The 62680-nt window shown below is 37.8% G+C and overlaps 4 protein-coding genes across 8 annotated transcripts; 2 read left to right on the plus strand and 2 right to left on the minus strand.

Annotated features, from left to right (window-relative positions):
* Positions 1 to 6474: 6474 nt before the first annotated feature.
* itga6a (integrin, alpha 6a) lies at positions 6475 to 27491 on the plus strand. Of its 3 annotated transcripts, XM_024287055.1 has the most exons (26): positions 6475 to 6800; positions 17545 to 17669; positions 17743 to 17822; positions 17910 to 18165; positions 18252 to 18383; positions 19550 to 19757; positions 19869 to 20062; positions 20138 to 20232; positions 21721 to 21848; positions 21937 to 22026; positions 22129 to 22190; positions 22270 to 22427; positions 22510 to 22650; positions 22722 to 22834; positions 22916 to 23075; positions 23572 to 23658; positions 23739 to 23818; positions 24149 to 24223; positions 24306 to 24408; positions 24477 to 24659; positions 24751 to 24849; positions 24920 to 25027; positions 25111 to 25209; positions 25293 to 25415; positions 26338 to 26460; positions 26838 to 26979. In XM_024287055.1, exons 1-25 carry the CDS (start codon positions 6619 to 6621, stop codon positions 26440 to 26442), a joined length of 3186 nt encoding a protein of 1061 aa, XP_024142823.1. In that variant the 5' UTR covers positions 6475 to 6618; the 3' UTR covers positions 26443 to 26460; positions 26838 to 26979. The 3 variants fall into 3 exon arrangements, with proteins under 3 accessions (XP_024142823.1, XP_024142821.1, XP_024142822.1); XM_024287053.2 differs by lacking the exon at positions 26338 to 26460 and having other exon boundaries at positions 26838 to 27491; XM_024287054.1 differs by having other exon boundaries at positions 26338 to 26980.
* Positions 27492 to 27707: 216 nt separating this feature from the next.
* Positions 27708 to 29934, minus strand: nup62l (nucleoporin 62 like). The gene is made up of 3 exons (XM_024287121.2): positions 29756 to 29934; positions 28124 to 29600; positions 27708 to 28031 (listed from the first exon to the last, which is right to left on the minus strand). Exons 2-3 carry the CDS (start codon positions 29591 to 29593, stop codon positions 27873 to 27875), a joined length of 1629 nt encoding a protein of 542 aa, XP_024142889.1. The 5' UTR covers positions 29594 to 29600; positions 29756 to 29934; the 3' UTR covers positions 27708 to 27872.
* A 324-nt stretch (positions 29935 to 30258) lies between these two features.
* Positions 30259 to 35047, plus strand: pdk1 (pyruvate dehydrogenase kinase, isozyme 1). The gene is made up of 11 exons (XM_024286068.2): positions 30259 to 30879; positions 31033 to 31174; positions 31253 to 31324; positions 31398 to 31582; positions 32579 to 32674; positions 32777 to 32854; positions 33123 to 33199; positions 33285 to 33383; positions 33455 to 33565; positions 34027 to 34140; positions 34221 to 35047. Exons 1-11 carry the CDS (start codon positions 30771 to 30773, stop codon positions 34359 to 34361), a joined length of 1224 nt encoding a protein of 407 aa, XP_024141836.1. The 5' UTR covers positions 30259 to 30770; the 3' UTR covers positions 34362 to 35047.
* Positions 35048 to 35190: 143 nt separating this feature from the next.
* On the minus strand, positions 35191 to 60499 carry ppp1r9ala (protein phosphatase 1 regulatory subunit 9A-like A). 3 transcript variants are annotated; one of them, XM_024286066.2, is made up of 20 exons: positions 60355 to 60499; positions 58008 to 59852; positions 50248 to 50380; positions 49194 to 49314; positions 48787 to 48891; positions 48444 to 48573; positions 47621 to 47782; positions 47472 to 47525; positions 47037 to 47266; positions 45383 to 45479; positions 45180 to 45306; positions 42554 to 42705; positions 41242 to 41557; positions 41115 to 41172; positions 40964 to 41038; positions 40625 to 40829; positions 39471 to 39515; positions 36992 to 37108; positions 36261 to 36449; positions 35191 to 36150 (listed from the first exon to the last, which is right to left on the minus strand). In XM_024286066.2, the coding sequence occupies exons 2-20, from the start codon at positions 59730 to 59732 to the stop codon at positions 35992 to 35994; spliced, it is 4200 nt and encodes a 1399-aa protein (XP_024141834.1). In that variant the 5' UTR covers positions 59733 to 59852; positions 60355 to 60499; the 3' UTR covers positions 35191 to 35991. The 3 variants fall into 3 exon arrangements, with proteins under 3 accessions (XP_024141834.1, XP_024141833.1, XP_024141835.1); XM_024286065.2 differs by having other exon boundaries at positions 60253 to 60408; XM_024286067.2 differs by lacking the exon at positions 39471 to 39515 and having other exon boundaries at positions 40964 to 41035; positions 60253 to 60407.
* Positions 60500 to 62680: the final 2181 nt, after the last annotated feature.

Raw genomic sequence — 62680 nt, forward strand, 5'->3', positions numbered from 1 at the left:
TCTTCATTGTGTTTGTGGAGGGAAAAACCCTGACCTATTTCTGTGTCATGACAGACTATTAAACTATGACAAATGAAAAAGGAACTAGCTCCTCCCCAGCAATAAAAACTCATCACACAAAGAGGGCGCTCTGAAGTGACTAAAGTGAGAACACATCCCTTGATATTTATCCTCAACCAGAAATGATTTCTCAGTTTTCCAGGGTTAACAAAGGACTTGTAACTTCCCCCCATGTAGGAGCCATAAAAGGTGGTGGCTCTTTGTATTAAGGCGGGAGTGTAGCAGATTTAGTGCGGATGGGCTCCTTACAAAAGATCCCAGCGCTGTCACAACAGGAGCAGGATCAACTTTTCTAACTTTCACACAGCATGCTTTCACAGGGTCGCTGATGCAGACACAACCTCTGTTATCACTCCGCTGCTGCAAAACAGAGATGTTTCCCTGCCGTCTCTGAGAGAAACCACAGCTATCACCTTGTTTCTGCTAAGTTTTTTTGGAGTTTCTGCATCTGTCTCAAGGACGGAGTGAGTTGTTTGGATGACACAAACACCTGGACATCTTCAAATGTCTGTTGTTGCACGCAAGTTTCCAAAAATCCATTATCTTTATTAACATAAATTTAGCTGATCTACTGTAACAGCCTTCTCTCCCGAACGTTTGTTTCCTCGCCACCTGCTGCAGTGTTTGTGGCAGCTGTACTCTCTGGGGTTTCCTTCATCTCTGCTTCAGTTTTCTTCAACAAATTCCTTTTTTTCTGTAGCCAAATCATGAAACCAAAGAAGCAGAGCCTTCTGTCACCCAGAAATCCAATATCTACGTTTTATTGGCATCAACATAAAGGTGGAAAGTTTCCCCTGTTTTATTTGAAGTGCGTGTTACCATAAACTGTGACCGAACTGCCTAAACAGACAGAATTTTTATGTTGCAAAAGTAGATAGATTCACTTTTAATCAAGTTTTTTAAGGGTTTTGTAGTGTTGGCATACCAGAAAGCAGTTTTTGTCAGCTGTGCATGCCTCCCTGCCTGCTGCCAGCTTCTGGGTTTGGTATCCTCCTCTGCTCCCAATTGAGTTTAATTCAGGACTGCATGTGACGTTAAGGAGTCTCCCCTTCTGTCTGACAGGTTTACATTTCAGTAATATTTAGGAGTGGCAGAGCCATCCATCTGTGGCATTTAATCGCAGCTCTTCTTTTCTACTGAAATAGAAAAGTGTTTTTTTATTTGCAAACAGCACTGAAGTAAACAGACCATTTATTATATTTCTACCATTATACAAAACTGAAGTATTCACAACAAAAAGCAGGAGTTACCTGTTTCTTTTTCACTCTGCAAGGATTTTACAGACAAATCCCCAAATATTACACAAGCATTTATAATTAAATGTATTTATTATGAATTTTCTATTTGTTTCATCCTTTGAATACATACATTTATTTACCAATGTGACTAATGGTTCATTTCTGTTAAAAAGCGTACTGTTGCATTCATTAAAAAAAAAAAAAAATCAGTGAAGATCACTTAATGAGCTCTGGTTTCATTTTGATAAGTTAGATTTTTGGCTGAGATGCACCACAAGAGGTGAAATAATTTTTTTTAATTATTGCTCTACTTACTGCTACAGTTGCTGCATTGAGATGTTCCTATGTGTCAAAGGGTGTCTTTTATTTTGAAAGGAAGTCATATGAACGTCTGTCAAAGATTACAAAGCAAAAAAAGAGATATCTTCTCTTTGTTTATGTTTTATTTCTGCAAAAAAAGACCATGTTCATTTGTATTTATTGTAATAGTACTAGCAAAAACAAAAAAAAATAGTATTTTTCTAAACGGTGAATGAGACTTTGTGGCTCCCACTGGGTTGTTGTCAGGAAGAAATTGACCCGATTGGCTCTTTAAGCATTAAAGGTTGAGGACCTCTGATACAGACAGAATCTCAATCCAACTTTCATGCTTTTATTTTGTAGGTTTTGGTTGTGTATGTTGCTAAGTTTCTTGCTCTGTTCTCTGGTGTAGTTTTTATTGTTTTTTAACTGGGTAGCATCATTAATATTTCTCAGTTTATAGTTTAAGTTTCTCATAGTATGATGCCATCTTCTTAATCCAGTGTGTTTTTTTCCTACAATCATTTAGTTTTGTCTTTGCATTAGCTCTACTCAGTGTTTTCTCAGATTGGCGTCATCATCAGACTGAATGGGGATCAAACTGTCAGAGCATCCTTTCTGAAACTATAGCAGATTAACAACATCATTGGACCTGCAAGTTATTTTTTTCTAGTGTGAAAATTTAGATTATGACCCAGCTCATCCTTTACCGACCGTAAAACGGTAAAAAGTGGTTGTCGTTCAGCAGGACCGGCTTCCAGTCAGACTATTTCCTGTTTCATACACTGTTATTTCCTGTCAGACTCTATCCTGTTTGCTTCCGTGTGTCGACGAGCGGCTCGTCTGCTGCTGGCTGTGGCTTTGTACTTTGTCCGTGGTTTGACTTTTAACTGTTTCATCGATAAAAGACACATCGGTTGACCTCTCTTGAGTATTGCAGCAGTATGTCAGTCTTTCTTCTGTGTTTGTCACACACAGACTTCTGCTTTTCATCCCCTTTGTTGCTCTTTAAGATCCATTTTCTGTTCAAGCTTCTGCAATTGAGAGTGACTTAGCTATTATGAAAATGTGGTTTCTTCTTAGTTGTTATGCTCGGAAAAAGTCTCTAAAGATGACTCGTTTAGACCATTTTGATGTAAACCTATAACCTATTCATGACATTTACCATTTCTTCAAGTGGTTTGTTTTTTTTGGGCCACATACTTTGTTCTGGTTTTCATGCAAGCACAGCTAATCAACAGAAAAGGCCTTTTCAGCTGCAGGAGTCCTCCTACTCCGAGTCTCTGGTTACTTTTTTCTCCCTGAAATGACTCGAGACAAAGCCAGGCAGCCTCACCTGCTCTCAGGTAGTGTTACTCAATCACTCAGTGGAGCTCCAAACTTGCAATTTCTGCTTTTTGGAACTTCTAACAGGACATTTCTCAAACGTGGTGGTAGATTGGTGCTGCCTTTTATGTTCCTTAAACTGTAAAAACAGATTCTTCTAGATGGAAAAGCTTATAAAATCAACAAAGTTTGGTGATATTTGAGTCTCTAAGCCTAACTTTTAGATACTTGCTCAACAATTTTTTGAAAATCAACAAAAAAAAACTATTCGAAAGAGTTTTGTTTGTCGGCTTTTGAAATCTCATGTGAAGTATGACTTTTGTCCCCAGAGACTGTGAAGTGGGTCGACTGGATGATGTCACTGAGGAGCGCCGAGCATTTGTTGCCACAGTCACAGAGATGCCTTTTACATGTTTTACTCTTCAAGCTCCACAAGACTTTTGCTGCAGTTTTGTGGTTAAGACCCGTCCACCACCTCCCCTCCACCCACACACACCCCGGCCCCCACCTGCCAGAGCATACAGAGCCGCACAGTCACTGGGCTCTCGGCCTTCAACAATGCCCACATTGTGTTTCTGTCTGCTCTGTGATCACGACTCAGCCCGGTTCAGGCTTCACACCACTTCCAACACCAGCAGTTGCACTGAGACACTGCAGCTGATTTCTGTTTGCCTTCTGGAAGACGGCCCACATCAATGCAAGCACCCAAAACTGAAGCCTACTCATTTATTTATGGGCACCAGCAGGTGTTTATTAATGATTTAAGAAATTAATAATTTAAGATTTGGATTTTGTTTGAACAAATCTGGTTGATTACTTGCCTTTAAAGAGCCACTCCAATGAAAATGGTGTTTTTAACATATTCTTGTAGCATTTTTCTTGCGATAGAGGGCATATAGAAAAAAATTAGATTAAAACTGAGTACGTCTTTATTCAAATCATGATGACTCTAAGCTGGTCAGCTGGATAACTTCAGTATTGCTATGCTTTTTTTTGCAACGCTAGTGATAGCTTGGGGTTGTGAGGGGCCGTAAGTTAGCGGGAGAGGACGTAAACAAAGGAATGATGGGATATCTATGTAGCGTAACGTCTATCAGTCCCACCACAACCAAGAGGCAAATTTCTGATGGACTCCTGCAGAAAATATGTCTTAAAAATTACACAGGCCTGTTGATTTTTTCTAAAAAAAAATAAAAATAAAAAAAAACAGGAGATGGACATCCAAAGATTTTCACAACAGATCTAATAAACTTTATTTATTTATTTTTTCTTTTTTTTTTACTTTTATTTATCCAGGCAGGAAGGATTAAGAACAGCATTCTTATTTACAACTGGCCTGGCAATATAAAATCAATTTGTGGTGTTTGACTATAATTCAGATAGTGTTGGTGTTAATACTAAGTGGTTTTTATCTAACAGAAATATCAAAGTAACTTTTAAATTATTTTCTGTTTGTATCCTACTATAATTATGGGTAATACATGAGATTCCTCAACCACTCAAAATAACAGTTAAATATTGTTTAATACCTCTTTTTTTGTTTTTAAGGCATCCTAGTTGTTTATTTCCATGTACCACTTGTGCACAAATAATAAGATAGTAAGAAATTATAATTTTCTCCCGTAAGTGACATCTCGATCAATCATCAGGTAACATTTAGAAAAGTAATAGTAATGTTATTGGTTTTAAACTCATTTCAAAGCCAGAGTTTTCTGGCTTTCAGCTGAATAAAGAAGAGACTGGGAGGAATACAAATAAGCTGCATAGTAGTAGTTTACACACTCATTTTACAGCAGGAAGGCTGTGGTTCAAATCCTGACCGGGACCCTTCGGTGTGCATTGAAGAACCTGAATCTTAAGAAAGTAAAAAAAACTTTCTTAGACCTACTTATTTTAAGAAAAACGTCTTATGTTCTGTCTCATAAGAAGAATAATCTTATGAAGAAAGTTTCTTAATAGCAAAATAATCTTAGTCTGAGAAAACAAATCTTTGTATAGAATTTATTTTCCTAAAATTAGAATTCTTGGTGAGACCATTTTTCTTACACTAAAGGCTGATTTTTGGGCTTATTTATAGAAAATCTCCCAGGAGGCCTGTTTTTTGTAGAGTATTCATTTAGAGGGGACAAGTCTTGATTGGGGCAGATTTTAATGGACATTCTTCAACAATCCATCAATCTTTACCAGACTGATGGATCAATCTTTATATATTTTTAAGAAAAGAGAACATGGGAGAAAGGAGGGAGGTGCACATAAGTGGATCACCTCTTGTGCAGATGTAATATAAGAGAAACACCTGCAAAGAAAAGTGTTCTGAGAAGTTTCTAGGGCTCAGAATTTTGGAATCAGATTGTGACAGCTCTACAAAATGGGAATGGGACTATATAGTGCACTAAGTATTGAAGGAATTGTGACAAAACCCTGATCTGTCACAGCTGCCTCCACTTAATCATTAGCTAAGAAGCTGTCTTAGTGGTAGTCTATTTGTTTAAGTATTTTCGGTGTCGTTTTCCAGTTGATTTCCCGAGGATTCTGTGTATTATGTTAGTTGTTTGTGGGGCTTTGTGGGGCTTTATACCAGACTGTATTTTTGTTATTAAAGCAAATTTCTGATCTTTGTTCTGTTCTGCTTCTGGGTTTCCACCTGTTAGGACACTAAGAAGACAAAAGAAAAAAGAGAGGAGTACAGAGGAGTGAAGGCGGAATTGACAAAGACCTTGAATGAGTGAGTTTTACATTTATTTTTAAAGAGGAATGCCAGTAGGGGTCTCCGATGATGTTCTAGCTTGTATTCAGCTTATTTCAACTGTGTTATGGATGGGAGAAACTGAAGTTTTCTCTGCTGTCCTCACCAGCCTCTGGATGTACTTCCAGTGAAAGGCGCCTTAACCTGAGGAGCTGGTCAGTATGCTGTTTGTAAAAAGCTAATGGACATGCAAACCCAAAATTTAGGACTGTGATATGCAAAAGTTTGTCTGACTTTTAAATTAAAGGATAAATTATCAGGATAACTTTAACCCTGGAAAATCCACCAATCGAATTTGGCCTTTTTTTCCAAATATTTTGTTTTTTAAATTACTGTGTTTTTTTCTAACCTTTTCGGCCGCTGTTATTTGCTGTTCCCCAAATAAACAAACACATAAAAGAAGCAAAGATATTAAATTAACCTTAAAAGCTCAGAAGAAAATTGTTTATAGTGTCCAAATAAATGACAAATTAAAATACTCTCCCAAAAATAAAAATAAAAAATGGAAAAATAATTTTTTTAACGCCATAAAAAGGCAAGACACACTAATTTTTTCAAACATTTATGACAATATAAAAAATGTTCTATTGTTGTAAAACGTAACGAAAAAATAGCAAAAATGATTAAAGGCTAAAATATTACAAAATTTAAATAGAATAAACGTCAAAATACAGCAAAGGAGTTTAAAAAAATACACATTTAATACAAGATTTTGCTAAAATGAAACATATTTAGTTTGTAAAATAACCAAATTTTTGGTCTAAATTGATTTCATTTTTTATTGCAAATATTCAATTCGCCCAGGTGGCCACAGAGGGCGCTGTGGAGCAGCCTCGCTCCGCTTACACTGGCGCTGCGCCTCTCAGCCTCCTCACTCAGTGACAGAGAGCAGGAGGAGGGAGACCTGCGGCTGTGCGCTCCGGGCCCGCACTACTGAAACCCGCTGCCATGCTGCTGCAGGCGGGAGTCTACGCCGTTCAGGCGGCGCTGCTGCTCCTCCTCCATGTCCTGGAACCGGCGCTGGCCTTCAACCTGGACCCCCAAAGTACCCTGAGGAAGGACGGGGACCCCGGGAGCCTGTTCGGACTTTCTCTCACCTTCCACCAACAACTCAGGCCGGATAAAGTCTTGTGAGTTGGGACTTTCTGCGTCGTTGATGTATAGATGATGAGGAACAGGTTCACTTTTAGAAAATGAGGAATAAACCCCATAAATGATGACATTTAAGTGATAAATAAATACTCTTTGTTTTATTTTTATTGTGTTTTTGCTTTAACTTGATTTTGTTTCAAAGTTAAACTGTTGAAGTTATTTTTCACATGCAGGATCTTATTTTGAAAGAACACTGTCTTTTGGTGGCATTCTCTTTCACTTAAACCTGACTTTAATTATTCTAAACTTCTTTTTGGTCAATAGAATCCATCTTTGCTCCTTAGTACTGATCTAAATCTACTTAAGTCCTCTTGAACTAAGCAGATTTCTTTGTTTTAAAAAGCCCACTTTGTTACTTTGGGTTTTTGTCCTCATTTTCTATAGATGTACTTCACCCCCCCTTTGAGATGCTTTGACTGTGAAACAATAAGCAGCAGAACAAGTGCAGAAACAAAGTCTGCAACTGTTATGTAAATGCAACTGCAACTAAAGGAGAGGAGAAGTGGGATAATAGAAGAAAGTTATTTAGTCAGCTCCAACAAATGGGTTTTGGATGGTTCAGGACAACCTTCAACACGGGTCAATTTCTATATATAGTCTTAATTTACAATTTAGAAAACAAAACGATTTTATTTGTATTTATGCTATTGTTACTATTATGATGAATATAAACAAACTGTTTTTGACACAAATAAAACGTAAAATATATATAGTTTATAAATTAAATAATATATAACTTTTAACAGAGGCTCACATGACTTCCTTTCAAAATAAAAGACCTTGTGCTTCACATCTACTGCAGCAAAAGTATTTGTAGGTAGTTTAATGTCAGCAATGATTATAATAAAGATAAAAAACGTGTTTTTTACTATTTGTGTTGCATCTTAGCAAAAAATGCAAAAATTAAATGAAATCAAAGCTAATTAACTGATCCCTATTATATTTTTTAGCCATAAAGAGAGCTGAAAGTCCTTAAATTTGTTCAAAAGTAGAAAATCTGCCTCATAATATGATTTCTGGTTGTGTTTACTGAGCTCCAATTGATTTTCTGGTGCTCAAAAATCAGTCCGTGTTTAGCACAACTCTGGTAAATATTGAAGAATAACACTTACCACATGGAGTGATATGTACTGTCTTCAACTGTTTGTGAATAAGTTGGATTAAGTTTGCGTTTGTTCACTTTTTACTTATGTACTTTGCTGTGGTTTAAAAAAAATCTTTAACCAAAGAGCCACACGTGGCTTCATATCCTCTGGTTGTAAACATCTACATTAGACTAAACAATAATCTAAGGGACTCGTTTATTTTTTTCAAAATTAAACTCGATCTTGTGGTTTTTATAAAGCTGTCAACCATGCATTGTGGAGTTATCTGTCTCAGACTGCTCCTAATGCTTTTGTGGGATGCTTGTTGATGCAAGTTGAATGAGAAGAGATAAACTTTGGGTCAAACTACAAATCCTATAGGAGCATGTAGAGAGATGTCCTGATAACAAGCTGATGATGAAGATAAACGTAAGGAATTTTATCTTTATTTTCCCTCTGGCGTTTTCACAAACACAAGTCAACCAGAGGGAGCATTTGTTCAGACAGAAAACTAGAATAGGAATTCCAAAGACAAGAATCCACAATAAAAATAACTAAAATAGAATAATCTGAAGAAAATTGCACCGTTATTCAAACAAAATGTGGGAGGTAAATTTAATTTAAATGATGAAATAATGCAAAAACTCTAGCAAACTTCTAATCAAAATAGTTACCCAAAGTTTCTAGACAAAAACCTTAGTAGTGTGATGTTATGCATATTGGATAAACAGGAATCTGAAAGGTAATATTGAGGGCAAAGCTTGTTTTCAGCAGGCACCAGGAAAATCATGTTAATACATGTAAGATATGACTTTTAAAAGCAAATACAAAAAACAAGACCAAGAATGGAAAGCCGGTTTTCTCTTTCAATTAAAAAGCTTATTGACAAAATATAGAACGATTCAGGAGTTTGCCTGTTTTCACTGCCTTAAAGTGATCAAGCTATTTCATCATCAAATCCTTTTCTTTGCATTCAGCTCGTAGTAGCTTCACTTCCTCTGTAAAAATATTTTGTGCTTCCCATTTGAATCATCATTTTTTAAACTCCTAACCTAAAAGACAAAAACAATCCTTTTTATTTTTATAGAGCTCAAGTCCAGAAGCCACGACCCTATAAGTGCAGCAAAACCTTCGGACGTGTTTGTAGGAACAATAAAACACGTAACCTGAGGTGCTCCATTGATTGTTATTCTGATGACAAACAGAATATTTGACAAAAATCTATTTTTTGTTCCATTTATTGACATTGAGTCCTTTGGTCTAAAGACTTTGGGAGGTTTGCTGCCACTGAGGCCAATGTGGGTTTGAGTATTTTGCTCAAAGACTTGCTGACTGTGAAGCTTGAACCTCAACTAACTAATAGCAACTGATCCTCCTTTGAGACATTTTTCATAAAAATAAATTCTATAGGACAGAACACTTTCCTTTAGTCAGCCCAAAATGTTCTCAATCTCGGCTTTATGGTCATTGGTGCAAAACCAAACTAAGAACTGCACAGCGGAGAGCACTAGAGGTTAGCTTCTACTCAGCCATAAACTTGAAAATGTTCACACAGACCTGACAGAAAGTGAACAGAAACCTCAGCAAAGCCCACGTACTAAGGAAACGAGCAGCGCTGCCTTCAGAGTGTAAAACCAAAAGCCAGAAACATGTCCCTCCCTGCATCTATAACGGCTCTTCCTCACAACAAAGTGTTTGAAGATGAGGATCACTGGCAGCTGAAAAAAACCCAAAAACGTTGTATGCATAGATTATGGTAAATTGAACAGTAATACCAGAAGATGAGCTCAACCACTCTGACATCTCAGCTTTTATTGTACAGCTTCAGATTTTCTCTATTTAATCCTGTATTTGACATAGAAATTGAAACTGGGAGTCTCACTGGGGGGTTAAAGAGTTCAGACCAGACTTGAATTGAGGCTTGTAGTCATCATTTGTAGACCAGCATTAGGCCTTTAAAGTCCCACTCAGATCAAATTTTGATCTATTTTAAAAAGTGTTCCCAGTGTCTTTTTAAATTATGATTATGCGTTTTTTTTTTTGCCAAAATTTATTTTAAAAAGGGATGTTTTTTATGACATAGTTTCTGCAGAGCGGCAGGAGTTGATCAGAAATTTCCTTCTGAGTTTTGGGTGGGACTGTTGGTGCTGAGTAAGCCTGCCCCTGCTTCCCAACATCCCCCTGTTTACATGCTTTCCCACTAGCTTACAGCCCCTCACATTTTTTTCCTAATATTACTTCGTGCAAAAAAAATAAAATAAATGGCGAATAATATTGGAGCTTGTGGCGCCTTGATAGTGTCTTTTACATCTCTGCAATAGGCCTTTTTCAACAGCATTTTTTGTTCGTAATTTGAATTCAAAAATAACCAGAAATGCTATTTTAAAAACAAGCTTCTTTAAATTTGTCACTATGAGAAAAAGGCTACAAGAACATGTTAAAAACACAAAAAAACTTGATTTTCAATGAAGTGGGTCTTTAATTTTTTTAAAGAGACAATACAAATCAGATTTATGTTCGAGTTTTATGGCCTCTACTCTGAACCTAAACCATTGAAGACATCAACAATTCTACTTTGAATTTCGATCTTTGCCAGAGTCAGGAACATCTGCAACTTTCACATTTCCATTTTTGTCTCCAAAACCAAAAACTTCTCTTTTGTGTTTGTTTCAGTCCTGGGTTTTAGTTGCTCCAAGCAGTGACATTTTATGTTTATAGAACCGATGTTGTTGGGTGAAATTTAGTGTCATTTACATTAGGGCTGCCACGATTAGTCGACTAATTGACAACTAATCGACTATTAAAATAGTCGACAACTAATATAATAGTCGATTAGTCGTTGTTTTATATTATGTGGAGTCAGAGTGTAGTAAAGTTGAAAGTTATATTGGCAATATACTAGCTTTTTGGACTATTTTGGCATTTATTAAGGTTTTTTTAGACTCTTTTGGGGTTTAGCAAATATTTCAGCCACATGCTAGCGGTTTTTGCTAACTTAGGATTTTTTTTGTTTATTTTTTAGGCTGTTTAGGAATTTTGCTAATATTTCAGCTACATGTTAGCTGTTTTGGCTAATTCAGGCTTCTTTTTTTTCAGGCCATTTTTGTGTTAAGCTACTTTTTCAGCTACAGGCTAGCTGTTTTGGCTAACTTAGGCTTTTTTTTTGTTGTTTTTTTAGGCTATTTTGGAGTTTAGCTAATATTTCAGCCACATGCTAGCTGTTTTGGCTAAGCCTTTTTTGGCTAATTTGGCCTTTAACTAATATTTTAGTCGGCTATCAGCATCTTCAGTTATGGTCACTAGCGTCTTCTATGGAAAAATTAATTTTACAGCATTCTATCTGGGGTAATGCTAGTGTGAACACATCTAGTTTTTAGTTAGTTTAAATCTAATTATGGTTAAGATGTGTGTTTTACATCCACTTTGGGCATGACCCGATTAGTCGACTAATCGGAAAAAATAATCGGTGATTAGTCGACTATTAAAATAATCTTTTGTGGCAGCCCTAATTTACATACCTGTAACAAGACATTTTATTTATACACCTGATCTATCTCAGGTGATGAATGTAAAGGCAAAACAGTTGCGGTTCCAGAAACAAACCCTGGGGGACTCCACGCCCAATTATGTGTTTATAAAGTTAAAAGTTCTTACTTTTATTATAGTTTTTGCTGCGTCAAGTGGTGGAGATCTCTGCAGAGAACCCTTTATTTGTCCTAGATACCTCTTCAATGAATAACACGTTGAGTTAATGGTCGGGATTAAGCATCACACAAAAAAAAGCCATTTGACTGGAAACGCACGGCCATCTGTGCATGTGTAACCTGATAGATTTAACGCATCAGTGAATCGTCAATCCATGCTGCGGTTACAGGCTTGAGTGGTCATACGTCGCTTCATCTCCGCAGCTTCTTCTGTGATGAGTTTCCAGTCGGCAGCAGTCTGAAACAATGCGTAAAGTGAAGGAGTTGGGACAGCTGTTTGCTTTGAGTGCACAGCTGTGAGAGCACTGCAGCACATCTGTTAACAGAGACCAGTGAGATCATTGAGTAAAGCCATACCATTCACTATGCCTTCCCGTTTACACCGCAGTGAGAAACGTGCTGGGTGATAAGTTCCGGTTTCACACTTCAGATTGGCTCTAAAAAGCTGCTTCAGTCTCTCAAAAACTGTAGTAATATGCAGACATGTTGCATTTTTGCACAAATCACTCACAGTTTGGGCAAACAGCCAGGCAGTTAGAGAAATGTCTGTTCATCTCAAAGGATTTCTTTGGAATTTTTTTCTCTTAGTTATTAACAAGTGTTTGAGGAGTCTTTTTTTAATCTAGATTTCACTGTACAGTTTGATCTTTTCTTTTCTACAGAAATTCTCAAAACTGGATTGATTTTGAAAAAAAAAATGCTTGAAAGAATTGGAGCAGAGATCTCCAAGGGAATGCCAGTGTTAGTCCACATGTCCTCTCTAAATTCTACATATTTTCTTGCTCCGCTTTGAAATTGCGAAAATGTCTGATAGCCTGTGTTACACGTTTGGAAGCTAACTTGATGACTGAACTTTGTGTGAAACGGAAACCAACATTTCTTTGGAAACACCAAGAAATAGAGTTTTATTCTGCTAAAATATTGCAGAGGTGGGCAAACTTTTTGACACGTGGGCCACAAAAGGTAAAATTTAACAGGGCTGGACCAGGAGTAGATGTGTGGAATGTATGGGGTAAGATAGCTGTCAAAAAGAAACGTATTCATAAATACATATTTTGTATTCCAAAAAAGAAATTTGTATTCATAAATACAAAGTTGTGCAAAAATGTAGATTTTGTGCCAAACTTGCATAAATACTATGAATACAACATTTATTTTTACGTTTAACATGTCTCTTTTGAATACAAATTTTCCTCGTTTTGAATACGACGTCAGTGCGCACTGCAGTTTAGCGCTCATTCTCTTTTTTATGTGCTAAAATGGCGGAAAAAGACGGCTCGGTCGCGGAGCGACAAAACGAGGTAACGTAATGTTGTCTGTTTTCTTTAATCCCTGACGTTTTCCCAGCTCAAATTCAGAATTAGGGGTGGAGTCCTCACTGCGCATGCGTCGTTTGCCGGCTCGGCGGCTCGATGTTCCGGCACTCGATGCATAAGCCTGTTACCCCGTGACGTAGTTTTGACAGTTAGGTAACAGGAGAAATCCGTATCCAAGACAGAGAGAAGTCGTATTCAAAACGAGGAAAATTCGTATTCACAAGAGACATGTTAAATGTAAAAATAAATGTTGTTTTGCACAACTTTGTATTTATGAATACAAATTTCTTTTTGTGAATACAAAATATGTATTTATGAATACGTTTCTTTTTGACAGCTATCTTACCCCATAGAATGTTTTGGTAATCCACTTCATAAGATGAAGAAATAACATGGAATCTGGATGAAACATGCTTTAATTTGGATTGGAAATTGATTTAAAGACAATTTTTATTTAAAAACTATGTCTTTTGTTCTTATTTTAGTGTCAATTCCACCAATGGGTTGATGTTCCTCAGAGAAAAACGCAAACTTGAAGAAAGGTTGCATTCAGGCGGTGTAGGAATTATTGGAAAAATGACTCAGAAAACACACGCAAAAGTTAATACAAATACAAAATAACTTTTTGCAGCTAAGCAGAGGTCAATTTGTTTGTGTTGCACCATTTATGGAGAATTAAAGGGAAAATAAAACATTATTAAGGATTATCAATGTGACTATTTCAGTTTGGTGGGCCAGATTAAATAGTTTAACGGAGTACTAATGGGCCCCGGTGTGTAGTTTGCCCACCACTGATTTATCGCCTTTTTGTTTTTTTGCATTGTGTTTGTGGTTGCTTTGCCTGTAGCAGCTTGATCGTGGTCACAGCAGAATATTTGCTGAAATCTTGCATCAGTCTGAAGCGCTCCGTCTCAAAGGTTGCTTGTGAAACAATCCTGGAGAAAATCTCATCCCCTGATTGGCTCTTCTGCTGTCCAACTTTCTGAAATTCTGCTATTTTGGTAAAAATACTTAAATGAAAAGAAACAAACTTGTTTTCTAAAAAAAAGAAAAAAATCAAATTGCATTTTATTATCGCTAGGTCTGTGGTTGTGCTGCTTTATGATGAGTCTGTGGGCGTGGCCTTCACCTTTACATCTTTCCTTACTTTGGCGAGTCTTTGTGTCGCTACTGAGGAGGAACAGAGTCGCCCCGCAGATCAATAGGTGGGTCACAGAGGAAAATGCATGGGGGGGCAGAAGGGAAGGGTGGGGGGATTTCCTTTCCCTCCTTTGAAGACATTGTTGCAATGATTTTGCTGACTACGGAGGAAATTGTTGCAGTTTTGGAATTGAAAGAAAAAGGTAAAACAATGTGGAAATTGTAGGAGTTAGGAAGAAACTAAAGGGGTGGAATTTCGTATTTTTGAGTGCAGTTTGTCCTAAATGGTCCATCCTATACTTTTTATTGACTCATTTGCTTTTTTTGCTTTACCTAGAAGATGCCTAACTTTGGTCCTTGACATCTAAGAATCTAACACCATCGTTGTTTTCTCACTGTTCGTTAGTAGAGGTTCTTATTGACTTAACTTACCTGATCCAGGTACTCGACAGCAAGTGGGAAGCAAGCAGTGGAGGGCCAAAGTTGAGCTGTGATTTAATATTTCAAAGGGTGGCGAGAGTCTGCAACCTTTATCACGACAAGACCAATTTGGTCCATTTTCCTACTGACCAAAATGTAGCAGCAAAGCTTCAATAAAAATAATTTTATTTGACTTTTAGTCATATATTTATAAAATGTTGCTTTTAAATCTTTACAATAATCCATCAATGTTTCTGTTTAAAACATATTTAATTACTTTTACTTTAGACAGCAGTTCATATAAGTTCCTTTCACAATAAAATACACCTTTTTTAAAGTATGATCCTCCTGCTGCAACAGATTTACTTGATTTAAGAATGCAAGAAAGTCAAACAGCATTTTCTGTCATTATTACTTTGGTGTTCCTTCAATCATTTTCTCTTTTTAATATTGAATATAAACATGACAACATTGGTCTTAAAAATCCAGACATGCAAATGCAGTTTTGTACTTTAAGTACATTTCCTCTGAATAGCAACTAGGCACTGTTGTGAAGCAAAATAGGATATTTGCTTTAATATTTTCTTAATAATGAGCAGCTCTGACAGTAGATTAAATCTGACTAGACCAGTTTGAGTTATGAGGAGTGGTAAAGCATACAATAGCTCTTGATAGTAATGAAATGTCAGCAATATCACGAAAAGAGTTATTTTTGTAATATTTAGATCACTTCCATTTAAAAATCTAAACATAAATGACAACATTTAAATAATCTATTATTTATTAAAATAATTTCCATTTTTATTTAAAGCCAATGAGCCACAATAGAGGAATAAAAGAGGTTGCTTAGGTTGCAACTGAACTATAAATCTACGCTAAACTAAAAACCAATAGATGGGAACAACACATCAGTTTCACTGAAATTTGTTTCACTGTAAGATCTACATGCTGCAAAAACAGGGGCAACATCTAAGCAAATCCCACGATGAACACACAAGAAAAATCCTGCAAAAACATTTGTGGTTAAACTGTTTGTGGTTTTGGTTTTTAATTTAAAACAGTTTCACAAGTCAAAATACCAGCGTGTTTGTCACCCCTTTGCAACAAAAGATTTATGTAATTAGAGCCCAAGAGCTGAACACATGAAAGACATATTTCAGAAGAATTTGTGACGACAACAGTGCGTTTAAGTGGCTTTTCTCACATTGTCTGTGTACAAGCAAAATAACCTCAATTTAAAATTATAATCTGATTAAACCGCTACTACTTTCTGTTTGCTAAGCTTCTGTGAGAATCTAAACCGTAGCAACACTCAGTGGTATGTAGGTCGAGGGTGGACAGAAAAAAACGTAACCGTCTGGTCACTCTTTCTGCTGTATTGCTTCTGAAACAGACGTGTAACTTTTCAGAAAATAACAGATTTTAACTAAAAATAATATGCAGTTTTAATCGCTCCTCAATTTGCAATTAAAACTAAAACATTTTGGCTCTAAATAATACAATTAATAACTAAAAAAGAAAGAAAAAAACAGTAACTGATGGTAGTAGGCAGATGTAAAACGGATGAAAGCCTAGAATGCAACACCTTCCCCACAGGGGTTTTAAACCTTTTCCTGTCTCGTTGAGTAAATAAATACCTGTACCATCATTACAGATACTTCTGCTTATACACCTGAAGATGACTTCAGCTTGTATCTCGCAGTATTTTTATAATATGTAGCAATTACTTTTTTTTTTATAAGTGTAAATCATAACTTTTCATGTTGAATTTTAAACAATTATTGAATTTTGAACAGTTATTGTTTTCATTTTGAATTTTAAAAAATTGTTTTTTTTTTTTGCCAGGATTGTGACTTATACTCAGGTGGGACCTATATGCGATTTAAAAGAAAATAAACAGTAAAAGCCACTAGAGGGCAATTCAGACACCATGCTCACAACTTTTTTTGCTTTTCTAAACGCCGTATAAGACGGAAGTGAAAATTGAATCAATACGAACATTTCACTTCTATTGTGACTCCATGTGTTCTGATGATGAAAATGTGGATGGTTTATTAAAAAATTACATTTAAACACATATTTTAGTCAAAATTGTTTAACCGAATGCTACATTTGCTAATATAGTGAGCATCTATGCACACTAGTTTTTTGCAAAGACTTCTGGGAGATTTCTAGTGCACTCGATTCTTGGAATTGTAGATTCGGACAGCACTACAAAATGGTGAACATGTGAGTAGGGAAGGAATTTGGGTACGGTCCTTGGTGATATTATTCCCAAACAACACAGACAGAAGATGAATGAAGATGAAGGTGACACAGGATGAAGAATTCAATGGATTTAGAGAGAAGTTTTGATTTTGAATCAAAGCTTAATCATTGAGAGCTCAATTTATTACTGAATTATTACAGGATTCTAAATGCCGCAGTCAAGTGTGTGCGTTTTTATTGAATTAAAAAAGCATAAAAAAATGAACAGAGTTGAATCAGAAATCCTCTGAGAGGTGAAACAACATAATCAAGAAGCTTTACACGCAGAGATCATTTAATAAGCTCCTGCTGTGCTGATCAGAAGTGAACTGAGTGTAATTTGTAAACCTAAGCACATGAGGAGGAGCTCAAAGCAGGACATTTTTATTTATTTATTTATTTCTTACTAAAACGTATATCTAATTAGAAAAAACTGCTAAAAACGCGAATAAATTCCTTTTAGCTTTATGTTTCAGTATTTGAAGAAATCCCATCTTTATCCCATGATAGCTGATATTTTGACATCATGACTTACAAAATTCTGTTTTTTTATTTTATATTCTACTAAAATTGCTTTTTTTCTCTGTTATTTGTATGTTTTGTTTTCTCTTTTTTGTGATTTATCTGTAATCCCCACTAACTGAGGAGGATAATTAATGTTTTTTGATGACTTGCTGGCGTTCAGGAACAGATGTAAATGACAGAAATGCTACAAAGCCAATCGACTGCTGAGATTGAAAACACATTTTGGGATTTCTCAATAATCCAAAGAAAAAATAAATAAAGATTTTTTTCTTCGTCTTTTACCAGGCTGCTGATTGGTGCCCCGAGAGCCAAAGCTTTCGGAAGCCAAAAATCCAAAGTCACAGGAGGACTTTACAAGTGTGAAATCAGCCAGTCCAACACCTGCGAACGTGTTGATTTTGATAATGGCGGTGAGAAAATGGATTGTTTTTTAATAAGCTTGGAAAAATGAAATTCTTATGTCGCTGTGTTGAATTATTAAAGAGGACTTGGAAAATGAGAGCAAAGAGGATCAGTGGATGGGTGTGACGGTACGGAGTCAGGGACCGGGGGGAAAGATTGTGGTGAGTGACTCAGTCTTCTGCACCGTCACTCCAAGAGTCCTTTGTGTCTTTTTTAAAATGACGACTGCTACATTTTTGTCATTTTAGACGTGCGCTCATCGCTATGAGAGGCGGGGCTCTGTGGGCCAAAGTAATGAACAGCACTCCATCATCGGCCGCTGCTACATCTTTAGTCAGGATTTGACCATTAACCCAAAAGCTGATGAGGACGGTGGAAACTGGAACTTTTGTGATGGGAGAGACAAAAGCCATGAAAAGTTTGGATACTGCCAGCAGGGCGTGGCGGCCGCCTTCATCAGTCATTATCTGGTGTTTGGAGCTCCTGGAAGCTTTAACTGGAAAGGTGCGCTTATTCTTTTTTTTTTTTAAGCTCACACATGAAGTGCTGTCTAATCTAACGAAATGTTCTGCCTCTCAAATCTATCCCAGGAATTGTACGCATGGAGCACAGGAACAGCACTTTCATAGAGATGGGGATCTACGATGACGGCCCGTATGAAGCAGGGGATGCAAGTGATTTGGATGAAACACTTGTGCCAGTTCCTGCCAACAGCTTCCTTGGTTAGTTTATCTTCTCACAAAACAAATGCTTTTTTGGCCCACTTACATCAATTACTGAAAACCCTCCCATTTTGAAAAAGTTTATCATAATCCATCCATCCATTTTCAAAACATGCTTAATCTTTTTCTGAGTTCTAGGGTTGCTGGAGCCTATCCTAGCTACTATCGTTCCTCTGTTCGGTTCCTTTTAATAATATTCTGAAGACTTTCTGAAATATCCACATGCTTAGATAGGAAGTGCATGGGTACGGGATTTTGCACAATTGGAATAATCTGAATTCTGTGATTTATAGTTCAGTTCATGGCTAATTTTCTTGGATATCCTTTTTTTTGCACGTGAACTTCTGCAGCTTGTCTGTCTTGACAAGTCTAACCACTCTATCTGCAAATTTCTTAACACCATATTTTTTCAGGTTTATAGAAAGGCCATCTTTTTCTGATTTCAAACAAAGCTTATAGATTCACAGTTTTACGCTCCACACAACAACAGTGGCAGGATGAGACATGTAGACCAGGAAAACACACTGGGAAATAGGATGGAGCAGGGTGGCTAAGCTGTCTCTTATGGTTTTTGTTTGGAAAGGGGGTCAAGAACTTATAAGTAAAGAGTACAACGTGTTACCTAAATAATGAAAATGAAAAAGGAAATTGGTTTGATAAACAGAGGTCATAGCATGAAGTTTTAACTGTTACTCTGGCTCCTCCTACTGGTTGTTTTGATCAAAACTTATTCAATTCTTAATTCAACAGATTTAAAAAATATATATATTTCAAGGTGAATTAATGACCCACACTGGAAATATTTCCTCCTCAAAACAAGTTAAAACATAGAAAAAAATATATTTTCCTTTGTTATGCGGTGGAAAATTTTTATCCTCTGGTGGAATAAAAACTCTTCATTCATTCTGTCTTTATCTGAGTTGATTTATTCTTCTGCAGAAGGATAAAAGTGAAATATGTGTAATTTCCCACCACTTCTAGACTTCCTTGTACTAAAAAAAGAATGACATTACCCTTTATGGACCCCCATTTACAACATATTACATATAAATTGTTATTTTTTTGCACTATTTTCCATTAGAACTTTATTCAGTTCCATGTTTTTATCACATTAAAAAAATAAATAAATAAAATTAGATTAAAAATATATATTTTTTTCCCTTTAGGATTTTCTGTGGATTCAGGACTCCACATCTTGCCAGACGGTGTGGTGACTGTGGTGGCTGGAGCCCCCAGAGCCAACCACAGTGGAGCTGTGGTTCTGTTAACAAAAGAAGACAGAGGTAGTTTAGTGGGAGTCCATACTTTCAAAGGGCCCAGACTGGCCTCCTCCTTTGGATATGACGTGGCTGTAGTTGACCTCAACAATGATGGGTTAGTAACTCTTTTCTAGAGTATTTCTGTTATTGCATGTAAATGTAGACATTTTGCTCCTAGATACCGGTTTTGCTTCAGAAAGTGCCTAAATTGAAGTATTTTCTGTAGATGGGAAGACATAGTTGTAGGAGCTCCTCATTTCTTCATGAAGGAAGGGGACATCGGAGGAGCTGTTTATATCTATATGAACAAAGAAGGGAGGTGGGAAGGAGTTACTCCACTCCGCCTAAACGGTACCAAAGACTCAATGTTCGGGGTGGCGGTGGAGAACATTGGGGATATCAATCTGGACTCGTATAAAGGCAAGAACTTCTATCTTAGTACATGCATTTTTTTCTGTGTCATCAGTTATAGTCGTATCATCTTTTCAAACACAGATATTGCAGTTGGAGCTCCACTGGATGACGAGGGTGCTGGAAAGGTCTATATTTATCTTGGCTCTGCACATCCGATCAAAACCAGACCTGCTCAGGTTGGTTACTTTTCACTTCAACGTTCTCAAATCAACAAGTTAGACAGTTATTTTCCATATTGACTGACAAAACATTAGAATTTAGGTGGAAAAGCTAAAAGTAAAGATTTACGATGTAACTTTAAAGGTGAAAAGAATGAAAGAAAATTAAAGTTTCTTTAGACAAATGTTTGTTAAAGGTGTTAAGTCGCTTATTTGACCTCTGGCCTGGACAGCAGTGAAAATATTAATTTTATTAATTTTATTAACATCTAATCTTTAAGCTGTATGTAAGAAAATTATTAAGGTCCATTCACACTGGCAGGCTTGATTCATAGTGGGGTTTATGGATTGCATTTTTTCTTTTTTGTTCCCTTGTGAGCAAAGTTATTGAGGAGTATTGAAGATGTGTAAAAATAAAGCACAAAACTGAACAAGTGTAACTCGTGAGAAAGTTGTAAATACTTAAAAGAACATCAAACACAAACCTAGTTGTTTGAGGAGGAAGGACTGTGTTAAATTTATTGACTGTATATGAGAACTGGACTGAGCGACCCCTCCCTTCTCACATTCTAAACAGGAAGTACCTTCTGGCTCCAGGAAACAGAAATCTCATTGATTTTTATTGAAAAATAAACAGCTATTACTCAGTCATTACATTTGTCAGAATAACCATTATTGCTCTACTACCTTTTTTTTTAACTTGTTCTTGTTAATACTATTTTTTAAATATTTTTTTCTTATTTACAAGACCAATCAGATGCCTTGATAAAGAGTATGTGGTATTAGTGAGAGTGGTTGTCATAGAAACGATTGCTCAGATTGATTCAGACCAATCACTGCCTCCTGACGTCGTCTGGCTCCGACCTGACAGCGTCCGTATTTGCAAAAAATGACGACAAACGACGTCATTTTGTTAGAGCTGAGAGTAAGTCACATTCTGTGGGTGACGACAAACTCACTTAGTCCAGTTCTCATATACAGTTGATGGTTTTATTCATCCTGGGTTTCCTGAATTTGTTTGAAAATATCGCCCCCAAGTGAGCAGAGTCCTGAATTGCATTCTTGCCCGTTAGGATAGTGTCAGTCTGGTTCATTTCTGAGTCTACGGGACTATCCTAATATAGGGTTAGCAACCCAACTGCATACAAGCAAGTAATTCTTAACTTCTTCACTACTAGCAATGCAAATGTGTCCTCTGTGGAAAAGATTTCTAGACCTAAATATCTTTTATTCACTAGATACTATCGAACTAACTCCTCTTGGTGTCTACAGAGGACATTTGAGGCTCTTCAATTATACCAAATGTTGTTTTTGGTGGATTGAAAAACATTTTGATTATATAAAATTATTAGCCTCTGGTAGTTAAGAGGTTAATCAACTTGAAATGTACTATAAATGTGGGCTTCAATTATATTTTTAGAAATATTTCAAATTAAAATTACATTTTAACCCCTGTACACAATTACCAATTAGATTATATTTATATTTTGGCATTCATTTTTTCAGGTCCTAACAGGAAAAGAGCACAACATCCGTTTTTTCGGATACTCTCTGACGGGCAACATGGACGTAGATGCAAACTTTTATCCAGACCTTGCTGTGGGTTCTCTGACAGATGCTGTGGTCATTTACAGGTATTTGTGTGAATGATCACACTCTCTATTTACCTTTCAGTCTCTAAATGTAACCAGATAAAATTATTTTTTTGTTTTTGTTTTGCAGGGCCAGGCCAATCATTGCCATAAATATAGATGTTGAGACATCTGTGCGTGAAATCGACCTTAAAAATAAAACGTGTGGCAACAACATTTGGTAGGTACTCTTCAGTGCATTAATTCTTTGGGGGAATGATCATATTTAAGCAGAACTAGGACTCAAATATTTCTACATTTTAATCTTTTTTTTTCTTCCCAGCTTTATTGTGAAAGCATTCTTCACCTATAAGACAAACCCTGCACACTATAACCCAGTAATATGTAAGCAGAACAGTAAAATGCATCAATATTATTTGCATTATTGTCCAGATGGTTTAACTTCTGTGGATTTTCTTTTCAGCTATTAACTATTCAATTAAGGTGGATGAACACCAAAGAAAACTAGGACTGACCCCCAGAGTGTTCCTGAGCAGTGACTCAGGCTTTCAGAGTGATGGAAGGGTGGAGCTGCAGAGTCAAAACCAAAGAAAATATGTTCAGTTAAAGGCCACAGTTAAGGTATCATTCTAAGCTAATAAACATGTATTTATATTTTATGTTTTTATATTCAGAGCTCACTGTTGTGTCCTTCTTTGTGCAGGACAACATAAAAGACAAAGTGCGCCCTATTTTCATTGAGGTGTCTGCAGACGTTGTTCCTGCAACAGATAAAACGACAAACGGCCTTCCTGCACTTGCACCAATCTTAGACCCGTTTAAGCCAAACAAAAATGTTACTCAGGTATTTAATTGTATGGAACTGCAGAATTTGGATTGTTGACCCGACGGTTTGATGGTTTTCTGTTGTTACAGATTGATTTTGTCAAGGAGGGATGTCGGGATATCTACGTTTGCTACAGCACCCTGAAAATGAACTGCAGTTTGCACTACAGGCAAAGCAATGAGTTCGTCCCGCTAAGCAAAAAGTAAGGAAGGTGTGGTTTAAATGGGTTGTTTTTCTCCTTCCTGCAAGCTGAAGCTGCTGTTCTTATATGTTGTTTCTGCAGCAAGAACAACGTCGCAGAGTTTGTTCTGAATTATGAGCGGAGAGACTTGGCTCTGCTGGTGAACGTGACCAACAGTGGGGATTACGCCTATGAGACGAAGCTGGTGGGGAGTTTCCCACGCGGCCTGGAGTACTCTGGAGTCCGAATGGTCAAACCTGCAGTGAGTTTACTGCACTCTCTCACACAAAACGGGATGAAATAAAGGAAAAGTTTTCATCAAAATGTGTTTTAAAATGCAGATTATCATGCTGTGATGTAAAAAATTCAATACAATTATGTATTCGGATTTGCAAATGTTAACATTTTATTTACATTTAAAACACAGAAATTTTGCTAAAATAAAGATATAAAAAGATATATAAAATCACAGTTTATACTAAAAATATTTGATGTTTCTTTTTCAGATGACAGATATGAATTCAATGTCTATTTGTCGAAAATATATAAAAAAAACACCAACTTTGGGCTGAACCTTTGAATAGTTTAACTGAAAATAGTCTAGATTCACATTACTTCTCGTTGTAATTGATTCTAAAGGCAAAATACAAATGTGTCAGCAACCTTTTTGTTACACAGGTTTATGTATCCAAGGATTTACTACTGTTATTCGAGCTGTTATTAACTGTGAAATAACCCTCCATTATTGATTCTTCTAGACAGAGAATCCGGTCATCTGCAACGTCAATCAGACCGGCTCCCAGGTGGATTGTGAGCTGGGGAATCCCTTTAAGTCAGACTCAGTGGTGAGCACACCCTCCAACTCATTCCCTCCATCACTCAGATACTATTGTTGAAATTTATTATTATTTTTTTTTCCCTTAAGATAACTTTTTACATCATACTCAGCACCAACAACATTTCTGTTGAAACCACTGAGTTTGAGATCGATCTGCAGCTCAAAACGTAAGTAGTGCCACTGCAAAAAGTACAATTACATATACTATATAAATTATCTTAAAAACTACAAATTTACATACAATTTTTTTCCAGCTTTTTAAGTAACTTGCAGAATCGGTTACTGACAATATTTTTTACCAAACTGTAGCTGTCTGTCTGTCATAAATCTCTATATTAAACTTAAAATAGATCATATTAACTCACAACTTATCTTTTTTTTTTAATAAAAAGAGACTTCTATAAAATTTCCAATTACTTCAGCTTATTTACATTCTGTATATTTTGAGTAACATTTATACAAGTACGATTTTTAAATTGAATAAATCTTTTTTTTAGGACAAGTAACCAGGATATTGATCCTTTGAAAGTGAAGAGCACTCTGTTTTTTGAACGGCCTCTGCCTGTCAGTGGGTGAGTGGTTCATTTTTTGCAGAATTTGTGTACAGAAACTAAAAGTACCTGCAGGATAAAGACGTCTGCTTGTTTTCTTCAGTGAAGCCCGCCCCAGTCAGGTCTTTTTTGGAGGTGCTGTGACGGGTGAAAGCGCGATGAAGACCGAGGAAGATGTTGGAAGTCTCATCATCTTCACTTTCAAGGTGAGTTTGATTCTAGAAAAAAATCTTTTTAAGTCAGGTACAGATTCTAAACTGAATTTCTCCTTCAGATCCACGACCTGAAGAACCTGCTGTGGAAGTCCTCTCATCAGGCTGTTCTGCACATAAAATGGCCTAAATGGAACAAAGACGGGAAACATCTTTTATACCTGATGAAAGTCTCCACTTACGGACAGGGTGGAGTCCGCTGCTCCCCAGAGACTGAAATCAACAGCCTCAATCTCACCCATGCGGTATTATGGATCCTTAATTTATCATATTTATTAGCTCCGCTTTGCTCCTGACTATTTAGTGCTGGAATAATGTGCAGAAATATGTTTTCAGACGCCCTCTGTGTCGGAGACGAACCAGGAAAACACAAAAGAAGAGGGAAAAACCAGTGGAAGAGTTTCGTCTTTTTCTGGAGGAAAAAGCCGTGTTTTGGTAAGCTGTGGTGTTAACACCCATCTCATTTGTAGCTGATGTGATGAGTTAAGCTGTGTTTCTTTGGTAGTCCATGGACAGTGGAATCCATTGGGGGCATCTACAGTGCTCCCTGCTGGGGGTTGGTGGTACTACAATTGAACTGAGAACTCGTCTGTGGAGCTCAACGTTTTTAGAGGTGACAAATAAAAATGTTTTATTTGTATCATCAGTGTTGGATTACTATAACTGCTTAATCCTCAGCTTCTTTGTTTCAAATAGGAATATGCTTCCACAAAACCCTCCTTGCTGTTGGTGAAGGCCTCTCTCGAGCTTCAGACTGACGTCAAGAACGTGATCCTAAAACCTCCAAACATAGACGTGAGTCGTTGATCTCTTCATTGATGAATACACTTGTATCTGTAGCATCTCATGGTCTTTTTGTGGCTTTAAACCTGTCGCAGGTAAAGGTGGACGTGTCTCCAGACAGCGACGTGGCGCAGTATGTGGTCCCGTGGTGGGTCATACTGTTGGCTGTTCTCGCAGGAATCTTGATTTTGGCCTTGATGGTATTTTTGCTTTGGAAGGTAAATTTACACATTTTAGAAAAATAAGAGAGGAACAAGACAGAATCTGTTTTCTAAAGGAGATTTTTTTTTGTTCAAAAAAGAGTTGCAATATTTCACGAAACTTCCACCTGTAGACTTAAAAGAAATCAAAATATCTGATTAACATAAGAAATTACTTCACTAATTTTACAGTTTATAACAAATCTGTCTTCGTTAAGTTAAGTAAGACATGATTATTGTTTGGTGTCTTAAAAAGTCTTAAAACCGTAGAATTTATTAATTTGAAGATAATACCATGAATTTTGATATCAGATCATTCAAATTTGTGTGCTTTGAAACTTTTCCGTTTGTCATTTCTTGCCAAAAATGTAATTTTTTGCTGAACGCCGGTTTAAATAAATAAAAAAAAAAAAATAAAAAAATAGTAATAATTGTCCTAAAGAAGCATCATGACCACAAACAAGATAAGAAGTACTATTCCTGCTACAAAGCATCTCAAAGTGCTTTCCACAATATAATGAATAACAGTAAGACAAAAAATAGTTGGTAAACTAGCAATCATAATAACAAATAAAAAAAACACATATCCCACAAGTACAATCAAATTAAATTGAATTAATTATTAAAAACGTATAAATACAATTAAAACATGGACATGTAAAAATTATATAAAAGCTATTCTAAAAAGATGAGTTTTAATATTTTTCTTAAAAGTTTGTTGATTATTAAACTTTTATTTTGAAAAGGTTCTGTTTTTTCCTGTAAAATTTCTCAAGAATATTAAACTAAGCCATAAAATGGTGAGATTTTTCTTATGTGTAAGAATAACAAGAGGTAAAAAAAAGCTTTTTTAGTCATCGAATGACTTCAGAGAAATAAAAATTTCTTTGAAATTGAGGTTGATAGACCATCACTCCTAACCATTGCCCTTCCTCCTCAGTGCGGTTTCTTCAAAAGAGCATATAGAGATCAGTATCGAGCTGCATGTCACAAGGCAGAGATCCATGAACAGCCCTCTGACCAGCAACCCCTCTCTGAGGCCTGATTTACTGTCTGAACAGGGGTAACGTTAGCATGAAGCGTGCTTTTGCAGTTGCTCACCAGTTTGCCTTCCTGCTCAACCTGCAGATGTAATGTGGGACAAATTCAGACAGACTCCAATATACTAACCAGATGGTAAAAGAAATGTTTTAAAAAATAATCCAGCATGAATGAAGCACTAACAAAATTGGCTTTTGATTGGTGCAACTCTGAATTTTGCCCACATTTTGGTGCTTTCTCCTGTGCAAAGTTCTGTTGTTGGTGTTCTGCAGATGTGCGGCCTCTCAGCATTTTGTCTGCTTGATTGTTGGGACTCAAAAAGCTAAAAAAACAAAGCAAGAGCATGCTTAATGTCTGGATCCACGTCTGCTTCATCTGATCGTTTGTCTCTATCACCAGTGTGGATTCTTCAAGCGTTCGCAGAAGGACGACAGCGTTCCTCAGTACCACGCGGTGCGCATAAGGAAGGAGAGTCTCGAGCGTGAAGATGGAAAACTGCAACCTAACGTGACTGAAAAGAAGCAGTGGATGACGTCATGGATGGACAGTGAAAGTTACTCTTAGACGATGAAATGATTTGGTTAATAAATAAGCAATAATTCTGATGTCATCTAAAGTTTGTTTTAGTATGTAAATCAAAGATTTGCTTGAATTTTGACACTGTACAGAAAATATTTTTCTAAGTGTTTTTTTTTTATCGTTTCTGCACATTTTGTATTTATTTTTATATTAAAAAAGCAAACAGAGCCAAAGGTTTTTGTAACAAGTTTACAACAATTGTTATCTAAAATCTATGCAAGAAAGGTACAAGTCTTTCACTGTGGGATGAAACCAGAGCAGTTTTTTTAAATCATGTTTGAAGTCATCTTTACACATCGCCTGTGATCAGATCAAGTTTAAATCTCACTGCTGTGATGTTGAGGTAGCATCCACTGTACTTTAGATCATCACTGAACCTGCTTGTCAAAAGGGAACGTGCTAAAAAACTGTTTTTATGGCTGTAACTTCTTCATTATGTGTCAAATATAATAAATGATTATTTCTAATGTTCAATTTTTATCATCTCTTGCTTTTCCCTGAATTAAATATATTTTTATTTTATTGGTTTGACAGATAAAGCCCCCAAAATGTAAATAATTTGGATCTAAAAGCTAAAATCAATTCCCCTTCAAAAGGAAAATTTGAAAACAGAATAAACAAAGATAAAAATAATCTTTTAAAGGTTAAAAAGTGCAAAAATAAGAGGTGAAAAAAGGATGCAAAAACAAATAATTTCAAAAAAGGTTTTAATCATTCTATTCTGATAGATACAATCATATTATTATAAAGCTGATTGCATTAAAAATATTTTTGCAACACATAATAGAAGAACATGTCATAAATTGGCAATTTTAAAGCAAAACAGGAAAAATAAACACTATGACGATAAACAAATCAGTCAAATGTTAGACGAAAGGTCTTCTCCTGCTCTTTGCGCTGCGTGTCGCACAGTTTGGACACTTCCTCCACCCTTCTCTGCAGCAGAACCGAGTTCTGGTCAATCCACTGCAGGGAATCCATGTGAGCGTTCAGGATCTTGCAGATCTGCTGTAGCTAAAGGAATAAAAAAAGAAAGGAAAGAAATCAAAACAGGAAAAAAATACGATTTTGTGAGAGATATTTTTCAGAAGGGGATCAGATCTTACTGGATCACTGGTGTCTGCTGGACCGCTGGAGGTGTTCAGGTGTTCAATGATCTCCTTCAGGTCCTGGGACATCCTCTTCAGCTGGGCGTCCACGTTCTCAGCCAGCTTGTACGTTCTCTCACGCTCCTCGTCGGCGTTCTGCATGTAGATGGTTCCACTCTGCTCCTTCACAGTCTCTTCCAGAGGGCAAAGCAAGTCCTCCAGCTCCTTCTGCTGGGACAGGATGAAATCCAGCTCCTGGTTGAGCCTTCTCTGATCCAGCTTCACCTTCTCCATCTCCTTGTGTAGAGATGTGATCTTTTCCCCGTTCTCCACCAGCATTCTGTCCCAAGCGTTGACCTGAGTCGCCTGTTGTAGGAAATGCCTCTCCTGGTCCTGAAGCTCCAGACTCCACTTGTTTATGAGGCCCTCCAGCTGGGCGTAGGTCATCACCGGAGGGGCTGTGGTGGTGGTGGTCACGACGGTTGCGGCTGTGGAAGCTGTTGCTGAACTTGTGATGGATGGAGGTTTGAATCCCAACGTGAAGCCTGCGGTGGCACTCGTTGTGGGAGCTGCAGTAGTGGCGGTGGAGGTGCTCGCCGCCGTGCTGGCAAGAGGCTTGAGCATGAAGGATGGAGGTGTACTTGCAGCCGGGGCTACCACAGTGCTAGTTGCGGTGCTTGTTGATGATGCTGGGGCTGGACCCAAAGTAAACCCAGAAGTTGGTGCTGCAGCAGAGGTTGTGATGATGGGTGAAGCAAACAGAGTCAGGCCGATAGTGGGGGCTGGCTGGGTGGATGCGGGAGGAGCTGGTGTTGATGCGGGTTTAATGCCGAAGCTGAAGCCTCCACCTTGGGTGGATGGAGCTGCAGCTGCAGCTGCGGGGGCTGGCTGGGTGAGGGTGGAGGGGGCAGGAGTCCCGAAGCTGAAGCCTCCACCTGCTGCTGTGGTTGTGCTAGCAGCTGAGGTCACCTGGACTTTGGGCGCTCCGAAGTTGAACCCCAACCCTCCGAAGCCCATGCCTCCTGATGTGGTGGTCGCAGTAGGAGCAACTGTCGCTGCGGGTTGGGCCTGGGGGGTAAAGTTGAAGCCCCCTCCCGCTGGAGCGGCGCTGCTCGTCTGTGAAGACAACATCCCGCCCAGGGTGAAGCCGGACCCCGCAGCTGGAGCGGCCGTGGAGCCTAGGGTCAACCCAGTAGCGGTGGTGGTTTGGGGAGCCGTGGCCAGGCCGAACGTGGTGGTGGCGGCAGCGGTGGGTGTGCCAAAGGAGAAGCCGGTCCCGGCGGCGGAGCTCTTAGCCGGTGTGCCAAAAGTGAAGCCACCGGTCGGGGCGGAGTTGGTCTGAGCCGGAGTCCCAAAAGAGAAGCCCGTTCCCGGAGCCGCAGGCGTTGAGTTCGTTAGACTGAAGCCCGGGGTAGGAGCACCCGCGGTGGTCTTCTGCGCTCCGAAGGCAAAGCCCGTAGGCTGGCCAACGTTGAATCCGCCGCTCATGTTCGTCCTCGGACAAAAACAAAATGACTTAACTGCTAACGAACAAAATGGTATCTTCCGCAGCTTTTGGCGGGTCGCTAGCACGAGCTGGTTCAACTGGCGTCACCAAAGAAAACCAGTCCTGCATAAGTCAGCCGCGGATATTAGAAATTATAGGCTTACCACTAATTATCTCACTTTGCCGGAAAAACACGAACTAGCAAGGCATATCTCCAAAAACGTGGCCACTGACGAGACGTTTCTTTAAGCAGACATTTCTGTTGTAGCTCAAAGGAAGTGACGCCACTTGACTTTCAACAAGCAAGCTTGCCCTAGATTCTGTCTGTCAGGGACAAAGCTCCACCCTCTGCTGTAGATCGACATTTTTCGCAGCCAATCAAATTCCTGAAAAAAAAAACGCTGATGTTTGATTGGTTTTCTTTTTTATCCTGGCAGACAAGCACCGGGGAATCATAACGACGCCATTTTAAAAATTCGAAGAGTTGACAAACGCCAAGATATATACAGGTCTCCATATTTAACAGCAAATTAGCAGCGAGAGACTTAGAGATTTGGTGTTCTTGATTCGTGTTGCTGACTCATTGACTGTAATATATATATATATATATATATATATATATATATATATATTATTATATTGGTTCTTAAATACAGTCGATGTGCTAACTACAAATTATATAAATTGCTGTTATAGTAAGCTAAAATAAATGCGTTTATTTTAAAATGTTACGTAAGATATTTCACCTGTCTACATTGTTTCCTTGTAGCAGTCTAAACAATTCCATCTATTATAACAATATTTGCACGTCAATTTAAATTTTGTTTGGTGAAAAAGTTTTAATATGCTTTTGGCGAAGACTAGTCTATACGGCTGCAAAGCTGTTGAGTGTGTTCTCTTGGCGTCAAATCGACTCTTTGAACTAGCTAGCTGAGGGGTGCGTTTGCCGAGTTGACTGTTGGCTGGATATTTTACAGAGGACGTCCGAAGTGAGGGACGATGCTTTTAGCCCGCAGCAGGAGCTCAACTGAAGTGGAAACACGGTCAATAATCGCAAACGTTCCCAGTTTAGCCAACAAGCTAGTGACAACAAGAGTCTGATATTGTTGTTGTGGCCGCGTGCGTCATAATTCGGACGTGTGGGTTTGAAATCTAAACAAGTCCAGGCCTGATAACAACATGAGGCTTTTGAGGTTCCTGAGGAACAGCGTGGCTGTCGGGAAGGACATAGACTATTACTCAAAGTTTTCTCCTTCGCCTCTTTCCATGAAGCAGTTTCTGGATTTTGGTAAGAAGAAGTTAGACATTTATTTACCTACAAATGTCTATACTATAAGGGAGAGTGCCATCTAAAATGTGTGTATCTTGATGGTCATTTAAATAAGCTTTGATCTGCAGCTTGTGGTTGGGTTTTTAAAGGATACTTGTTGTCCTCCTCCAGGCTCTGAAAATGCATGTGAGAAAACATCCTTCGCCTTCCTCAGACAAGAGCTTCCTGTGAGGCTGGCAAACATCATGAAGGAAATTAATTTGCTGCCAGACAATCTTCTGAGAACTCCATCAGTCCGCTTGGTCCAAAGCTGGTGTGCTTTTTTCTTTATTCTTCATTTATTCCCCCTCAGTTTTCTGTTTGTACATAAATGTTTATTTTCCATCCTCAGGTATATGCAAAGTTTCCAGGACATCCTTAAATTCAAGGACAAAAATGCAGACAATGAAAAAGTTACACATGAGTGAGTCATTCTCAATAGTTGATCAGTAGTCCCATAGTCTGTTTTTCTTTTTCTCAAACTGGTGTTTGATCAGTTTCACAGATGCCGTCATCAAAATCAGGAACCGCCACAACGATGTGATTCCCACCATGGCTCAAGGCGTCGTGGAGTACAAGGAAATGTACGGCACCGACCCGGTCGTCAGCCAGAACGTTCAGTATTTTCTGGACCGTTTTTACATGAGTAGAATATCCATCAGGATGCTGCTCAACCAGCACAGTGAGTGAAACGCCTGGTTCGCCAGTGCATATGGAAATAATTTCAATTGGAAAAAACAAGACTAGACAGCATAAAATATTAAAAACTAAGTATTTTGTATATGACTGCCAGTGCAAAAAAAAAAAAAAAAACCTCATCTGAAACCATGATTTTTTTTTTTTTTAATCTACTGAATTAAAATAAAGTCTTTCTTCGTGGACTCACACAAAATAGAAATAATATAGCAGACTAATATAAAGGTGAGGTCCCCAGTCATCACTAAAGTAAGAAATCTACATTAAAATGTGACATTCTTTTAAAGTCTCTTAAAGTTTTGTTTTCTGTTTAAACAAATAACTTTTTTTTTCATGAATGAGTTAGAATTACAGGAAACTTGAGTCCAACAAGTTGTTTGTTTTTATCTTTATGGTCCACAGACTGTTTCAATCCAACACAGTGTTTGCAAAGATGATATCATTTTGTGCTTAAACATAGATGTTGTTCCAGTGGATTTCATTTCTTTCACTCTTTTTTTTTAACATTGCTTTTTTAAAATAGAACTTTACTTTTTATTAATGAGTTCATTCCTACAGTTGAAGCTTTCAATACATAACTGGTTAAAAAAATGCAAATGGTTTGTTCAGTTTAAAGGACTTTGAACTCCTCCTGCATATTCATAGATTCAAATTTGAGACTTGAACTCAACAAGTTGTTAAACTTTATCCAAAACCTTTTTTTGTACTTTCCATATTTTTATCATTTCAAAATAAATAATCCAATGTTGTGTAAAATAAAAAAAAAATCAGTCATTATATGGAAAATAACAGTTCTTTTGCAGCATTCCTAAATTTTTATTAATTATGTTTGAAAAAAAAAAATATTGTTAGAAAACATGCATTTCATCTAAATTTATTATTTCGTCCACACTTTTACAACTAGGAATTAGTCCCTTTGATACTCTTTATATGTTTATTAAAAAAATAAAAATCTATCCTCTTTTCTGGTTGTTTCTATCAGCTCTCCTGTTTGGAGGGAATGTGAAAGTGAATCCTGCACATCCCAAACAGATCGGCAGTATTGATCCACACTGTCACGTCACTGAAGTTATCAAAGGTGAGATTTAATAATAACCAAATAAAAGAGAAAACGTACAGAGTTTGTATCACAAACTATGTTTTGCTTTCATAATTAATTTTAAAACTCCCTTCGTTGTAGATGCTTACGAAAACGCAAGGAACCTTTGTGACCGCTTTTACATGAACTCTCCGGACCTGATACTGGAGGAATTCAATGGTAACGGTTTGAATTCTTTTTTCTGATGCATCATTTGTTGCTTTTCTAGTTGGCCAAAAACAAACAGTGGCTGTAAAGGCTTTACCGATTAATCTTGTTTAAGTCAACATTGAATGTATTCTAAAGAAACAAAACTTTCTCTGATTCACGATGACTAAAACTTTAAGGACCAAATTAGAGTATTTTTTCAAGCTGTTCCAACTTATTTTTTAGGATTCTATATATTTCAGTTGAACATGTTTGTTTGAGCATCTTTCTGTCCTTGCAGCCAAAGAACCAGGAAGTCCTGTAACTGTAGTCTACGTTCCGTCTCACCTGTATCACATGGTATTTGAACTTTTTAAGGTGAGGGTAGCTTTTTGAAAACAGCTCGCCTTGTTCTCACATAAAGGTTTGTTCAGTTCTACATTAGTCTCTTTTTCCGGTTCAGAACGCAATGCGAGCTACGATGGAGTTGTGCGGCGATACGATGGAGTGTCCTCCCATCCAGGCCCAGGTGGCTCTTGGATCTGAAGACCTCACAGTGAAGGTGAATTTAGTCACATTTTCTTTTGTCTTATGTCAACATCGTTTCTTACAGAACTTTTTCCTCTTGCTCAGGTGAGCGATCGCGGGGGCGGGGTTCCCATGCGTAAAATCGACCGGCTCTTCACTTACACGTACTCCACCGCTCCACGGCCCAGCGTCGACGGCTCCCGCGGCGCTCCTCTGGTCCGTATGCACAACACCAATGCAAAACTACTCGAGACTAAAGTTTGTTTCATGAAAAATGCTTGAGCAGCCGTTAAACAATTACCTAAAAGTTCTTTCATCTCTCAAGCTGACCTTCTCTGTGAAGTGTTTTAGACGGCAGCTTTTGTCTCGTTTGGAAACTTTCCCAAAGAGCAGAAACAAAAGGCTTTCTAACTGGACCTTTAGTGCAGAGCCAGTCATTGTTCTGCTCTGTGGAACGTTCCGGAGACGTGCGAGCTTGTTGGTCAGCATGACAACAGCCCACACAACAGCAGTGGATTAAAACACAGCAGCTGCGGTGACAAAAAGTTCAATCTTTCCCCCAAAACCTCAGAAAAGAGGAGAAATCCAGAGTAATCATTCAGTCTCACGTGTTTTCCATCAGTCTAATCAGCTGCGATTTTCTGATTATTAAAAGTAAACGCAATGTTTTTCCTCAGGCTGGTTACGGCTACGGCCTGCCCATCTCTCGCCTGTACGCACGGTACTTTCAGGGGGACCTGAAGCTCTACTCTCTGGAGGGTTACGGGACGGATGCGGTCATCTACATTCGGGTAAATGGCTGTTATCATTTCTGTCGCACAAATCAAACCGGGTGTGATTTTTGTTTTTAACGCCCTCCTCTCCCTCTCAGGCGCTGTCCACAGAGTCCATCGAGCGGCTCCCCGTGTACAACAAGTCCGCCTGGAAGCACTACAAGACCATCCACGAGGCGGACGACTGGTGCGTCCCCAGCAAAGAGCCCAAGGACATGACCACGTTTCGCAGTTTTTGAAGCAGAAATGTAGCAGAATCCCTTCTGAGGGATATTTTTATACAGAGGGTATTTTCCAAACAAAAGCCAGTCTTATCTCTGAGGGTCAAATAGCTTAGAAAAATGACATGAATGCACTGAGCTGTTGGAAGCTTTAGAGCCGCTGTTTTTAGTCTAACTGCACAGTTTGAGTGTTTCCTCTGTTGTGTGTGCAGCGTCCTGCTTATGAACAAGTGTTAGTGTGTTAAATATTTGTCTGCTGCTTCTTGGGTTTGGGTATTTAAGGGGAAAAAGGTTAAATCTTCTGTCTTTAGTTGACAGGATATGAGGTAGAGAGGATGCTGCACACTGTTGCACAAAACTCTAGATTTCTAAATCCGTTAAATAACTTTTTTCCAAGTTGTTTGTAAGTGAGCTTAAGCACCTTCCAGTTAACTTCAGCTAAATATTACCTGTATTTGGTAGGTCGTGGTTAACCAATGCTGTTACAATATTATATGTTTACTATTTCCATTCAGCACAATGGAAATTAAGTGTTTATTGTAAATATTTTAAGATGCTTTGGAGAAGTCATGAAACAGCAGAGGTCATGATGAAGATGTGTGGTCTTGTTTGAGACAGTTTGGTTTGCATTTTCTGTGCTGATCGTGAAGGGAATTTGTGTGTGTGTGATCATCACTGCTGGGAATAAATGCTTGAAATATTCATTGGCAAATATTTTAATTTTTTCATCTAAAAAATGAATCCTTAGTAAAACGGATAAACTAATGAAACAATCTAAGACCGAAGACATTTCATGTAATGAAATCATGTTTGGATCATTTTCTCACATAAATAAAACCACAAAAAATAATAAAAAGTGAGTTTATTGATACTGCACGTGCCAAAAACAGCTTCTCTGACTGTCAAAAGTCAGAAAACAGTTTTTTTTGTTGTAATTTCATGTTATTTTCTGCACAGAACAGACTCATTTGTTTCTTTTCTGCAAAAATAATTTTTTCCTGCTATTCTACTTAGTAGAAACATTTGAATAGTATAAAACACATATTGGAATTAAGGTAAAAAAAAAAAGGAAGGAAAAAAAGATATGCAGTTAACAGGCACACATAGAAAACATATTTATACAGCTGCCCCTTGAAGCTTAAAAGACAAATATAGTGCTTTTATCTGAACTGTACAACACGTTGGAGCAGGGCGCCAAACGTGGAATCAGGTGTTCAGCAAATATATAAAATGATTAAAAAACAAATCATTGTGGCCGTGATTTTAAAGAACAACATTAGATCAGAATAATGATAAAAAAATCAAAGTGTTTTAGCTTTTTTAGTGGTACAAAAATCTGGATTTTTGGTCACCAAACTTATCACGACTTCTCTGTTTCAAGCTGATTTTGGGAGAAAAAAACTGAAAGAGACAACATAAATACCAGCCTCCTGTATATTCAGTACTGATGGTTTCAGGTCAGACAGATGCCTAAATTCCAACTGGTAATTTAGAATCACCAGGCTGAGCATCTGAGCAGTCAGACAGCATTCTAGCAGCAAGGTTCAGGCTGACACAAACGCTCTGTCATTCAGTTCCAGAAAAGAATGTTACCGTGTGATTGTGAACTTCATGGGATCCCTTTATTGAGAGTTCTGAGTCGGATACCTCAGCAGACAGAGTCAGAAGGGACGGGCAGCTTCCCACTACGCCGGCTCTCCTTCTCCCTCTTCTCTCGCTGTTTCTCCATCTTCTCCTGAGCCTTTTTCATTTCCTTCAGTTTCTTTTTGATAGTTGAGCGATCGCTTTGATTTGAAACACCAAGAGCCTAAAATTACAAAACAAACCCGAATCAGAATCTATGCAAGTTTCAGCCACAAGGTGACAGTAAAGAGCAAAAATAATTTGGTAACACTTTCTATTTGGATTTAGTTTAACCTTTAACTTGTCGCTGTCCAGCAGCAGGAGCTGTTGGCCGTCCACAGATTTGGCAGTGAATTCTGTCGTGTACTGGTCCATGTTCATGCCCATCAACCAGTGGCAGACCTGCTGATTGGTCCACTCACTGACCGGACGGTTGTGCCATTGATAGTCTTTACCTGCAGCTGCTGGTTCATCCTCCAAAGTCTACAAACATCAAACATAGCAGATGGAAATTCAGACTCACTCTTGTATAGCTGCTGAAACAAACATATCCTCTAAAATAGTGTTAAAAAAGAATTATAACACTGATGAGATATTTACTTGTTATGCATTAATGGTTTCAAACAATTGTAAAAAATAAAAAAATTACAGCCAATTACAGCATAGAGAAGACAAATTTCTGCTGCACATCACCCAAAGCCAGAACACAGAGAACTAGCGTGCAATGATCGAAAACACCAACAAAACTACGAAACAAAATGTGGAGCAAAGCTGCAAAATCTGTTCAAAAGCAAAACTATCAACATCCCAGCTGACAACACGCAAGACTTTTTGCAACACTAAACAAATGCCAAGTTTGAAGACACACACACACATGCAGCGCTCATATTCTGTCTCCATTCATGGTTTAATCTGTGCAATGAAAGGGAGGCAGGCTCAAAGAGCATGCTTGAGAATGTCCCCTTTCAGGCCCGCCAAGGCGTCCCACACGGCTTTTGTGACTGAGCAACAAGGAAAGCACTCACCTCGCTGGAAGAGAAGATTAAAGTGTGTGAGCGCCCAGACAGACTGGGTTCAGCAACTAACCCAGAGATGTCTGAACTGTGGCTGGCAGGGTTAGAATCATCAACCACTGAAAAACTCTGGAACAAGTGGACACAAGGAACGCATTTACTAAAGAAACACATCATTTCTTTTTTTAACGAAGGCAAACAAACACAATGACGTGAGGGTTAGGAGGAGAGACGTTTCTATGAAAACGCTGGTCCGTTATTCATTAGGGGTGGTTGACTTTGACCCGAAACAAGTGACATGGAGGGAAAAAAAATCTAGGGTGCGACTGATCCATCACCAAAACTACAACCATCCTCTAAACTACAACTAACCATGCAAAATATCTAAAGGAGAACTAAAAAACACTAAAACTCAGGTATGAAGTAATTGTTAAAATTAAGGAGAGACAATATGAAGATGATGTAAAGAATTCTGCATAGATTCTTTTTTTTTTTCATCAAACCCTATAAGTACTCAATAAGGAACAGTCAGAAGGTGAGCCATAAGTATTTATCTAAAATCCATATTAACCAAGAAAATACACAATATGGAGGTTTTTATCTTTCAAGTTTAATGCTACATACACACCAGAAAAAAGCATTTGAGTGATCACTTCTAATGGAAAGACTGTTAACGTAAGTAAATGCGCATTTTCGGCTTCCGCCTTCAAACATCGCTACACACCTTTTTACGTTTTCTTAAGACTATAAATACAAACAGGCTGCAATTGAGTACCAATCAAAAGTTAAACTAGTTGAGCTTTGACCAACAAAGGACTCCGTTTGGTAGTGATTTATGGATGGCGTTCTTTTGGAAACACTGAAGTGCCAACTGGCGGAAAATTGATTATGGAGTAAAAATGACTAGTTTTAAAACAGCAGTAATGGAAAAAGCCTGGAGTAAGATTTGAAATGCTTCGACATTTTGCACCAAGCTTCTTGCAACTGGAGGTACAAGCGCTAGTTTAAGGTAGCGACAGTTCCGTGTAAATGCCATCTGCTTAAGAGCGCGTAGAAAAACACACATTCTGCGCATTTTTGAGCGTACATAGCATAAGGTATCATCAACACAAACAAACCAGTGACAAGCAGTCAGGGGAGGCAAGTGAGGCTGTGCATCACCAGCAAAATATAGCTTAAAATATAACTTAAAATAATAAGAATATACTTTTTCATTTTTAAAAATTAAAATCAAATATGTTTTAGATGTGTCCATTCTATTATTATTTTTTCTGTGAGGGTTTTCAACATTTCCTTGGTAAAAAGTAGCACATTTACGAGTTTCCTGATCAAATACACGAGAACTCGGAGTGAGGCACTAGCAGCCCATGCCTACCCTGTGCCACACACACTGACTAGAGCTTCAGCAGACACATGATTTATTATTTCAGTCTTTCTGTCATCATAAAAGACGCTTTACTATCATTTTTAATTACTACATTTTTTTTTATTTCTCACCATCTCTCTTGATTACACTGGTGCCAGTTTGTGACTCATTTAGTCTTTTTATTAGCAAAAAATGCACTTTAGAAGTACACTAAATGAGGCAGGCAGTACGTCTGCCTCACCGTAGTACGCATACCTCAAGGCAGAGGGCGCTGGTGAGCTCAGAGAATGTAACACCGCAGTTAAGGATTAATAGTTAGTGGTAGTCCAGAAGTCCAGCCTTCAAGTTATTCTTAAATATTGTTCATCCATTTCTAAATGAAGGATTACGTGTCTTAACTCAGGTATATGTGAAGACAAGTCACTGGTAGAGATCTCCATTGAGACAGAGAGACTTTTAAAACTGAAGAAAAAAAAGGAAGACTTCTACTAACAGGTTACTCATGTGTCTCTTCAGAAGGAGCAGTGCAGACTTCATTTATAAGTAAAAGTAAGTCAATAATAACAATTTTGGTAATTTTTTTCTATGCTACACTTTTTAAAGCAAATACAAATATTGAAATTAAATTTTAAACAACACACTTAAACTATTGTCAATCAAATGGCGAATAAGCCTCTCTGTAGGGTTCATATGTTTGTAAATCTGAGAGATGACATCAGTGCCTCACCAGCCGTGAACCTCACTGCACGTCACTGAAACTAACAATTGTTACATTTCTCAAAAACTCGATGGCAAAACCAAGGGTTTGCAGCAGCAGCTGAAAGCTGACACAAAGCCTTCTTTCAGCAAAAAGGCCATTTTCAACTATCACATGTTAAAGATTTTTTCTTTTTTAATTAGGGTTGATGTGTTAATAAATGGGTTAATAAAACTCAACTCTGAATTAAAAACACAATTTAGACACAACTAAAATCTTCAAACACTACCACAGAGCCACTACAAAAGAAAGCATGAGGATTTTATTGGGGTGTGTCAAATGTTAGAAAATCTGGAACTACGTTTGTTAGTTACATTTGAAGGTTTTTCTAAAAAATTAAAGAGGGAGCAAAAACGAGTATACTGTACCAAATCTAATGAGCGACTGAATAAAGAAGACCAGGAGAGATTTGTCTGTTTAAAGGAAACATGAGAGATGCACTGAGAAAAACAGTTATTCGACACAGCAGCAGAAACACACAAATATAGAAAATCTAGTGGAATCTCTGAGCAAAAGAAAAAAATGATCAAAATTCTAATTTTAGACATGAACACAAGATATTTAGATTTGTTCATCTGCATCAAAAACCCTGAACTACTCCCCTCAACAAGAATGAATGAGACAAAAAAAAAAATATCCAGAAAAAATGTTTGCGTTTTAAAAAAAAGTACACATTTTTGTGCTTTTAGAAGACCTTAACATTCACGCACAGCAGATTAACATCAACTGGAAGAAATATTCCTCTTCTAAAGTTGGAGAGAAAATGTGGTCATAAAGAAGCCCTTTTAAGATGTCCTTTAAATCTGCACCTACTTTAGCCGAGCTGCAATATTTAAATTGATTTTATAGTTTTGCCCACATGACAAGAACCCGGCGTGCTCACTCATACAAAGCTGGTCCCGCTTAGTGTGCTTCTTAAACACTTCAGACTTTTAAATACTAAGTAATAGAATCATATTTCCTAAAAAAAATAAGGCATTCAAGACTGAACCAAACATTTAATGAGGAAAAAACAAATGGAGAATAAGGAGTAAAGACTGGAGATAAATGAGAGAAACTCAGCAGTTTTAAAAATGTACTCAGACTGTTTTTTTGGTTAAGGTTTTTCTTATAAAAATGCAAATGCAGTCTCTAAAACTTTGTCAAAGATGCCACTGTGTGTTTCTATGAATAAACTAGAATTTAATTCAAGTTTTAATGAATATATCCAACACACCACAACATGAATATGTGATCATTCTCTCAGGGTACTGCCCTAAACATTCACATCACTCAGATTTAACCTTGAGTTATTATCACTGCTAAAACACAACTTCATTCATGATCATGGAAAAGTGAGACCTTTCTGTCTGTTTGACTGATCTACTTAGAAAGTGAAGCTCATTTGTAAAGCTGGTGTGGAAACTGATGATTCTTGCCTCTTAAAATCAGAATTGACTCACTTTTATAATCAATGTTATCTGGAGAGGAAACATACAAATTCTCCTTTGTTAAAGGATAATATTGGTGAAGATCTTCGTACCTTGTTTCTGCGTTCATGGTTCTGCTCGTTGCTGGGCTCGGTTGCGGTGTACGGGAGGCTGCTGCTGCTGGAGGACGGACCTTCTCTGTCTCTATCCTTTTCTTTGTCTCCAAACCAGGAGAAGGGTAAACATGTGGGGATGGCGGTCATTGATTCCGCAGGAGACAAGTTTCCACCAGATTCCTCCAGTAACTCTGCAGACCCCCTGATCATGACAGAAAAAGTAACATTAGCATCATTAAGAACTGGCAATGAAAGCTACAGATCCAATGAGCCAGATTAAGAAATATCATGATAATATGCCTTTCTTATGCCTTAATATTAAATTTTAAAAAGTACCTGCTGTCCAAAGATGCTCTGAAAGCCTCCTTGTCATGTTTTTTTCCTTTTCCACCTGACTTGCGGAGGCCCCTGCTTGCATAATCAGGAACACTCAGGTTAGAAATATAAAGAAAAACATTGATTTAATGGGATCAGTTTAGGTACTTGCCCAAAATCTGGAAACCGCCTTTTAGGTTTTCCTCCTTGAGAAGTTTCACCGAAGTCTTCTGTAATCAAAGACTGAAAATTAACCTTGAGAAGCATTAAGGCAAGGATCACGCATCAACATTACAAACCTTTTGACTCCTTCGTCTTGCCTTTGGACTCCCTCTTCTTGCGGATGAAGCTGGTGGGGGAATGCGGCGAGGACGTGTGTTTGGGAGGGGACAAAGTTGGGCTGCTGCTTTCAGGACTTTCTCCCTGCGATGGCGACAACGACGGGCTGCTGGAGAGCTCCACGTTACTCCTGACAGCGTCCGTGCTCTCGCTTGGATCATCTTTCCGTCCACTCCCAGGATAACAGGCGCTAACCGGGAGAAGCAGGTTCTCCCCAGTGGACCTCCGACTGCTGGAAGAATCCAGCTCCTCCTGCTTGTCCTCTTCTTCGGTTTCCTGCAGGGACCAAAGTTGTTATTTTTAAAGGACAATACAAGGAAGAGGAGACAAAAGCTATTTATAAAAGTGGAAGTTTAGGTTTTAGCCAAAATTCGAATTTTCCTTGATTGTACTTTGAAAAGAAGACCAAAAAAAGATGCTAAATGTTAGGATTTGTTGTTTTTATTTAGACACCATAGTGAAAAAAACACCTCAATAAATGTTGAAAACCCTTTAATTATTGGCCAACACATTTTTACAATTCTTAAGTTGTTCATCCGTGGCAGATTGGTAAATTAACGAACACATGCGATCAGAAGACGTGTGGTCCAGCAGCAGTGTGCTTCAGGAGGGACAGCGAAAAATCGGATACTTCGAGGGCGATGTTTCCAGGGTTCAAATATCTGAACTCTGGCAAAGAATTTGCGTCATATCAACCAATCAGAAAAACAGCTTTGGCCCATGACACGTTGATGATGTAATCAGAAGTTGGAGACTAAAAGCAACATGAGGGGAGAATCTGATCGTTCTTCTCCTGACATTTATGATACTTTTCTTGTTTGGGTCAAGACAATAAAAAAAAGATTATCCAATTTTGTTCTTAAATTTTCTCTCCTTGGACTAATGCAGGACAGAAGTCATCAAACTGGGTCACAGACAGATGGAAGCATCGCTGAAAGTGGCCGACATTCAGATGCAGCTGCTGCAGTAGAAGGTGAAGCTCACCAGAACCTGATAATCAATGCTTTTGTAGACCTCTTCAAAACAAAAAAAAAAAGAAACAATCAGTGCTTCCACGTAGGATTGAGGCTAAAAATTTTGGACAGTAGCTCCTCCCACATGTGGCATCAAGTTTATAAACATATTTTTGGACAAGCATCAAACAGCAAATTTGGAGAGCTTAAAAACAGAGGCGGCGTATGGAAAGTTTTCAGTGCGAATCTAATTTGGTGTGAACGCAGCATTATATAGAGGAATCTAAAACTGCACAAACACTGAGATTTGGTGGCTCACCTGAGAATAGGACGAAGCCACGGCGAGGCTTTCCTTCAGTTTGTTCCGGGACGGAGGCTGACGCTTGGCCATCTGAGCCAGCTGGCCTTTGGCTCTGTGCACGCTGGTGTCCAAGCGCTTGGTTTCGGGGATCGACTCGATCCATTCTTGTTCTAAAGATAAAAGACCATCAAATTAGGGGCATGGTAAAAAAAAAAAAGGCAGCTCCGCGCCCTGGACGCTTTCAATCAATGCAAACAATAAAAAGAAACAAGATATTTGGTCACAACCCTCAAGCATTTCACAGATCAGATACATCTGAGCATATTAATCTGCAGAACTTGGCCACCGTAGTACAAAAATGTCAGTCCTACAGCCGAGGTTTGGCAAATTAGGTCACTGGAGGACAATATGCAAAATCTGTGAATGTTTAACAGCATTGGTGAAAAAGAAAAGAATGATTGTGTTGCAACAGTTGAGTCAAAGTCCAGACTTGAGCGGGATTGTTACAGCAGCTGTGTATGGATCTACCGTACCCATAAACCTCAAGTTACAGCAGCAGGTCAGGGAAGAAGAAAGGGACAAAATTCCTTCCCATTTTAGTCAGAGACCGATAACAGTACACAGGAAACAGGTACTTCAAGTTAATGGATAACAATCCTCCTTACTCTTCAGGAATGATAAAAAGTGGAGGACTTCTAAAATCTGTCTTGGGTAAAACTTTTGACTAACAATAGAAAAGTTCAGCAGGATTTTAACCTTAATTCTGCTTTTTTTTTAGATCAAAATTTTAGATGGTTTTAAAGTTAATATACATTTTATTAGAGTTTTAAAATCAACTGGTAATCTCCAGAAAAAGACCAATATGCCTTTTTATATCGTCTGAGCAGCCTCATTTTTAGTGCGAATTACCTAAAAAGTATTCATGGACAGACCTGCTTTTCCTGCTCCTCAAAAATTGAAATGAAAAACAATCCTCTAATTCCTTTATTTCTTTATCGTTATATGAAACAATTGGTAGCTTTATACAGGATACATTCCTCTTTATTTTAAGCCTATTTGTTTTACTGCTTCAACACACTGATTGATTCCTGGGACTTAGGCTCTTTAACATCTGTCATGTTGATTAATCAGAGCATGTTTACAAGTCAGAACAGGTAATTCAGGATAACAAAGCTAAAGCGGCAGTCGAGGACACTTGTTGAAGCCCTTTGCCCTGAATGTTTTGACTGTCGTTTCTGCTGCATTACAGAAAGATAAGGTAAAATACTTTTTCTTTTGTAAGTTATGGTGTAAACATTCAAAATATTTCCACAATGCTCAGTATCTACAGCTGTGAGGTCAGTGTATAAACAGCAGCTGTTGATTTTTGTTTTAAGTGTGCAGACCTCATGTTAAACTTTACTACAAGCAGTTATTCTCCAAGAATGTCATTTAAAAATGTTATCCCATAGCAGACATGCGTGTTTATAGTTTAAACTCGACCACTGGCACACCACTGCAGATACAAGGTCAACATCTGCATTAAGAATATTTTTCCCATGGATTTCTCCAGATGTGGAAGAGTGGAGAACCAAACCACCAACCTGGTAATTAGTGGGCAGCCCACTGGAGTACTTAAGCCTCAAACCAACATGTCAACTATACAGCCACATGGGTATGAGTAGTGGACAGAAGCTCTAAGATTTTTTTTCCTTTTTACACACAAATAGCTAAAAAACATACACAAGTAATATTTTTTCTTTACCCAGAGTTTGTCTGCAAATCTAAAATATTCAGTCCTTACTGCTTAAACACCTTTGTTTGATCATTACTGATTACATTCAGGAATGTAGACACACCACTGATAAACAATCTTAGTCATCCTTGCTAGGTGTGCATTTAATGGCATTTGTTCCATGTAGACTCCATGGACCACAGGAGAAGATAACAAGTAGGGCATAAGAATCTTGATTACTTTGCCCCTCTATAGTGAAGGTTATTCATAGATTAAAGCAAAAGTCTAGCAGCACTTCAAGCAAGCAATCTCAGGAAGCAAAATCTGAATAATTAACATTTTTTCATAATTTCTTTGAAACTAAACGTGGAACAAGCTGAGGTAAAAACCAACTGATAAGAAATTATTCTCATTTTTTTTACTTAGAACCTGCATACCATAATGCTTTGATGATGGTTCATTAAATACGGAAAAAATGTTACATCTGATATTCTAAAATGTTCAGACATTAGACTGGGGTGACATGATTACAATGTTTACTTTTCCTGTGTTAAAATAGAGACTTTTAGACAGCTTTTAGATGGGAAATATATAACCAAAAAACCTCCTAAAAACATTAAAATTTCTATAACTTCCTATAAACATAGAATAATAAAAATAAATATGTTAAATTGGAAACAGCTTTGTCTGCTTTGTATAGAGTCAGTGTAGCTACTGATAATGCTTAATGAACAAAAAGTTACAGTTTATTAGTTTTGATTAAGTCGATAAACTCATTTAAAATCCTGATGATTAAAATCTGTGATTTTTAGACTTAAGCATTCTGATAAAAAATGTATTGACAGGAATACTAAAAAAACTATGCAACAAAGTGATTTTTTTTTTACATAAAAATTGTCAATATAAAAGCAGTTTTGAATTTGACTGTACCTAGCAGTGAGTCAGTCGACTGAGTGTTTGTAACCGAGTCTTGGCTGCTTCGTCTCTCCTCGGTCGCAGAATCCTCACCGCTCTGAACTTCCACACCTGAAGCACCTCTGTCCTCTAGAGCAGATATCTGTGAGGGACAAGAAATAAAATAAGAACTAACAAGCCATAATACATTTCTTTTGCAAAATCGCTTATTTTCTTACCCTGTTCTGTAGGTTCTCCAGCTGCTCTTTATACCAGCGGTCTTTTTCTTCTAGAACCTTCTTCAGCTCCTCTTCTTTCTTCACAAAGTCTATCTCTCTTTGGAAGAAACAAAAATAAATGTTCCATCAGAAGTGAATTAGAAAAAGTCCCATTTCTTTGCTAAACACCAAAATATTTAATCAGTAACATCTATAATATTTTAATAGGATTAGATCCACTAAAGTACAAGATGTAGATGAAAAATAAGTCATTCCCAACCAGTAAATAAGAGTATTGTGGGTTTCTCCCTTAAGGCTTTTCCATCCAGGTCATGATTTCACAAGATTTTGCTCTTCAAAATAACTTTAAAGGTTTACTCATTGTACAAAACTAATTTCTTCAGTTCTAAATCCTGAGGGAGAATTCAGGCTATTTTTGAGCTGCCTGCTTCAGAAGTGTGACAAAAAGTTAAATACCTTAATGCTGAGCAAATGCAAATGTCAACATACCTGGGCTTACTCCATTTTTTGTCCTTAAATGCTCCCCTGATTACTCACTGTGAGCAGAAAATACTCAATCACCTACAATGTGACCCTCTAATCTCCATTAGTAACTAGCTTGATACAATGCATCAACAACACCCAGGACCTTGTGAGGCTTTTCACCTAAATTCCGACCATGAAGACCACAGAAATGGGAAGGATGGGACTGGAACAAAACCCATTCAAGCTGACATCAGAAAACATTTGTGATCTGCCATCTTTCAATGGAACTACATCAACACTTTGGTGCACTGATGAGTTTGAATCAAACCCAGAAGGTGGAATAATTCACTCATTACAGTAATGCAGTGAAAACATACAATAAATCGCTGAGAATAATACAAAGGACAATCGTTGACTCTACAGGGACTGTGCATATCAGTGACAAAAGGAATCCGAACATTGGGTTTACAGCAACCCCCCCTCACACTGGTCAGTATCTCATTTGAGCCCTAAAACACATGGAAACATGAGCGAGGAATAATCAGAACCTTAAGAGTAATGAGCAGAAAGCATGCTGACAAGTTCACAAGAAACCAATCTGAACTTTGGTGAAAATCAAGAAAATTAGAACCTTCTCTGTCACTACTTTTCTTTACTTCCTAGTAAAGTAAGTTAGTGACAGAGAAACAATATGAACCATGTTTCCAGGAAACTCAACGGCATCAAACAAGACGTCCTTGTAAACCTCAAGAAATACATCAAGACCAAACTGGCTTGCCCCAAAATCAAACAGTGAGGGGAAAACAATCTACTGAGAACTCGAAAATGACCTTGCAGCATGAAATCAACCGACAATTAAAGCCCGTGAAACATATAACAACTTTAATCATAAAATAAATATTGTTTATGAGGTATGCTTGGCCGCCTCCACCACACAGATTGCATTTGGCATGAACATAGTGTTCATGTTACTGTCATGTAAACTTTAACCCACACTTATTACTTTCCATAACGTCCTAATTGATTCACATAACTTTCAAACACAAAATGAGCTAAACATTGTTAAATCATAGATGCTGTAATTTTAAACCTCTATTTTGTTTTATTTTTTAAATCCACAGTTTCTTTTTAACTTTTATCTTCCAATAAATCAACCTGAACAGTTCAGTTCAGTGAACTTCAAACTCACTTTTGCTGGTAGTCCTTTAGAAGTTTCTTAGCTTTGTTGTACTTCTTGTCCAGGGCCTCATACTGCGTTTGGGTCTCAGCTAGCTGTTCGTTGACACTCTTACACACAGCCTGGGCCTCCAGCCAGTAGCTCTCCAGCTTTTGGATCTTGTCGTTACTGTCGTCAATCTTTTGCTCTAGGGCAGACTCCCTGGTTTCCCACAAAGATTTTTCCTCCAGCAGTTCATGCACCTTCACAGAGATGGTGGAATGTTGCTTCAGTGACATGACATATGTTATACCATTCTGTCACACGTTGATTTTAACTTCATTTTCTATCATAAGCATTGCATTGAAAACAAACGATGCCACTTTAAAATGACTTGCAACTTACAAAAGAGAGTTTCTACAATAAAAATGTTCCTAATCAGTCTTCACCAATGCATTGTTGTCATACCTTTTCTTTTAGATGATTAATGTCCTCCATTGCAATGCTGTGTTTAAGTTGCAGCTGCACAAAAGAATCAAAAACAAATAAAAATTGGTTAACTCTGTTAAATGTGCTGCCTTGAATGACAAAAAAGCCCAAATTAACCAATTGGATACCTCTTTGAATCTGAAAGACATCTGAGAGCTGTCCATGTTGGTTGGCATAAACATGGCTTCCGACTCAGGGAGCTCAAAAACCTCCACATTCCGCCCTGGAGAAAAATTAGATCCCAGAATCTTTTCTTCTACCACGTCCTCTTCGTCGTCATATCGCTCCTCCTGGAAAAATGTTTACACTGGAGATCATGTCATCTGAAAACCACCCAATGACCATAAACACACTCAGCAGTGTGTCAATAACCCTCCTACTGGTCACCGCAAATTTTGTAATCAATAAATCTAGGGCAAACATCAGCACCTGATCTCTGGAAAACAACACACGTTTGTGAGATTAAATACAATTAGAGTGTAGAACCTGCATTCTAAACCCACAAAACATGAGTCCATTTCTACACTGATAACTGTTTGTGTTCTGCTCCTGCTAATCCTATTTATTTTGCGCAGTCTCTCTGTGTTGCAAAAGTTCAAGCCTGTGGTGGCTCGAACTTTGAAAAAAGCAAACATTTCACAACTCTGGCAGACAGATGGCAGCTGAAAGAACATTTTCCAACAGGGCAGAACAGTGACACATGGCTTACTCACAGCCAGCTGCTCATTTCCTGGTTCAGCCGAGTGGGATTGAACTGGGAGGGGCATAGGACAACTGCAGTGTCACCTCACAATATTCTATAATTATAAATACCACACTCAAACCTCTTGAACTGGAGGTTTTGATATCAGACTCACACTCCTTTTTTTTTGTTATTATCAAGCAATTCAAGTAGGCATGTTGTTGCCATAACTACGGGTTAAAAGATATTTATATTATGGGTGAACTAACCTCCTCTGTGGAGTGCTCATATGGGTCATCCAGGTTCTGCTGCTGCTGGTTTCTCTCCTGCTCCAGTGTTTCGCTTATGAGGCGGGCAACCTCACTTTGAGTTCCTGGCTTCTCTCGACCAATCAGGAAGCTAGTTTTTAAATACATTAAAAAACTTTATAACATTAAATTTTTCATGACTCCTTAAAATAATTGTTACTGTGCATGTGCAAAATCTAAAAAAGAAAAAAGTACTCTGAAACATATTGAGGGTAAAAAATCCTTAAAAAATCTGTAAACTTTTGTATTGAAATGTAAACACTTTTTTAATCAACAATAATCTTTTTTTAAGAGTTAAACTGACCTGACAGTGCCTTTAGTGTTTTTCAAGACAGTTGCAGCAAACAGCTGGGTGACTCCCACCAGACTGACACCATCCACCTCCACTATCTGGTCATTCACCTGTATCCTGGTGATATAGACACATTTTTCAAAAGATTTTATCACAGAGTTGTGCATACAGTTTAACAGAAGTAAAACACAAGTGATTCCCTGTAGTGAAAAAGACTGCTCTCTCCAAGTTAAGAGTTGGAAAAAAAATCTTTACAATAATAAACAGTATTTAGCAGGCAGTTTCAAAATAACAGCCCTGTACATTTTGTGTTTGATATACTTCAGGTGCTTAAAAAAATGAAAGGGTTCCTCTAAAGTCACAAAAAAGTAATGTTTATAGTTGTGTGTATATAAATAAAATTACAAGAACAAACTTACCGTCCATCTTTCTCCGCAGCTCCATTCTGGGTTATAGTTTTTACAAATATGCCAAGCTTTTCCAGACCCTGATCAGCTCCAACTCCCATTCCAATGATACTAATACCAAGGCCATTGTCTCCTGATAACAGCAATAGTTGGTAAGAGGAAGACAGAGCTTATAATTGTGTAATATTGTATACATTAGGGTTATAAAAGGATAAGAAATAGAAGTTTTCATGCAAAATTTAGACCAAGTTTAGGTGTAAAGGCTGAAATATGAGAATTTTGTCATTTTATGCAATACTAGGTAATCATAAGTTTAAGAATGCAGTGTGTACTCATTCAGAAGAATTCCTATGATAGTCAATACAAATGGGATCTGGTACTCAATGTACTTAATGTTTTTTTTTTAAATATACATTTCCAACTTAAAAAAAAATGTTTAAATTAAATTTGAATTCACAAAAATTTTACCAGTCAGATACTAGATATTAATTTCTGCTCTCCTATTGACCACAGCAGCATTAAGCAAAGTCAAAGCTCCAGTTCTGTCTCTTCTGTCTGGGGGATCATGCTTAATAAGCCAAATTTTTGAGCTCAGCAGTGGATTTAATGCCCCAAGCCACTAAAGAGCTTTTCTAGTTTGCTTTACTTGACCCGATCACCATGGTAACCTTTACTGACCACATTTTTAAAGTTGCAGAATGTCAGTAAGTCAAATGTCATCTTAAAGGTGTCGTGTAAATTATGAAAATACTGAGTTTGCTAACAGGAAAAAAAAAGTTGAACTCACTACACGTTCAACATCTCATTCAAACAGCAATTTTAGTGGGTTCCTTTTCTTTACTCCACTTATGAAACACAATTTAACTAAAAATTAGAGCTTTAAATTAAAGGCATCAAAATCTACGAGTTTTTAAGCATCAGGGGACATCCACTATTTCATGGGAGGAAAAAAAGTCTGATTTATGCTCAATGAAGTTATAGAAAAAAAATTACATCTGAAAACCTAAGAAAGCAGTTCTACTGGAGGTTAGATCACTAAAATGTTAATACCAGATCTACAACCTACCTTTCTGAATCTCGACGGGAAACACATCCATCTTCTCCACTCTCTTTTCCAGCTCATACTCTGCAGATGCCGCAACTGGATCAACATCATCATTGCGCCGATCATAGTCTTCATTGGAGAAGGTGCTGAAGATCTGTTTTTGTCCAAAACAGCACAGGTGTAAAATTCATACAGAAATTCAATGTTTGCTGTTGAGTAAAAGCAATCAGTTTTTTTTCTCAGGAGTGTATTGGTTTTGCAAAAACTAAAAGAGATAAAAGAAAAACGTTATTGTTCCTATGAGAACTTGAAACACAAACGATAGAGAACATCTCATTCATACATATTTTCTTCACAGATCTAATATTTAACACAGCAGCAAAAGAGGAATTTCTTAAATGTATTAAGTTTAACTTTGTTTGAAATATAGAAAAAAACATCTGCAGTTACAAAGTCCTAAGCCATGTGGAAAGTAGGACACATCTGGAGAGAGGTAATGCTTGGAGGTGACCAACTTTTTTTTGCTCATAAAGACATAGATTAAGAGACGGGAAAAACTCCATAATTTTTAACTTTCTGTTGATAGATATTGGCCCCCACAAAAGCCATTTGTTGGAGCATACAACACCTTGTGGTGTTTACCCTGAACACCAGAGATTAAACACCAGACTATCTCTGCCTTCTAAATCATAAAAGTCCGTCTGACGACGAGCACTGCATGTCGAGCAGAGAAATATGCGTGGGGAGCAGCTTTGAGTTTGAAGGACGAGGAGAAAACAAATGAAACTGCTTTCTTGCATCTTTGCCTGTTTATTTGCAACAATTGTCATATTTGCTAGCAGAACATTAACACATAAGAAGCAGTAAACTGGACAACCAAAGAAGTCAATTATTATTGTTCCAGAGCAGTTACCCACTTAAATATGTTCTATTATATTAGCACAAATTGCTGGATTGTTGGTAATTTATGTTTTGTCTCCTTATTCAAAAAGGAAAGTGTTCTAAAATTAGCAGACTTCTTATATCTTGTTGAATGCATAAGATGCAACTGCAGAAATTCATTTCTATAGTTGCATCTTATGCATTCAACAGGATATAAGATGCATGATGCAACTGCAGAAATTCATTTTCATATCCAGTTATAAAGGTTTATTAGTATGTAAATATTACTAAATACAAGACAGTGAGCACATCACCCACACAAAATCTAAAGATCATGAGCTGTAAAAGCTTTTTTTTCTCTCAAACTCTGCCATATTCATGAGTGAGCATATTTTAAAAATGTTGGTATAATTGTTTCAGAAAATTGAAATACAGTCCTCCTACTTAGAGACAAAACCCCAAACTTTTGATGTTGAAGAAATAGCTAAATTCCACTTAAAATCACGTAAAAAAAAAAGTTAAAAATACATGTATATGCCCAGATGTCTCTGGAACAAAACTCATAATATTAATAGTTTACAGTTTCTGTGGGATTACATTGAATCTTTTTTTTAACTACTAAAACATGATATGTGCAAGATGAGGATGTGAAACACAGATAAGAAAGAAGATTAAAGTTTAGAAGACATCAACTGAGGCTAAAGCCTGATTAGAGAGATGAATCAAACAGAGGGTCGCCAATATAAGCCCCCTGCTTTGCCATTAGTAGTCTTTAATCTGGTTGGGGTCAGAATGACTCCTGTATAATGCCAAAAAGTACATCATACAACTGCTGACTGGATCAACTTAAAGCAGACAGATCCATTTTGTTCCACTAGGTGTCTGAAAGAGGACTGGTGGCTTTGACTGACTGGAAAATCTACAATTTTGGAATCCGGAAAAAAAGGAAAAGGATTTAATGAAATCTGTACTGAACTATAGAACAAAAAACATGAAGTTAATGCAAGCTGGAATAGATGATAGCAAGACAGCTCATCTTTGTGAAGCTTTTGTCTAATATAAAGAAACCACTGCCCTGCACTATTTCAAAAAACAAAAATAAATAGGTCAAAGATAGGAAAAAGAAAAAGCTCAATTTTAAATTTATGTAAACAGAGAATAGGTTGCAAATAAAGCATATCATTTGATAAGCTTTCATTGACTAAAAATAACCTCAAACAAACCTATTTGCTCCATTTAAACATTTTTCTGAAAAAAATAGTTTTTTTAGATACATTTCATATCTTAAGTGGTAAATTCAAGAGCTAAGGGTAATCTTTCAATTCTCTAATGGCATAAATCTCAAAATAGTTTCCAAGCGCAGCTCACTGGTTACATGTGAGGAAAACATTTTCCACTTACATTTATAACAACTAGTAAACAACTTTAACTTTATTATATCGTACATAAAACAAAAAGGTCCTGCCTTTGATTGAAGTGAAAGTGATATTTGTTGTCTTTAAATAGTCATCTTTTGAGTATGCTAAACAATACATCAAGATGTCAGATTAGAACTTTCATTTTGTTCCAACTATAAAAGCAGCAGCCACATCCAGTGTTTAACTACAATTTGTAATTTGAGGCATGGACTGCAAGGTTACATGAGGTAATCAGATAAATATTTCTGCAGCATGTCAAGACCTGAAGACAGCTACAGAATAATCACTTCCTTTCCAAGTCTTCCTCTCTTTTTCACACAGCACAGAAGCTGAAGTTGTAAACAGAGCATGTAGTAAGTTTCTGAACAAGAACTGAACCCTAAATCGGAACAAGTCTATAGTGCTGATGAGAGAAAGGCCACTGTCAAACAAGCCACAGGATATATATTTTCTATGACTGTCATCTTTCATGCTAAGTGTAAAAAAATCACTTTTCATTCAATGTGAATCTCTTCAATTATTTTACCCTCACTTTTGGAACTTTTCATACATTTAAAATAATCAAAAATATCATAAACCTCCATTGTTCACAGGTTGATGTTTTTTATATCCATTTGTTACACTCTGAAATTAAATGTAATACAAATAAGTAACTGGTGTTCCTTTAAAAAGCTAAAAGTGACTGCACAAATTTTTACACCAAACCATTGTGATCTACTTTGAATGTTTTTGAGCCATATTCAAACAATCTTCTTTGTTAACATTTCTCACCAATTCCATCATTTGGCTCAAAGGAATACAAACTCTTTAGCAGACCAAAAAGAAAAAAAAATCTTAGGTACTAATTGTATTTTCAACTTAATAAAAATTCACCCATCTATTCATTTTCTAAACTCGCTAAATCCCTTCCAGGATCACTGGGTTGCTGGAGCCTATCCCAGCAATTGTTGGGAAAAGGCAGGGTACACTTACACATTAAAAATCAAAAGTCCAAATGTTTTCTTTTGTAACCTAAGCCTTATTTCCACTGAGCAGTATAGTAAAGTCTGGTTTTGTATGGTCCAGGCAGTTCAGGCGAGCGTTTCCACTCAAAGTTGGACCGTCACGGTGCACGCAGGGTAAAGCTAACAACAACGACGGAGGTCATTCAGCAGCTGGTTTTTGATAGTTTGTATATATAAGGCATTTAATGTAGTTTGACATAGGACTGCATGCGGCGCAGAGGAATACAGCCGCTTTCTCCTGTTGTAATGAACTTTTACCAATCAACGGTTTCAACAGGAGCTGAGCGCTAACCAGTCTGTTCCATTTTTTTATGGACCTACAACCAACAAGGCCCTAAAAATGGTACGGCTAATGGGCCAGTTTATAATAGAAATGCTCAAAATACCGAACAGCTCAGTGAAAACAAGGCTTTAGTGGCACTTCTCAAGATATAATCTGAATCCATTAAGGTCTGATGCTTTCATCATATTTCCATTTCTTCTTCAAAACAAACCACTTGCAAGATGTGTGGGCTTGCTATCCATCTCCTCCAACTTTGATGATCTTTTCTTTACCGCATGTGAGCTCCAATGCACAGATGTACGCGTCCCCACACCCAAAATGAAAACACTTTCCATCCCTCCCTCATTGCCCTCAATATAACAGAATACCAGTGTGGGAAATGAGTCAGCATCTGTATGGAAAAGCAAACGAACAAAAAAAAAGTAAAGAAAGAAATTTGCCAGTGTAAAAAAGCATGGGCTGACCACTGGAAAGAGGTCTAAGTAATCTAAACAGAACTACAAAAAGCCAACAAATCAAAACATGCTGTGAGACTGAGCTGGGGAAGAAATTGAAGCCAATTCAGATTTTAGAATCAGAGTAGACACAACAGTGAACACAGTGTAATGTATCCTTAGTACTTCCTGTGTGCATGTTTGCCTTCCTTTTCTTACTTTTAGACTATAAGGTGATTTATGGACTTCCTATTTCAAACTATGTGTCTGCAAAATCAAATCTAGCAGCATTATGAACAAACTGACAACTTTTAATTTAAAGTTGTTACACAAAACCATTAGAGTTCAAAGTCCTGTTTACCTGAATCTGTAAAACAGAGCAGCATCAGGTTAGAGGGAGGGCTGCTGAATAGATCTGTCTACGTTTTAAATGTCATACAGTCACATGGAATGCTTAAATGCGAGTCCAACAAACACTACTATAAAAATGCTCATCTAATCTAAAAACACTACTTTAGACCAAGTGCACTCCAGCTCTTCATAAAATATAATGGATGACCAATACAATGACATTCAAATTTGCCTTGCTTAAACATCACTGTGGTGATACATGACCTAAAGCAGGAAAGGAAGAGCATAAACTGGTTGGACAGGTTTCTGTTTTTTGTTTTTTATCAGTAGCCTACAAATGCTTTGTTTTTCATGTAAAAGCAGTAACAAATTCTAAAACTAAATTACTTAAATACTTTATTTTAAAAAATAATTTTAGAAATATTTATTAAAAAAATAAAAATACACTTTAAATACTAAATGCATGAAGATAAAGTATTTTCCCTTAAATCAAACCCCCAAAATAACAAAACCTGAAAAATCTGATTTCAAGTTGTTGCATGGCTGACATGATGATAAAATGTCAGAATTTTTTTTTTTTTCATTTTTAGGACAGACTTTATGCAACTTGCGACATAAAAAAGAAGTTAAAAGCTGGTTTAGACTGAAAGTCTTAAATCTTTGGTGACATTTAAGCTTTTTTTTGCAAGCTTTCAACAAATATTTGACAATTACTTAACTCTTTACAGTGGACGTGTTGGGGAAAAAGAGAGACACATTTACAGGACTAGGCAAACAGTTGGACTAATGTGTACAGTGTAAGCACCAAAAGGTTGGTTAGAATGACCCATACCGCCTCTGACCACACCCTGTGTGCTCAAAAAGGGACAACGCAGCCGCTTAATTAAAAAGCGCTCTTCTTTTGGCGGAGGGCGGTGCGGGGCAACAGGTGCAGATCTTAGCTTTTGTGGTTGTGGTCAACTCCAACATTCAAAATGTTCTTGCGTGTCACATGATGTGTGAATCTCAACACAGCCTCTTCAGACTTCCAGGATAAATGCTTAAGTAATGAGGCTGCAGTGTTCACACAACCAAGTAAATGAACAGACAAACCGCTGTGATCAAGAATGATTAAATGACTCCTAAATCTACATTGTGTTATTAGACAAAACATATATAATACTGAAAAATGACATGTTATGTTACAGATGCATGTAAATTCAAATGTATTTATATTAATTATTTTTTATGTCTAAGGAGAAAATTACCATTTGATTATAGTTGTAAAACTTATTTTACATCACATAAAGTAAGTACTATCTAACTGTGATACAGTATACACATGCATCCACTTACAGAAAAATACTAAAGTGTTTCCCATACCAAACTTTTTAAATATAATTTCTTTTAAGGACAACATTATATATTTTTTTGCCGAAATGTCCCAAAAAAGGTCAATAAATTTAACTTTACAAGGTTAAACTCTGGGCAAGTAATAGATGGAACATTTCAAGTACCAGGCCCATTAAGTGTATTTGTCTGCAGTAAGCATTAAATATTTGCCTTGAATCGCTTCTTATCCAAATTTCTCTTTTTATCCCTGACAAGGCTGATGCGTGTTTAGAGCCGATTTATCCTCTGCTTCACAAAGAAGACCTTTCTTCCACACAGGAGTTCTCTGTCAAGGATTCTTGGGTTACTTAGGAACCCAATCCTGTTGTGAGCAAGCAGCACAACGCACTTCCTGTCTCCTTGTCAGGTCCAGCACAAGCGCATTCAATTCCAGCACCAGCTCGGGAGAGCAGCCTGTGAGGAATCAGGCTTTCGTAACTAAAACTACAAATAAAAATGTTAGCTGTCCAAAACAATATAGTTTTGGACAAAAGTTGCTTCAAATTTGGCACATAAATCTGACCAGACAAGTATTGAACTATCAATGATGCAGAAAGCCTTTTACTGGGAGTTGTGAATAGAGTTTAGGACTCTATTATAATATGCATCTGCAAAATTAGGAGTATTTCTGTCATAGCTAAGCTTTTGTTTGTGTCCCCTTCACTCCGGGCCAGCTTCTGGTCCCCTCTCCCAGGACCCCCCATGACTGGGATGGGAAAAAAGGGGGAGATCCACACCCTCAGATAACAACTCATTTTAAAAGCCTGTATAAACAGCGAGCGGGTCGCAAACAGTGTGGAATGCACAGGAGTGATTTTCTCTGTTGTGTTTTAGCAAAATGTTGATAAGATATACTAATGGTAGAAAATCAATGATGAAAAATATGACTCACCCTTTTACTCTTACCCTCTTCATCGCAACAATAAATCATTAAAAAACAATGCATCAAAATGTCTTTGATCAAAAATAACTAAAGAGATTGTGTTGTCATTGTCAATGAGGGATTATGTTGCTAAATGAAATCTCAACATTCTTTATATCCCCTAGAGCCAGAATTTAAAAGTAAAGAAATATTTGGTTCAAAAGGGCAAAATTGTTTTTACACATTTTTGATTTCCTAAAACAAATATTTAAATGCCTCAGAAAACTATAAACTTTAAATGGAATTAGGCGAGCTTGACTGTTGACATTTGGGTTAAGTTTCATCTATGAGATTGAATCTGGACATATATTTAAGATACTTTTAATTGCCTGTATTGCTGAAATGATTTTTCTGCGATTCCAAAAAAGCGAATTGTGCAGGAGGCTGGAACACGAAGGGATTCCCTAACTTTATAAATAACCCAACGACAAAAAAAAAAATAGGAAACATTGAAGTGCCTCCACTTGTCTCAAAAATGCACCACAACCAAGATTTAAAATAAGTGCATGAATGCGAGGGAATGGGTCACATCTAAAAAAAATCTGATCCACTGTAATGCTCATGAAAGCAGACAAATGGATTTTTGAACTCCAGTTTACAGACTCAGAAGCAGAAAAGAAGATTAGCTAGGTGCTCACTCCATCCTATTTTTATCTAGATGTGTAAGCGTGCACACATGCTTATTACACAAAGGTGAGATTTTACTTAAGTTTTTTTTTTTTTTAAATAGCAGTAAAATAATTTAAAACAGGTCAACGCTCTAGCCCAAAAAACAACCACGACCAAAATTTTTATCTCTGCAGAGATAAGGGAGGCAGTTAAACAACCTACTTCCTCTTTCAACAAGATCAAATAAACAATAGTTTTTAGACTGTTTTCTTTTTTTTTAACTATAGCCAAGCTCATATGATGATACACTCTGGCAGCTTTGACATGAAAATACCAGACAACGAAGGTATTCTCCTCCTCTACCGATTTGTTTTGAGTCTGCAGGGAACACCCAGGTCAGACACCAACAGCTGAGTCAGTCGAACAGCAAGACTGTGGTTTTTAATAAAAGGTACTGAAGATGTTTGAGCAGTGCATCAGAGCTGTAGGTGTAAACAAAACACTTACCAGGATAGGATCCGTGGAGAACTGGATTTTTCTCTTGGAGGGAGGCTCGTCTTCTTCTGACAAACCAGGGGCCTCATAACAGTCCTCATATTCCTTATACTCTTGATCCTCCTCCTCCTCCTCTTCTTCTTCTTCTTCTTCTTCCCTCAGGATCTGTTCTACATCCTTGTCATCCATGAATGCTGCATTCTCGATACCACAGACTACAGGAGAAGCTCTGCCATGACTGCATTGGTCCTCCTGCTCCTCGATCTCATCGTCTTCACCATCCTGGCTCACAGCTAAACTGTCTTCCCTTCTCTTTTCTTTCAGAACTATACCCTCATCCACAACACCAGCCGCCCTTTGTTCTTCTTTAGTTCTTTCCTGCGAAGTGACTTGATTAACTGTGTCGAGCTTCACCTTTTCTGGTGTAAAGCTTCCTCCAAAGTCATTGTGCTGTTGCTCTTCAAACACATTATCATCCTCCTCGTCACTTTCTGAGGATTCATTCTGCACCACGACCAGCTCAGCCCGTACTGTGCCGGCGCCTTTGGCGCCCGACGTCTGGCCGGTTGGTTTGTCCCCTCTGGGGCTAAGGGTTGCATCATCATCCTTCTGGGCTCTTTCTGGGGTTTTGTCCCTGCTGGCGCTCTGCGGGCCATCAGCTGATGGAAAAGGCTGTTTCGCATCCCTTGAGGGGGTGCTATGCGCTTTGCCTCCATCCCCTCCAGCAGATGTCCGACTAAAGCCATCAACAGAAGAGAGCTTGGTGCCGTGGGTGGTTGTGGTAGTTTCCTCTGCTGAGTGGGGCTTGTGAGTGGCATCAGTTGTCAAAGAATTTGATTTAGATGTTGGACTGCTACCATGGAATGTGGACTTAAACACAACACTTGAAGATTTACAGTCCTTGCTTTTACTGGACACTATGAATGAGGATTCTGAGGCTTCTTTTACAGAAGCAGGCTGCATGTGTTCAGGGGTGCTGTGTTTAGAAGACGGCAACCCTTCTTTCCCACCAGAAGCATCAGCATTTTCTGGTGCATTAGTTTCCAAGCGCATCGACATGGGCCCTACATTCATTTTGGACGAATGCTTTTTCTCATCTGCTGCATCCTCCAAAGGACTTTTAAGGGGTGATACAACAGTTTGCTCAGATTTACTTGGCGTTTCCACGGATCCCGAAGTTCTCCGTCCACTTTTCCCATCATCGGAGGAGCTTCCGAGGGATAAACGGTTCACTACCCTGCTTGGAGTCTGCTTCTCTGCCGCAGGCGGCTCTTTGAGGCCCCTTTCGAACAGCTTCCTGGTCACGGAGAACTTTTCTGCCAGAGCCACCTTGTCGATCTCCACATCTTCTCCTTTGGAAGTTTTCTCTGCACTGTGCAACTCGGGGCTTGAAGCACTGTTGAAGCTAACCCTTGGAGCAACAACAGGAAACTGCATCTTTGGTGGGGAGGCCTGGGGGACATCTGACTTCAGGGCTGGCTTCCCCTCCTGGGCCTCCTGCAGCTGACCGTCCATTTGCAGGAAAATGTTTTTTATCTTGTTCACCCTGGTGCCAAAAGGTCTCCCCCTGGAGTCCTCCCGGGAGTCAGTAGATCCATTTGCAAAGGTTTTGGAAGGTCCCTCTGGCTTTAGTCCGTCAAAGGAGCATTTAATGGCGTGGAAGTCGGACTTGTAGGAGTTCCTGTGAGGGGATGCGCTCCGTAGGGTCCTCTCCCCTTTAGTTTCCGCTTTAATCATGGTTATATCTTAGCCCAAGAAGCCGGCTTTTAGGGGCAGAGCACGCAGGTTGGTGGGGAACCAACAGGAGGCTTCACGGCACCGGAGCAGTGGGTCAGGCGGAGGTTTTCTGGAGCTTAACTGAAACAAAAGTGGGGAAAAGTTTCACAAGCAGCGCACCAGCTTCTCAATTTGTCACAACTATCTGTAAAACAAAACTAGCCTGTTTTGTGTTTGAAAAATGGAAGAGTTCATTTCAAAATCCAACGGCTGCTAGCAACTTTTTTGCACTTTAGCGCCATAGCTAACGCGTCAAATCAAAGCGAACATCGACGCTAGCATTCACAAACTATTGCTATCAACAGCTTGAAAGTTTTCCCGAGGCCATTAAACACAAAACAAAGTTCAACTTTCTGAGGCCAACAGTTACACACACGCCTGAACGTCGGTGTCTCTCAGTCAACACACTTCATTGTCGCGTTTCAACGACTGAAAAACATGAACCGTCCCGCCTTAGTAAACTACGTCGGCGGCTTCTCACCTGTCCGTTTCATCGCCCTGGGTTTAGAAATAAAAACTTGCACCAATCCTGTTTTTAAACTGTTTTTTCTTTCTCTTAAAGTTGTTGGTTCCTCCTGTTCACCGCCATCATTCCCCGCTCCAGCCGCGTTTCCCTGTCTGTCTCTTCCCAGACCTGCCGAGAGTGCGCGAGAGCGGAGCGCGCGCGCGCAGCAAGTGAGTTCAACGGAGAGCTCGGGAGCGCGCGCACATTCCAGGACTGTAACCTACTGCTGCTCCTCTTTCTCTGTTCTCAGAGTTTCTCCCGTGTTTCTGCGAGCTGGAGGACTAAAGTGTGGGAACCAGCTCTCGCTAAGACCCGAACGTCCCCTGCGAGTCAGCTGAAAACTGGTTTCCATCGAAGACATGAGACTAAAAGTGTCAAATGCTGCCCTTCAAGGAACAAAGGAATCCTTCCAGCTGTCTCTTTCGCTATTATGTGTTCACATTAGGTGTCTTGTTTTTAAAGGAGAAACTGCTCGACGTGTTTATTCTATTTATTATTATTATGATTATTGTAATGATACGTTTTAAAATCAGTGGTATCTTTCGTCTGGAGTTCTGTCCTTGAAACAAAAGTAAGAAAGTGTGGCATGAAGGTTAAAATCTTTAAAGATAACACATGCAACAAAGTACAAAGACAAGATCAGGAGGCCTTAGCTTTAAAGTTTGAATGCTTATAACATCTAATCTAATAAATAAGGTCAGAAATGTTTTTTATTTTCTTAATTCGATTCATTTCTAGTTTTTGCCTTTTTTCCCGCTACTCTAATGTGATATAAGCTACTGGGAGAAACTGTAAACAAAGGGTTGATGGGAAATCAGTGGTGGCTAACTTACACATCAAGTCCCGCCCACAACCCAGAGGCGAAATTCTAATAAGCTCCCGCTGTCCTGCAGAAAATATGTGTTTATAAAGGACTTTTTTTTAAAAAATATTTTGTCTAAATAACAGCATAATCATAATTTAAAGACCAATGGGAACAATTTTACAATAGAAAAATATATAGTTGGAGTGGGACTTTGAATCAACATCATTTTTTTTCTTTCAAATATTTATCTGTATTTGCCCTAAAATATATATATATGCTTTTTGTTTAAAAAAAAAACATAACTAGTTTTAAAATTGAATAAAAAAATTTATATTTAATAGTTTATTTTAGTTACATTTATTTCAAATTTTGTTGTAAAAACAACAGCAGGTAAATTAATATCCGCATTGATGGTAACAATAGTTATTTGTTCAATCGTGCAACTCTTTTTCAGTTCAAATGTTTAGAATTTAATAAAATGACTCAAGAACATGTTTGAAAAGGAGATAGGCAGAAGCTTTTTTGCCATTAATACCGACTCCACTTCTGCACCACGAGCAGTTGACCTCTGATCAGAAGATTACAAGTTCTATTCCAGCTCCAACGTGTTGAAATGTCCTTGAACAAGACACTGAACACTACATTGCTCCTGGTGGTACAGTATGTGACTGACTGACTGTAAAGCGTTTTGGGCCTCCTTAGAAGGTAGTAAAGCTCTATGCAAGTTTATGCTTTTTTTTTTACCATTTAACTTTGCTGCAAAAAAATACAGTCATCATGGGGCTCAGTCTACATCAAAATAAGCCAATGACCACATACTCATTTATTTTGTAATGAGTTTTGGTGAAAAACAATTTATTTGCATTTCTTTTAAACTGACTAATGTCTGGAAATTGTTTTAGTTCTGAATGTAGATCATTCCACAGTTTTACTCCGGATACATGCTAGATCATAAATTAAATCATGAACTTGTGGAGTTAAAATCAAATTCATTCTGTAGTTTAGCAGTGATATCCAGCCCTATTTTTAGCAAACATCCAAGCCTCTTTCAGCAGTTCAACAATCACATTATTTGTGATCAGATATTCAATTATATTGCTATTTTTCACCATCTACAAAAAATGAAAAAAAACACTGAGTGGCTGTGTTTTAATAATAACATCATAAATTTTAGTCCACTTTTGGCTGCATCTACCTTGTTTGAGATGGCTCTCTGCTGTTTATATGGGAGTTTGCATATAAACTGCAAGTTTATATGCTTCTTGCATTTCAGCTCAAGCTGTTTTAGACATGTTTCTTCTATGGACATCTTCGCAGAAAAAGTTAGCATCTTGCAGGAACACCCCATGTAGAATCGACTGATAAGCAAGAATCCATGTGTCAGGTGTTTTTCTGAAGCCAATTCCATCCACAACTTTAATTTAACGAAGAAATAAATCAGACATTGAATGCAATTTGCCTCTCTTGATTCCTTGTTTGTGCACTGATTTATGCAAGTCTCCTATGTAAAGGTTATACATTTGAGACATTAGCCAAATTTTTGCAAACTTGTTGTCTTGAACCACTCAGAGATGAGTTTGGAAAAGTCCCAGTGCTCTG

The sequence above is a fragment of the Oryzias melastigma genome, linkage group LG21 (genome assembly GCF_002922805.2).
Source record: "Oryzias melastigma strain HK-1 linkage group LG21, ASM292280v2, whole genome shotgun sequence".
Taxonomy (NCBI): domain Eukaryota; kingdom Metazoa; phylum Chordata; class Actinopteri; order Beloniformes; family Adrianichthyidae; genus Oryzias; species Oryzias melastigma.

Excerpts from the sequence above, each read along its gene's own strand:
- ppp1r9ala (XM_024286066.2), bottom strand. The coding sequence starts at position 59,732 with ATGATTAAAGCGGAAACTAAAGGGGAGAGGACCCTACGGAGCGCATCC. Across the intron at positions 41,173-41,241 it reads CAAGACGAAGGAGTCAAAAG|AAGACTTCGGTGAAACTTCT; the intron begins GTTTGTAATGTT and ends CTTTGATTACAG. Across the intron at positions 40,830-40,963 it reads AGAGCATCTTTGGACAGCAG|GGGGTCTGCAGAGTTACTGG; the intron begins GTACTTTTTAAA and ends TGTCATGATCAG.
- itga6a (XM_024287053.2), top strand. The coding sequence starts at position 6,619 with ATGCTGCTGCAGGCGGGAGTCTACGCCGTTCAGGCGGCGCTGCTGCTC. Across the intron at positions 18,166-18,251 it reads TGGAAGCTTTAACTGGAAAG|GAATTGTACGCATGGAGCAC; the intron begins GTGCGCTTATTC and ends AATCTATCCCAG. Across the intron at positions 25,416-26,837 it reads TGGTATTTTTGCTTTGGAAG|TGTGGATTCTTCAAGCGTTC; the intron begins GTAAATTTACAC and ends CTCTATCACCAG.
- pdk1 (XM_024286068.2), top strand. The coding sequence starts at position 30,771 with ATGAGGCTTTTGAGGTTCCTGAGGAACAGCGTGGCTGTCGGGAAGGAC. Across the intron at positions 31,325-31,397 it reads AATGAAAAAGTTACACATGA|TTTCACAGATGCCGTCATCA; the intron begins GTGAGTCATTCT and ends GTGTTTGATCAG. Across the intron at positions 33,200-33,284 it reads TGGTATTTGAACTTTTTAAG|AACGCAATGCGAGCTACGAT; the intron begins GTGAGGGTAGCT and ends TTTCCGGTTCAG.
- nup62l (XM_024287121.2), bottom strand. The coding sequence starts at position 29,593 with ATGAGCGGCGGATTCAACGTTGGCCAGCCTACGGGCTTTGCCTTCGGA. Across the intron at positions 28,032-28,123 it reads CAGCAGACACCAGTGATCCA|CTACAGCAGATCTGCAAGAT; the intron begins GTAAGATCTGAT and ends TTATTCCTTTAG.